The following is a 72,089-nucleotide window of genomic DNA, read 5'->3' as shown; positions in this document are numbered from 1 at the left end:
AGAAATTACGAATGCATTGTTATAGTGAACAGACGACACAGTGTTGTATTTGTACATTCTTGCTTGTTAGTTGCACGATTACGTAACGACTATCGGGCTTAAATACTTAGGACACATAATGGTACTGCTAATGAGATTTTAATGTAACATTTTGGTTTACTTGAAAAGACATTCTTTATTTCAAGTACTTTTTGTGGGATTAAATATGAGTTAGCACTTGGTTTCTTTGACAGCTACACAATTATATCACGACGCTACTAATGTGTGACACAATTTACATTGTTGCTTGTGTGCTGTATCTGCTTTATATCTGCACAGTTTTTTTGAATTCTTCTGCAAAGTAAAATATGTTTTAGTAGTAACTTTTGTCGTATAGCTACAATGAAACTGCCTTTTCCGTAGCACAACAATACGTTACAGCACAGTACTTTCTTCATCATGGCAATAAGCGCAATAACTACGATATCTATACATAAAGCATTTCACTTTTGTTTATCATGAGGTAAGTACATTGACTTCTGCAGAACTTAGCTTTCGGAGGACGATAACTACGACACTTCCACAGAGATTATGTTGCAACAAGACGCACATTTAGCGCTACAGGACACGCATTTGAGTGATTAATTTTGTACTTTAAAAATTTATTTTTTAAGATATTTGAAGTACAATGATACGAAGTTTTTCCGTGATACATTTCATTTCATTGCTGTAATCTGTAACATCTGAGGGTATAATTACATTAATCCTCAGGGGGGTACACGCTTACTTTGTGTACCATGTGTGTGGCAACCACAAGGAACCCTAGCTAATATGGTATTTGCTTATACAACTTTACACATCGGTACCTTATTTCTCTAACACACAAATTACACAGCTATCTGATTATTTAACTGAGAGAGACAAACATTTATTTTACTACATCAGTGACACATGTTTATGCAATCATACAGTTGGATAACTTCACACTTATGAAACTGTATTTTGTCTGTACTTTGTGAACTGTTCATATTTTTTCAGAACCATTGTGATACTATGAGAGCTTTGAATGATGTATTTGGTAAAGGGATTATGATTTTTGAAGTACGTTTGAGGCAGATGACACTTTTGACATGAGCAGAGAATTTTTTTTAGGCTTAGAAATTATTGGAGGAAGTTACGACGATTTTGAGATTTGACTGAGGTGTTATGATGTTATTATTACGACGACGATGTGTATTATGCTACTGAGGTATGTTTATGATTAATAGGCTGAGGCTATATGAGTTATTTGATTAAGCTTCATATTTATAATGACGAAATATTGACGAGTGTCGATGGATACGTATATGTGTAATAAGGTAAGGAGTAATGAATAGTGGGTAGGGACTCTTGACTTGTGAAAAAGGATGTTGGAAACCAAGAATCGTACTTTAAGAGTTATGACATGTGTGAATCATGTGTGAATGTATCACAATGCCACTGAAAATTTTTTTTGGACACTGTTATATTTATAGGATTTTGTTTCTACAGATTTGCAACGCTAATTCTTGACCTGTGAAATATTTCTATGTGAGACTGTCACTGTAGCGGAAACTGCTGTCGTAAACATTTCCGTAAGAAAGTTAAGTGGCCACCTGGACGTAATGCGTCGCGGGCACCCACCTGGGCGACAGCCGCCCGAAAAAAAGCCATTAGCCTTACAGCGGCACAGGTAAAAAAAAAAAAAAAAAAAAAACACACAAAAGGAGGGGGGCCATTATACTCGCTATTGACATTACCTTGTCGAAAGCATACTGTGGAGCTCGTAATTTATGATATTTACTGAAATGCTTATAAACTGATGGGAAATATTCTTACATCTGCAAACCTGATTATGACAAGTGTCTTTCTACGAGAGTTGAGAGCTACTGACTTACGAAATGCCACATCACTATTGAATGATATTTTTATGCTTTGGTTTGCGTAATTGCTTATTTCATTTGACATCTGTTTTCCAGCTGTGTTGCAGCATTGGTTTCATAAAATAAAATTAAATGCATTTGCTAATGTGAACACTTTCTGTCAACAGATCTATTAAATAATTATTTTATGATCCACATTCTTTAAAAAAGGAGCACTTGGAAAGGAAAGAACAATAAGAAGAAACTAGTAACAGTAACACATAATTTTCTTTTCAAGTACATGGTAATATTTTTTTTACAATAAGTTGTTGTGGTGCACCACTTTAATTACATAGATATTAAGATGTGAATATACATTTCCCTTATCTGCATTGTTGTTTTTACTGTAATATTTTTTCTGCTTGAGCTATGTCATGTTTAGATATAAGCTGCTGTTTGCCAGGCATAGTGCTACTGAACTTTAATTTGTGTTACTCTGCTAAGCCAGATATATTTTTTCGTTTGCTGCACAGTGCCTTACATTAGTTGTAATATTGCAATTGCTTTGCCTATTAAAATTTTTTGTCATTGATGTTTGTGTTAATTGTTTTGTGCTGCTGCATTGCCTCGTCCCTTAGTTTAGCATCTGAGCTCAGTAGATTTAAGTTAGCTTAAGAGGGGGTAGACTATATAAGAAACTAACTATTATAAATTTATAAGAAATAGGACCCCCCATGAACCATGGACCTTGCCGTTGGTGGGGAGGCTTGCGTGCCTCAGCGATACAGATAGCCGTACCGTAGGTGCAACCACAACGGAGGGGTATCTGTTGAGAGGCCAGACAAACGTGTGGTTCCTGAAGAGGGGCAGCAGCCTTTTCAGTAGTTGCAGGGGCAACAGTCTGGATGATTGACTGATCTGGCCCTGTAACAATAACCAAAACGGCCTTGCTGTGCTGGTACTGCGAACGGCTGAAAGCAAGGGGAAACTACAGCCGTAATTTTTCCCGAGGGCATGCAGCTTTACTGTATGATTACATGATGATGGCGTCCTCTTGGGTAAAATATTCCGGAGGTAAAATAGTCCCCCATTCGGATCTCCGGGCGGGGACTACTCAAGAGGATGTCGTTATCAGGAAAAAGAAAACTGGCGTTCTACGGATCGGAGCGTGGAATGTCAGATCCCTTAATCGGGCAGGTAGGTTAGAAAATTTAAAAAGGGAAATGGATAGGTTGAAGTTAGATATAGTGGGAATTAGTGAAGTTCGGTGGCAGGAGGAACGAGACTTCTGGTCAGGTGACTACAGGGTTATAAACACAAAATCAAATGGGGGTAATGCAGGAGTAGGTTTAATAATGAATAGGAAAATAGGAATGCGGGTAAGCTACTACAAACAGCATAGTGAACGCATTATTGTGGCCAAGGTAGACACGAAGCCCACGCCTACTACAGTAGTACAAGTTTATATGCCAACTAGCTCTGCAGATGACGAAGAAATTGAAGAAATGTATGATGAGATAAAAGAAATTATTCAGATTGTGAAGGGAGACGAAAATTTAATAGTCATGGGTGACTGGAATTCGAGTGTAGGAAATGGGAGAGAAGGAAACATAGTAGGTGAATATGGATTGGGGGACAGAAATGAAAGAGGAAGCCGCCTGGTCGAATTTTGCACAGAACACAACATAATCATAACTAACACTTGGTTTAAGAATCATGAAAGAAGGTTGTATACATGGAAGAACCCTGGAGATACTAAAAGGTATCAGATAGATTATATAATGGTAAGACAGAGATTTAGGAACCAGGTTTTAAATTGTAAGACATTTCCAGGGGCAGATGTGGACTCTGACCACAATCTATTGGTTATGACCTGTAGATTAAAACTGAAGAAACTGCAAAAAGGTGGGGATTTAAGGAGATGGGACCTGGATAAACTAAAAGAACCAGAGGTTGTACAGAGATTCAGGGAGAGCAGAAGGGAGCAATTGACAGGGATGGGGGAAATAAATACAGTAGAAGAAGAATGGGTAGCTTTGAGGGATGAAGTAGTGAAGGCAGCAGAGGATCAAGTAGGTAAAAAGACGAGGGCTAGTAGAAATCCTTGGGTAACAGAAGAAATATTGAATTTACTTGATGAAAGGAGAAAATATAAAAATGCAGTAAGTGAAACAGGCAAAAAGGAATACAAACGTCTCAAAAATGAGATCGACAGGAAGTGCAAAATGGCTAAGCAGGGATGGCTAGAGGACAAATGTAAGGATGTAGAGGCCTATCTCACTAGGGGTAAGATAGATACTGCCTATAGGAAAATTAAAGAGACCTTTGGAGATAAGAGAACGACTTGTATGAATATCAAGAGCTCAGATGGAAACCCAGTTCTAAGCAAAGAAGGGAAAGCAGAAAGGTGGAAAGAGTATATAGAGGGTCTATACAAGGGCGATGTACTTGAGGACAATATTATGGAAATGGAAGAGGATGTAGATGAAGATGAAATGGGAGATATGATACTGCGTGAAGAGTTTGACAGAGCACTGAAAGACCTGAGTCGAAACAAGGCCCCCGGAGTAGACAATATTCCATTGGAACTACTGACGGCCGTGGGAGAGCCAGTCCTGACAAAACTCTACCATCTGGTGAGCAAGATGTATGAAACAGGCGAAATACCCTCAGACTTCAAGAAGAATATAATAATTCCAATCCCAAAGAAAGCAGGTGTTGACAGATGTGAAAATTACCGAACTATCAGCTTAATAAGTCACAGCTGCAAAATACTAACACGAATTCTTTACAGACGAATGGAAAAACTAGTAGAAGCCAACCTCGGGGAAGATCAGTTTGGATTCCGTAGAAACACTGGAACACGTGAGGCAATACTGACCTTACGACTTATCTTAGAAGAAAGATTAAGGAAAGGCAAACCTACGTTTCTAGCATTTGTAGACTTAGAGAAAGCTTTTGACAATGTTGACTGGAATACTCTCTTTAAAATTCTAAAGGTGGCAGGGGTAAAATACAGGGAGCGAAAGGCTATTTACAATTTGTACAGAAACCAGATGGCAGTTATAAGAGTCGAGGGACATGAAAGGGAAGCAGTGGTTGGGAAGGGAGTAAGACAGGGTTGTAGCCTCTCCCCAATGTTGTTCAATCTGTATGTTGAGCAAGCAGTAAAGGAAACAAAAGAAAAATTCGGAGTAGGTATTAAAATTCATGGAGAAGAAATAAAAACTTTGAGGTTCGCCGATGACATTGTAATTCTGTCAGAGACAGCAAAGGACTTGGAAGAGCAGTTGAATGGAATGGACAGTGTCTTGAAAGGAGGATATAAGATGAACATCAACAAAAGCAAAACAAGGATAATGGAATGTAGTCTAATTAAGTCGGGTGATGCTGAGGGAATTAGATTAGGAAATGAGGCACTTAACGTAGTAAAGGAGTTTTGCTATTTGGGGAGCAAAATAACTGATGATGGTCGAAGTAGAGAGGATATAAAATGTAGACTGGCAATGGCAAGGAAAGCGTTTCTGAAGAAGAGAAATTTGTTAACATCCAGTATTGATTTAAGTGTCAGGAAGTCATTTCTGAAAGTATTCGTATGGAGTGTAGCCATGTATGGAAGTGAAACATGGACGATAAATAGTTTGGACAAGAAGAGAATAGAAGCTTTCGAAATGTGGTGCTACAGAAGAATGCTGAAGATTAGATGGGTAGATCACATAACTAATGAGGAAGTATTGAATAGGATTGGGGAGAAGAGAAGTTTGTGGCACAACTTGACCAGAAGAAGGGATCGGTTGGTAGGACATGTTCTGAGGCATCAAGGGATCACCAATTTAGTATTGGAGGGCAGCGTGGAGGGTAAAAATCGTAGAGGGAGACCAAGAGATGAATACACTAAGCAGATTCAGAAGGATGTAGGTTGCAGTAGGTACTGGGAGATGAAAAAGCTTGCACAGGATAGAGTAGCATGGAGAGCTGCATCAAACCAGTCTCAGGACTGAAGACCACAACAACAACAACAACAAGAAATAGGATACTGTACAGTGGAGAAAAACTATTATTGACAGAGGATGTGAACAAAATACAGAAGGCAGGCTTAGATAGGACTTTTTGGGAATAATGATGAACAAAGGGAGATCTCCATGCAAAATACTGCAGTAAAACAAACCCTGTCCTTTCCCTTTTGTGTTATCCCACTATATGTTTGTGTACCCTTGTGTATTTGTTTTGTTCCTGTCTCTGTGTAGTTTCATAGAATTTTTTCTTCTTTTAATATTAAGCTACTTTCACTATGATGAGGAATACTGTTATCCTCAAATACAATTGGCATTAATAATGTGTTATTTACTTTGTAAAGATGTTTAGACATTATTTATTCTGTTTTGTGTTAATGCTCATGTGTGAAGTTGATGTTTAAAAAGTTATTGTAATCTTTTATGTATGTACTCATGTCATAATTCCACTGATGTATATGTTAGTTCGATTCTTTTGTAAAGCCTGTACTACAAATGTTATCTGTATAGTTATGTTTTTAATAATGCATTTTGTACCTTTGTTATTGTATTCTAATGTTATAAAATTGTAATTGTCACCAGTTTATGATATTATTAACATGTAAGTTACATTTCACTGCACACGTTTCTGTTGGTCATAGTATATGGACAATATGTGAGAAGTAGGGACTGTTAGCGTTTGCACGTGTGTTAATAATTCTGCAAGGGACTGGATAACAGCATTGCTGGTTCTATGGACAATTCCAAAAACTTTGTGAGTGCACAAGTGGTGGTTATGGACTTGCTATATTGTCTGCAAGACTCTTCGATGGTGATTGTGCACCTGCACATTTGCAACAGATGGCTACTGGCCGTCTCTACAAGGACTACAGTGAGTCTACATCTTTGATGATCCATCAATACCATTATTTCTACAAGGACTGCAGTGGGTCTGCACCTCTGATGATCTACCAATATCATTATCTCTACAAGGACTACAGTGGGTCTACATCTATGATGACCCACCAACGCCATTATTTCTACAAGGACTGCAGTGGGTCTGCACCTCTGGTGGCCCACCAATACCACAATCTCTACCAGGACTCCAGTGGGTCTGCTCTGTGATGACCTACCTACCAATATTCTTCCAAACTTCGAATGACTCTGCTGTGGGTTTGCTCTGTTGTGGCCCATTACCTGTCTGCATGTCAAGAGTCAGCACTGTCTTTCCGTTGGAAGGACAACACTACTTCTTCAAGACTGCATGGAAATCCACTACTCCCGTGTGCATTTTCTTCTACTGCTCAGACTTTGAGAAAAACACTACTATTTTACCGTAATGAACAATCAGGACTGTCTTTATGGACTGTGAGAAAATTTTAGCTTTTGACCAACATTGTATCAATAAGTGTGTGCCTTTGATTTCTTTGTTATTGTAATTGTGAAAAAATTTTAACAAATATGTATTGGCCAGTGCCCAAAAAAAATTTGCAAAATTTTTTGTGGGGAGCATGGGGGCTATGTAAGTAGGCTGTTTATGTTTTCTCTATGTAAGTAGGCTGTTTATGTTTTCTTATTGGCAACGTTACGTAGCGCTCAATATGAAAATCACTGGCTGTGCTGTGTGCAGTCTGTGGCTGCTTTGCATTGTTGTAATACTCGCCATTGTAGTGTTAGGCAGCTGGCTGTGAACAGCGCGTAGCGTTGCGCAGTTGGAGGTGAGCCGCCAGCAGTGGTGGATGTGGGGAGAGAGATGGCGGAGATTTGTAATTTGTCATGAACTGCTATATTTATATATGATGATATCAAGGTAAATACATTGTTTGTTCTCTATTAATATCTTTCATTTGCTAACTATCCCTATCAGTAGTTAGTGCCTTCAGTAGTTTGAATCTTTTATTTAGCTGGCAGTAGTGGCGCTCGCTGTATTGCAGTAGCTTGAGCAGCGAAGATTTTTGTGAGGTAAGTGATTTGTGAAAGGTATGAAACGTCCCCTTTCAACAATTTATACACGAGACTGTGCTTAACCTGACACACAATATTTTGTTAGCGCAACGCAATCTGACTTTCAAAATTCCCTACAAAAGAATGGCCCTGACTAACATTAAACTATACCTTTCACAAATCACTTACCTCACAAAAATCTTCGCTGCACAAGCTACTGCAATACAGCGAGTGCCACTACTGCCAGCTAAATAAAAGATTCTAACTACGGAAGGCACTAACTACTCATAGGGATAGTTAGCAAATGAAAGATATTAATAGAGAACAAACAATGTATTTACCTTAATATCATCACAAGTCATAATATATATATCAGTTCATGACAAATTTCAAAACTTCGCCATCTCTCTCCCCACATCCACCACTGCTGGCGGCTCACCTCCAACTGCGCAACGCTACGCGCTGTTCACAGCCAGCTGCCTAACACTACAATGGCGAGTATTACAACAATGCAAAGCAGCCACAGACTGCCCACAGCACAGCCTAGAGGTGGCGTTACTAATAAAAAACCTAAACAGCCTACTTACATAGAGAAAACATAAACAGCCTACTTACATAGCCCCCATGCTCCCCACAAAAAATTTTTACAAATGGTGTTGGGCACTGGCCAATACAGATTTGACAAAAATTTTTCACAATTACAGTAACAAAGATATAAAATGCACACACTTATTGATACAATGTTGGTCAAAAGCTAAAATTGTCTCACAGTCCATAAAGACAGTCCTAATCGTACATAACAGGAGAATAGCAGTGTTTTTCTCAAAGTCTGAGCAGTAAAAGAAAATGCACACGGAAGTAGTGGATTTCCATGCAGTCTTGAAGAAGTAGTGTTGTCCTTCCAACGGAAAGACAGTGCTGACTCTCGACATGCTGACAGGTAATGGGCCACAACAGAGCAAACCCACTGCATAGTCAGTCGAAGTTTTGATGAAAATTGGTAGGTAGGTCACAGAGCAGACCCACTGTAGTCCTGGTAGAGAGTATGGTATTGGTGGGCCACCAGAGGTGCAGACCCACTGCAGTCCTTGTAGAAATAATGGTATTGGTGGGCCATCAAAGATGTAGACCCACTGTAGTCCTTGCAGAGATAATGGTATTGGTGGGTCATCAAAGATGCAGACCCACTGTAGTCCTTGTAGAGACGGCCAGCAGCCATCTGTTGCGACTGTGCAGGTGCACAATCACCATCGAAGAGTCTTGCAGAGAATATAGCAAGTCCATAAACCACCACTTGTCCACTCACAAAAAAAATTGTTTGAAATGTCCTTAGAACCAGCAATGCTGTTATCCAGTCCCTTGCTGAATTATTAACACACGTGCAAACACTATCAGTCCCTACTTCTCACATATTGTCCATATACTATGACCAACAGAAACGTGTGCAGTGAAATGTAACTAACAAGTTAATAATGTCATGAACTGGTGACAATTACAATTTTATAACATAAGAATACAATTACAAAGGTACAAAATACATCATTAAAAACATAATAATACAGATAACATTTGTAGTACAGGCTTTACAAAAGAATAGAAATAAACATATACATCAGTGTTACAGGAATTATGACATAAGTACATAGATAAAAGATCAGAATAACTTTCGAAACATCAACTTCACACATGAGCATTAACACAAAACAGAGTAAATAATGTCTAAACATCTTTACAAAGTAAATAACACATTATTAATGCCAATTATATTCGAGGATAACAGTATTCCTCATCATAGTGAATGTAGCTTAATATTAAAAGAAGAAAAAATTCTATGAAACTACACAGAGACAGGAAGAAAACAAATACACAAGGGTACACACACACATAGTGGGATAACACCAATAGGAAAGGACAGGGTTCGTTTTCAGTGTAACCTTTGGTACTGCAGTCCAACCCAAAACTTCATATATCTTTCCTCTTATTTCATCCTTTGTTTCCACCAAAAAAAATTCTAACTAAGCATGCTTTCTGTGTTTATATGTTCACACATCTCTTACCTCATTTTTATTTTCCATTATCTTACCTCATCATTTATTTCCAAGAAAATCCTACCTAAAATACTTTTTTCCTTTTTTTTTTTTTTTTTTTTTTTTTGGCCAAACCATTTTCTTATAGCGTCTAAATGCATTTCTTCCAATTCATCATAGTTAGTTTCTTATATAGTCTACCCCCTCTTAAGCTAACTTAAATCTACTGAGCTCAGATGCTAAACTAAGGGACGAGGCAATGCAGCAGCACATAAAACAATTAACACAAACAGCAATGAGAAAAAAAATGGAAATGTGCAAAGCAAGCTACAGTAAATCTAAATTAACAAGCAATGCAACATTACAACTAATGTGAGCCAATGCGCAGTAAACAAAATAATTGAATCTGGCTTAGCAGAGTAACACAAATTAAAATTCAGTAACACTATGCCTGGCAAACAGCAGTAACTTATACCTAAACATGACATAGCTCAAGCAGAAAAAATAGTACACTAAAGATAACAATGCAGATAAGGCAAATGTATAATCACATCTTAATGTCTAAGTAATTAAAGTGGTGCACCACAAGAAGTTATTCTACCAAAAAGTTACCAATTACTTGAAAAGAAAATTATGAATGCAGTTACTAGTTCCTTCTTATTGTTCTTTCCTTTCCAAGTGCTCCTTTTTTAAAGAATGTGGATCATAAAATAATTATTTAATAGATCTGTTGACAGAAAGTGTTCACATTAGCAAATGCATTTTATTTTATAAAAGCAATGCTGCAACACAGCTGGAAACCAGATATCAAGTGAAATAAGCAATTATGAAAAGCAAAGCATAAAAATATCATTCAGTAGTCATGTGACATTTCATAAGTTAGTAGAAATTCTCTCAACTCTCGTAGAAAGACGCTTGTCGTAATCAGGTCTGCAGATGTACGAATATTTCCCATCAATTCATAAGCATTTCAGTAATTAGCACAAAGTGCGAGTAATCATATGTTTTCAAGTAACGAGGGTGTCACATTAGCGATGAAAGGCACACCCTAATGGCTTGTTCTCCAGGTGTTTGACACGTCCCACGTCCCCTTTTTTTTTTCTACCTGTGCCGCTGAAAAGGGCTCGCAATAATGGCTTTTTCTCCAGGCGACTGACACAGCTGGGTGTCCGCGACGCATTACGTGCAGGTGGTCACTTAACTTTCGTACGGAAATATTTACGACAGCAGTTTCCGCTACCGTGGCAGTCATATAAAAATATTTCACAGGTCAAGAATTAGCGTTGCAAATCTGTAGAAACAAAATGCTATTGATATAACAGTGTCCAAAAAATGTTCAGTGGCATTGTGATACATTCACACATGATTCACACATGTCATAACTCTTAAAGTACGATTCTTGGTTTCCAACATCCTTTTTCACAAGTCAAGAGTCCCTACCCACTATTCATTACTCCTTACCTTATTACACATATACGTATCCATCGACACTCGTCAATATTTCGTCATTATAAATATGAAGCATAATCAAATAACTCATATAGTAGCCTCAGCCTATTAATCGTAAACATACCTCAGCAGCATAATACACATCGTCGTCGTAAAAATAACATCATAACACCTCAGTCAAATCTCAAAATCGTCGTAGCTTCCTCCAATAATTAAAAAAATTCTCTGCTCATGTCAAAAGTGTCATCTGCCTCAAACGTACTTTAAAAATCATGAATCCATACCAAATACATCATTCAAAGCTCTCATAGTATCACAGTGGTTCCGAAAAAATATGAACAGTTTACAAAGTACAGACAAAATACAGTTTCATAAGTGTGAAGTTACCCAACTGTGTATTGCGTAAACATATGTCACTGATGTAATAAAAAAAGTTTATCTCTCAGTTACATGATCAGATAGCTGTGTAATTTGTGTGTTAGAGAAATATGGTACCGATGTGTAAAGTTGTATAAGCAAATACCATATTAGCTAGGGTTCCTTGTGGTTGCCACACACATGGTACACAAAGTAAGCGTGTACCCCCCTGAGGATAAATGTAATTATACCCTCAGGTGTTACAGATTACAGCAATGAAATGAAATGTATCACTGAAAACTTTCTTTGTAATTCAAAAATCTTTAAAAATAAATGTTTTAAGTATAAAATTGATCACTGAAATGCGTGTCCTGTAGCGCTAAATGTGCATCTTGTTGTAAGATAATCTCTGTGAAAGTGTCGTAGTTATTTTCCTCCGAAAGCTAAGTTCTGCAGAAGCCAATGTACTTACCTCATGATAAACAAAAGTGAAATGCTTTGCGTATAGATGTCGTAGTTATTATGCTTATTGGCGTGATGAAGAAAGTACTGTACAGTAACGTATTGTTGTGCCACGAAAAAGCTGTCTCATTGTTGCTATACCACAAAAGTTACTACTAAAACATGTTTTTCTTTCCAGAAGAATTCAGAAAACTGTGCAGATATAAAACAGATACACCGCAAAAGCAACATTGTAAATTGTCACTCATTAGTAGCGTCGTGATAAAATCGTGTAGCTGTCACATAAACTAACCACTGTGCCATCTGGTATCTCACAGAAAGTACTTTAAATCCAGAATGTATTTTCAAGTAAACCAAAATGTTGCATTAAAATCTCATTAGCAGTACCAGATATAATGTTATTTTTCTCGGAGCTAGCCGGCGCACGTGTATGCCTGCGGTGCGAGTCATTGTCTGTCTCTTTGTCGCCGCGCGTCGTTACTGGGATTTGGAGGCCTAACTTCCACAAATTCGCCTTGCCGAGAGGGCCCAGCTCTGTTTGAATCCCGCCAGTTCTGATGCAATTGACGTCTGTCGTTATGATCATATCGTCTGTCGTCATTTCGGTAGAATCCGTAGTTTCTTCCTTGTCGGTCACGTGGTGGAGAATTTCTCCCTGAATCGTAACTCCGCGTTGGTCCGTTGCGTCTAAAGTTATTCTGTCTCCCTTGATAGTATTTATTTTGGTTCCCATATTGTCTGTTTCTCTTATTGTCTCTGTGATAATCATTACCACGGAGAGGTGATCTTTCCCTGTAGTTATTACTACTCTGCCAACGGTTGTCATACGGGTGGTGTCTGTTTTGGTCACGATTTGTGTTGTGAGAATAGCCTTGTCGTGTCAAGTTATTACTTCTTTCATCGCGGAATTGCGACGGATGTGACCTGTAATTGTTGTGTTCCTGGTTTCGCGTTCCGCGATTGTCAGTGTCAATTTCTAATTCTTGTAACAGTCCCTGAAATGCTTCAATGTCGTCTTTGCAACGTCCTGCCAAAATAATACGTCGTAAATGTTCAGGTAATTTGATTAAGCAAATGCGGATGAGTTCTGAGGGGCTGTATGGGTTTGACAGGTACTGATTCTTGTGCAACATGTCTTCAAAATATTTCACAAGACTGGAAAATTCAGATTGTTCGAAATGTTTCATCATTATGATGCCATGTTTTACGCGGTCTTGTGTGGCTTGAGACCAATATGCTGAGAGGAAGGCATGGTAAAATTCTCCTTCACTGTGGCAATCGTGAATTACCGATCGCATTCTTACAGCTGGTTCATTCTCTAAGTAGCCACACATAAATTCTAATCTGTGCTCCAATGACCAGTTGGGAGGAAAACAATGAGAGAATTGATGAAGCCATGCTTGTGGATGAATGTCGTTGCCAGAATTCTTAAATGTTTTGAATTTACGTGTAGTAATGAACAGCTTATAGTCAAAATCATCGTGTCGGCGAGTAGCATCTCGGTCATAGTTACGTCGTGTCGGCGGTTCCATCTCAAAATTCGGTGTACCTTGCCAATTTCTTTCATAATTACCGAAATGCCCTGTGTTATTATTTTGTGGCTTTTGCGTATTTCTAAGTTCCTCTTCCCGTGTTGGAGCGCGAGTGTCTTCTGAAATACGTAATTCTTGTATTACCTGTGTCAGCTGATCTTGTACTTCCCGGATTTCTCTTTGGTGTTGCGTATCAATTTGATTCAGATTTTGTTTCAGTTTCCTAATTTGTTCGCTCTGTTCTGTGTCATTAAAGACTACCGGTTTTGCGTCATTCAGATTATGCTTAACCTGACACACAATATTTTGTTAGCGCAACGCAATCTGACTTTCAAAATTCCCTACAAAAGAATGGCCCTGACTAACATTAAACTATACCTTTCACAAATCACTTACCTCACAAAAATCTTCGCTGCACAAGCTACTGCAATACAGCGAGTGCCACTACTGCCAGCTAAATAAAAGATTCTAACTACGGAAGGCACTAACTACTCATAGGGATAGTTAGCAAATGAAAGATATTAATAGAGAACAAACAATGTATTTACCTTAATATCATCACAAGTCATAATATATATATCAGTTCATGACAAATTTCAAAACTTCGCCATCTCTCTCCCCACATCCACCACTGCTGGCGGCTCACCTCCAACTGCGCAACGCTACGCGCTGTTCACAGCCAGCTGCCTAACACTACAATGGCGAGTATTACAACAATGCAAAGCAGCCACAGACTGCCCACAGCACAGCCTAGAGGTGGCGTTACTAATAAAAAACCTAAACAGCCTACTTACATAGAGAAAACATAAACAGCCTACTTACAGGTATAGTTTAATGTTAGTCAGGGCCATTCTTTTGTAGGGAATTTTGAAAGTCAGATTGCGTTGCGCTAACAAAATATTGTGTGTCAGGTTAAGCACAGTCGTGTATAAATTGTTAAAAGGGGACGTTTCAATTCTTCATGGAGTGCTGCACTGAGGAGAGGTATCGATGTCGGTCGATGAGGCCTGGCAATTCGTCGGTGTTCCAAAACATCCCAAATGTGTTCTACAAGATTCAGGTCAGGACTCTGTGCAGGCCAATCCTTTGCAGGGATGTTATAGTCGTGTAACCACTCCACCACAGGCCGTGCACTACGAACAGGTCATCGGTCGTGTTGAAAGATGCAATAGCCATCCCCGAATTTTTCTTCAGCAGTGGGAAGCATGAAGCTGCTTAAAACATCAATGTAGGCCTGTGCTGTGAAAGTGCCACACAAAACAACAAGGGATGCGAGCCCCCTCCACCGCCTCCGAATTTTAAAGTTGGCACTACACACGCTCGTAGGTGACGTTCAAAGGGCATTCGCCATACCCACACCCTGTCGTCGGATCACCACATTGTGTATCGTGATTCGTCACTCCACACAACGTTTTCCCACTGCTCATTCGTCCAATGTTTACGTTCGTTACACCAAGCGAGGTGTCGTTTGACAATGACCGGCGTGATGTGTGGCTTATAAGCAGCCGCTCGACCATGAAATACAGGTTTTCTCACCTCCCGCCTAACTGTCATAGAACTTGCACTGGATTCTGATGCAGTTTGGAATTCCCGTGTGATGGTCTGGATAAATGTCTGCCTATTACACGTTACACTGTCGGCGGTCCCTGTCAGTGAACAGACGAGGTCGGTCTGTTCGCTTTTGTGCTGTACGTATCCCTTCACTTTTCCACTTCACTACCATACCGGAAACAGTGGACCTATGGATGTTTAAGAGTGTGGAAATCTCGTGTACAAACGTATGACACAAGTGACACCCAATCACCTGACCACGTTCGAAGTCCGTCAGTTTTACGGAGCACCCCATTCCCTGTCTCACGATGTCTAATGACTACTGATGTTGCTGATATGGAGTACCTGGCAGTAGGTGGCAGCACAATGCACCTAATATGAAAAACGTTGGTTGTTGGGGATGTCCTAATATTTTGGTCACATAATGTATTATTTTGCTGGTACATTCAGTGGTGTATGAGAACGTTGTCCGTCAGTAGTAAACAAGCAATAAATTACAACTTCATCCCTGATGCGACGATTCTACTGCATGAGCAGTGAAAATGTAACACACAATAAACTTTGTTCTTTTCATCATTTGGTCGTGGTTATCAAGGAGAAATAGTTCGGTAATGGTTTGTAATTATGAGTAAAGTTTCCTCTCGTTCTCAAACACTGGATGAATATACTCTGGCTATTTGCACGTCACGAGCTACGCAACTTTTCCTCCTCACCATCCCTTTGTCTACAGCTCGTTGTCTAGAGGCAAGCGATGATGCCTCTGTATCACGAGCTCCCGGGTTCGATTCCCGGTGGGGTTGGGAATTTTCTCTGTCCGGGGACTGACTGTTTGTGTTCCTTCATTATTTCATCACCATTATTTCTGAGAGGGATTCGATTGGATTGTGAAAAATGAAAATGGACTGTGTAGAAATTGGGACTTTGTACGGACGCTGATGACCGCGTGGTTGAGCGCCCCACAAACCGAACATCATCATCATGATCATCCCCATCACTTTGACGAATAAGAGATTCTTACCCCAACAGCGATTGTTTATGGGCAGTAAATGACATGTGTCTCAAGTTTGCTTAAAATCAGCCCAGTGGTTTAGTAGGAGATGTGGAACGTACTGACATAGTTACTATACCTACACACTTATGAGTATCTGCCGATATAATATGTATGAACAACATTCCACAAGTTTTTCTAATGTTAACAGAGTGCACTCTTACAATTTCTACAAATTTAGAACAGTTATCTACAAACGTTTGTATGCAATCATGCTGGGGATTCTGTGTAGTAGAATTAGGGAGCTGCGGCGTACGACCATTCCTTTCCTTTAACCAACCACGTGATTGATGGTGGTTCAGAAAGTACTCGTCAACTTTATCGGCATGCTCTGTCACCCTCGTAGGCGTTACTTCTTCTTCGGGTAGATTAAAGCCTTATGTTAACAAGTCAGGCAGGTCTTCTTTTAAAAGATGTCACATTATTAAAATACGTTTTCATTATCAGTTTAAACAGCAAATACTTATTTCTGAAAATTATCTCCACTGATTTTAGTTAATGCTTCTAAATACTCTAATCATGATTTAGCTGTCTATTGGTTGGTTTCACAATCAATTGCATTTAACAGTAATCCTTGTTGGCTTGTATGGGTACTGGCTGCAATAACTGGGTCATTCTTTATATGAGACCACTCATCTTGCGGTACTAGAATGCATTACGGTCTTTTAACTGAAATTTTATATTTGCATCAACCTCATGTGCAACTTTATCAAGAAATAGCCAACTTCATTTGGAACGATCAAGACCAATGGAACCAGTCGGAGTGTTGGAATCATGTCTTTGTATTGTTGACTTGAAGCTGCATAAAATTTGGCTTAGTAATACACAAAAAAGAATTTTTATTTTCTTTTTCATGCATTTTACCTGCCGCGAAAAAAAATATAAAACAAAGAAAAGCACATAATTATACAAGACTTACCCATATAATATCGATCCATTGGTGGAACACATTATGAATTTTTCACGATGACATCATGTGCTTAAACAAAAGTATTGTGATAACTGTACAAGGCTCTAGCTGCCAACATAGGAAAATTTAATGTACTATTTTTGTCTGTTTAATTTATCTGTTCGTCCACTAATAAAGTAGTTGTAGGAATTTGAATTGAGCTACTTGTTAGTATGAAACAGGTCCAAAACGTCAATAAAAGCCAAAAATCGACTATAACACATTGTGTTTTTAAATACCCTGGTTTTTCTCAACTCTGGATATAATGGGTACTTTAATAAAACATACGACTGAAAAGTTCCCTGAATGGTGTCATACACATTAAGAGAGTGCTCCCTATTGAATGAATCACCGAATTGAAACAGTGGTGCACGCTACCAGCAAGCTCACGGAGTCACTGTGACAACTCCTGTAATTGCAAAATACAGCAATGCTTTAACATGACGTTTTGTTTCAAAATAGAGAAAATGTCGACTGAGACTCATGGACTGTTGGTGCAAGTGTACGGCTTTAAATCTGCGCGTAAAAAGTGTGTGTTTTACTGCTTTAAACGCTTTAGGAATGTGTCGAGGATGAGCTGCCAACAAGCACAATCCCGGACAAAATCGATCGCGTGTGACGCATGCTTGCGGATGATCGGCGGTGTCTTTGAGAATGTCAGCAAAGACAAGCACTACTGTTCGCGAGCATGTGAATTGCCTGAAGATTTGTGCCAGATTTTTACCGCGCACGCTGACAGACAAGCAGAAGAAAACTCGGTTTGAAAAGTCTGGTGATTTCATCGCGTCTCACCTCAATCCGCAGTTTCTGGAAAGCGTCGTTACAGGATATGAGACCTGGTGCTACATGTACGATCCGGAAACCAAGCGATAGTTAATGGCGTGGTGTTCACCGTCTTCCCCGCCTCCAAAAAAAGGTCGGGTGACAAAATGCAGCGTTAAGACGATGTTCATTCCCTTTTTAGGCGGCAAGGGACTGATCCATCGCGAATTTCTACCCGAGGGTCAAACTGTCTATGTAAAAGTTCACGAAGGAGTTTTGATACAGCTGCTTCAACGCTCCCGGCGTGTTCGATCAGAATTGTACCGGAGTGGACCGTGGAATTTCCTGCAAAACACCCATCTGCAAACGGCGAACCCCGTGCTCAACTTTCTCACTCGGCGCAGGGAGACCGTCTTACAACACCCTCCTTATTTATCAGATTGGCACCGGCAGACTTCTTTTGGTTCCCCCACCTTAAATAACTTGTGAGATTCTTAGGCTTCGCAGATTTTGCGGTTATCCAACTACGCGTGAGCACGGTGCTTCGGTCGATTCCACAAGAAGCGATTGGTGAGATTTTCCAACAGCTTTACAGCCGATGCCAGAAGCGTGTCGCGGCTAATGGCGATTACTTTAAATGCCAGTAAGCCAAAACTTATTTGTAATTCTGATTTCCTTTACTTTCTGAGACTATTCACCGAACTTTTCTGACGAACTTGATACTTTACATATTAGGGTTATGTAAAACCTTAAGTTTACATTATATATAATATAAGTACAGAAAAATAAAACACCCGAAAGCTAGAAAAATAGAGATAGCATACATCGTGCTGTGGAGGGGCAACGTCAAATGTTTCCGATTACAAAAGTCGGCTGAACTTAAAAGTGAGGCACCCACAAATATAATAGGCAGAAATGGGCGTATATGATTACACAAACTACTCATTTTAATACATTAAAAGTATTGATTGGTTTTAGCGTTTAAATGAGTTATATTTCGACAAGTTAGAAATTTGGACCTTCATGTTTTACCAGTTGACAGCTGAAGGTACTTGTGTAGATATAACGAAATTATGAAAGAGTGGCAGTGGACGATGCGTCCAGGTTAGGCGTAGAGTTATGTCCCTAGGGGGTGCTGGCAAAGGTTAGAAACAGGGAGCTGCGGAGGGGTTTGGCGTGCCGTCGACGCAACGTGTACTGTTTACAAGGACATGTTTACTACCGACTGAATGCGGCTACGAAATTGCAGTCTCCTCAAAGGAAGCTGCAAATAACGGGGTGGCATATGTCCAGAAATCTGTTGTTTCCTAGTATGCGCTGCTTGCTGGTCGTTTTCTACCGCGACTTTTTCGAGTGAACATAAAATTCTGTTTCATACAGTGTCGAAGATAATCACACAATTTTTTATGCAATGAAGAAGGAATACTTTATGGACATCTATGAAGAAATAGAAAATGGTGCCCACCTCAGAAAATCAGTAGGCTACACAGCGTTCTCCCGAACATTCAGGAACCAATCTGTGACGTGTGCTCCGCTGGAATTCCATTTTTCACATTACTCTCATTTCATCTACATTTCATTACATGAGGTGTCTTCACTGCCGACAGTGCCAAGTTAATTGTGACCATACTGTCTGTATACGACAACCGTTTGTGTTTGTGGAATAATTATTTATTTCATTTTCTGCTACCTGTCACTTCTGTTTGATTTATGTTTAATTGAACGTAATGTAACGCCTTTCGAGCATATTCTGCCCATCTTTAGGCGTTTATGTATAGAGAAAAATAAATTGCCTTTAATTAGATTAAACTAGAACTTTTTGTTTACTGTTCGCTGCAGGAGGAGCTACTGGGGCATTTGTAGGAAGGATGCAGGACAGTGGTTGGCCATAAACTGATGTCCAGTGACGCCTTCTGCTGGTGTGGAACTACGTCTTGTTCTTTATTATGATTGACACCAAAGCCTGAGAGGGATGTAGGTAGTTACACATCATTTATTATGTTGGAAATTTCGTGATACACTTTTCTATATGGCAGTTATTCACTCACGATTTTGATGCTGTCTATCGGCTTGGTACACTGGCGGAGCTGTTGTGTAACATTACACTGTCACTGTCTTTTAATGTAATTCACTGCACAGATTTCTTTTATATACATGTAAACACTATACACACAATTCAATATGGCGGCTTTATACCGCGGATGAGTGTCAATTATCGCATTTTATAGCCATATTCATTATACTAGTAGTCGATCGGATAGTCTTAAATCTATTGCAATAGAAATAGCTGAAGACCACTGAAGTATTTTGTTTTTTTGAAATCGGTTATATCATAAAGAATATTATATCCAAATTTTCTATTATTAACGAAAATTTCCATTTCTTCCATCATACCTACTCTCTTACTTCTTTTCCGACCTTGTGTAAAATTTGAAGTTTGTCTTCGATTTTCAAAGGGTGGCCTATGTCTTTAATGTGCAATGCTACTACTGATTATCTACATTTATGCAGTCTGTAGCAGTCTATATGTTTTTTAAATCGCTTTCTGATATTTCTGCCTGTTTGGTCTATATAATATTTGTTGCTTTGACAATCATAAAATAAATAGTGCAAACCGTAATGTTCACAAGAACTCCTCCAGTGTACGAAGGATGAACAGCGAAGCTTTGTCGCAGTGAACACCGTCATATGGAAAAATGTATCACACGATTTTCGCCACATAATAAGTAATGCAAAACTATCTGCACCACCACATATCGTGGTGTCAATCATAAAAACAACGAGACTCAGCTCCACGCCAGCTGACGACATCACTGTGCAAAAATGTCTGGCCACCCACTCTTCCTCCCTCCCCCCTCCCCCCCAACTCTCCCATCAAATATCCCAACAGCCCCTCCAACAGCGCACAGTGAACTAAGAGTGCTATATTAATCTAGTGTAACACAGTTTATTTTTAAGTAACAGTTTTCAGAATGCGTGAACACCTGAAGATTGGCTGAACGTGCACGAAAAGCATTGAATTATGTAAAATGAAACAGAAGACAAACAAAAGTGAATGGTAGCAGCAAATAAGGTAACTAATCAGTTTCAAGGTGAGCGTTTCTTTTCCCGAACTTTGCATTTCATTAAAAGTGTCTACATCGCCACCCTGCACCTCCATCCATCGTGAAGCATGATGAACTCGATGTGGTGAGGTTGCCTGTGTGCAGCAGTAAATGGACTCCTGTCGCAATGGTATTTTTGAAAAGTCCAAACAAATTTTTGGAAATTTGTAGTAAGGGCTTATGGGACCAAACTGCTTAGGTAATTGGTCCCTAATCATACCCAGTACTTACTCTAACTTAAACTAACTTACGGTAAGGACAACACACACACACATGCCCGAGGGAGGACTCGACCTTCCGACTGGGTGAGCCGCGCTGACGGTGACAAAGCACCCCAGATCGCGCGGCTGCAAACTAACCTATGTTTCCTGACGAAGAGCAACAGTCCTTCATTAGTTATGGAGGCAACGATCTGAACCATCAAGTGATGTGGTTTTGACGACCGGTGTGTGTGTGGGGGGGGGGGGGGGGATTTGAGGGGAGCGGGTGGAAACTAGAAGCGCTATATTTCTGGTGAGCATGCAGCTCTACATTGTAGACTAACATGGCGAGCTGCAGCAATCTTTAATCTTATTAATGAACTACTAATGAGCTATTTCGCAGAAAGAACAATAATTTACTTGCCAGCGTTACTGTTTTACCACAAAATGAGGCATTAAAAGTGATACTGCATTTAAAGTTAGAGAATTAATTCCACTTAATAAAAGCACATTAGCTCAATGGCTGTGGAAAGAGTGACCAGAAGCCACGGGGAGTGGACAGAAATATGGAAATACCAAAAACACAGCACATGACCACGCCTAATACGGTGTAGGAAACCGCTGGCATTCTAAAGAGCTTCCAATAGGCTCAGAATTGTTAAATACAGAAGCTGTATGTTTTTCGAGGGAGTCTTGCAGCGTTCTTCCTTAAAAATAGTGGCAACGTCAGGTAGCTATGAATGAAGTGGATACTCCTCACGAACCTGTCACACCATAGGAGGCCACAAAGCCTCAATAACACTGAGATCTTGTAACTGTGATGGCCCGGGGAGATGCGAAAATTTATCCACATGCTCACAAAAAGAGTCCTTGACGATGCGAGTAGTGTGCACGGGTCCTTTGTCCTCTTGTAATACAGCCGCACCAGTCTGGAACAAATATTATATGATACGATAGATGTGATAAGCCAAAATCGGTACATTATCCTTGGCAACTGCGTCTTTGGAGAGTACCCATCAGTCCCATGGAATACCACAGTATATAAAGGCACATTTGCATGCCGAGCGTGAGTTTCCGCGGAAACGCGAAATACTAATTAAATAAATGATCAGTGACAAATAAATAAAGCCTATGGCACACAACTGCAGCGCTGTGTCGCTGATAAAACAAAAGCACAACTACGTTACTCTTATGTTTGATTAAGAAAGGGGAGCTCTGGTTGAAGTGGTGCGAGAAGCACGTATTTTATTTTATTGTCTGGCACACCGCCATATTTCATGTTATAGAAGAATACTGCGAGTTGCAACCACACTAGGCACTCGATTCTGTAAAGAATTTATATTTATAAAAGTAAGTAGCATTATGAACTGTAGGCTTATTCATTGAATATATCTGATTTAACTAACTGTGTAACTTTTTTATGTTTAGTAGACAATCACCTCTGTACGACGTATTGGCATGGCTGGCAAATTATTGTAATATTGAGATTTAGATTATGAGTCCGCACCTACCGCAGCAGTCTTTGGAAACGATTTAATTACGAAGTCCGATTATTTCAGTTTTATTTCACGGTCAACTACGAGTAACATTGCCTTTACGAAAAAGCCATTGTCAAGCGTCTGATAACGAATAATTAAACGTCCACGTTCCAGATAAGCAAATACAATTGCAATCACAATCACCATCATACAGATAGAATAATTAACATATTCAAAAAAATAACATTTTTTTTATATTTTATTTATTCTATATTGGCGACCGTGACAGGACTTGTTATTTTGTCATTTGTTACATTGTTCTCTTTGTTTCACGTAAAAAATCAACTTTCTGGACCTGGATGTCAATGTATGAGAGATAACAAAATCTGAAGATATTTTCCAATTCTGAAATTTTGCGGGAAGACGCAATGAAACTTCCAGCAAAATAAGGTAAGACGCAGCATCTTTGCATTGGTAGGCTTGACCAGACGTATAATTCAGTGTATTAGCTTTTCAGTAAATTCTGTAGTGTTTCTTTTCTGCATAACAGTTTCAGTGATAAATTTCATTCTCAGTACTTTTCCCTAAACAATAACGTATGCAACAATACCAATACACGAGTGTACAATATGGCCGACTTCTGTACGATATCATGTAACATGGCTAGCAGCCATTACCAATAATCTCAAATTCAGTTTATATTTTTAAATTAACAGACAGCCATTGTTGCTACGAGCGATTCATGCTCAACTACATTTTATTTTAAAATCAGCGTCAAAAATTTTCTTGAAACATATATCACGTGTGGCATGGTAATAACTAGAAATCAATACGCAAAAATGGAACAGCGAAGACGTACTATTCAGACGCAATCCGACTCGGACGAGAGACAAGTGTTAGAAAATGACTTTACGACAGCAACCGGTAGTGACGATTCATCAAACATTGACGCAAGTGTTGACGAAAATTTTGACAATAGGCCGTCCACTACAAAAATTTCAAAATCTCAATCAGAGCCCATGTTAATGCATGACGTCACGTCTAATGACGCGGCGGGGGCAGAGACCTTGAAAACGGTAAACATTGCCGACATGTTACAAATGCTAATGAAACAAAACGCAGAAAATATGGCAACCATAAGGAAAGAGAACGCCGAAAACATGGCAACCTTAAAGGCACAATTAGAGACACAAAATGAACAGTTAAAAACACAAAATGACGAAATCAAATCTGATCTCATAGCAATCAAGATAGGTAGTGACACATTGTGTAAGCGTGTGGAACTTATAGACGCCACACTGACCAAACAGATGACCGAACTCAGTACTAAATTTTCCCAGCTCAATACGAGACAAGAAAAGACTACAACTGACGTAGCACTTTTACAGACACAAGTAAAAAACCTTAATGTCACGTGTGAAGTTCTTACTGAACAAATTCAAACATATCCTTCAGTACATGACAACCTTGAAAAACGAATTACTGACGTACAGAATAAATTTGACAATGTTGAACAACACCTGACTGACATCTTACAATCTGATGCCACAGCTCATTTTCAAAATATTAATAAAGAATTTCATGATTGGGTTGAGAACAAAGACAAACATTTTGATAGATGCTTACGTGAAAATTTACCAACAATTGTGCACGACTCCGTAGCGCAATACATTACTAATAACAAACAGCAGATCAGTGACGCAGTACAATCCGTCACTGCACCCATGAGACAATTCACCGATCAACTACAGTCTGAATGTAACGAAAATATCAGTCAAAATGTACAGTTCAGAAACCAATATACATTCGAGTATGATACACACATTCCGCACACGACAAATACACAAGAACAAAACACACCACGACTACAACACATACCACGATGTGGAAACACAAACACAAGCTATTATCATGGTAAACCACAGCAACATTATCGTAATTACTCGCCAGCTGAACATACCAGTAATTACAGTGGAATAAATCCATATCACAATGCGAAGGAAGATGAAAGCTTAATGAAACACAGGCAATTTCAGATTTTTATCCCAGAAAAACGAACCATTCATCCGGTGATTTTTCTTAAATCTTTTAGTAACGCATTTCCACGCACTTGGAGTGACCGGAAAAAGATTTCATATATTGTCGGTTACATCCAAGGCGATGCAGCTGTCTGGGCATACAGTCAAGCTGACGTATGTACCACGTACAGTGAGTTTGAGCGTGCTTTTCTGAACAAATTCTGGTCGCAATCCGTCCAGGAGCGACTCAGAAGACAAATTTTAGAACCTGAAACTTTTAACAGTAAAAATGGTAACTTACGCAGATATTTTGAAAAATACTTGAACATGGGACACTTTTTAGACGAACCAGTCGCAACGCGTGATATGCTCCGTGCGTTGAAGGCCAAATTGCCTTTCAACGTTAAAGAAAAACTCCTACATATCCCGGATGACGATTCAGATTATTTTTTAACAGCCTTAGATTCGGTTGACATGTTACTTGAAGATCAGCGCTTCGCGCGGCAAAACAGCAGCCACAATGTTTACACTAGTGGTATGCAAAACATGCAGGCTTGCCAACACAATTCTGGCGCGCCCACAGTTGGATACGCGGTACAACAAAAACAGCAAACTCACATGCCGTCTCAGTACGGAAATCAAAATCAACACGCGTATTCCAATACAAACAATAGTTACAACAGTAATAACATTTCATGCGGCAATCCATACAAAAGGCACCGCGGTAATAACTACAACGGTAACAACGGATACAAAGGTAATAACAAAAACACAAACAGAAATAGAAATAATAATAACTACGAGCCAAGACAGCATCAAGGTTGGACTCGTAACGATCAGTACTTTCATTCAAACTCTGCTTTACCACAGCAGCCACCAGGTCAAAATTGGAGCATACCTTACGACCGACAGGTAAGTTATAATGCGCAACAGCAACTACAACCGCAAAAGTTTGGAGATCATAATAGGCAATATCCGAATGTGAATATAATAGAAATGACACCTGATGCACAACCTCAATCTGTGTCAGTACCTAGTACAAATGCTAATCCAACAAACTAGAAGCAGTCACTACTTTGCCCCAGGTCGTGGCTGAAGAATTCTTGGGGGGGCGACTTCAATGTTAATCAGTTATTTGACACCACACTTGAACAACAGAATAATGATATGCCGAGTAATTCTAAACAAAAACTACCTGTTTTATTTATAAGATACAACCACAATAACAATATATCAGATGAACTTTTACAAGACAGTACACAATGTCGTTTAAACACAAATGAAATTGTTTTAGCATCTACTACTGGTGTAGTAGGTGGGATTCCAACTACTATTATCCTAGATACAGGTGCAGCTGTGAGCGTTTTGTCTTTTAATTTCTATAAAAAGATGTGTGAATTGGAACCTGTGCCTGAGTTTCCTGCCCAAAACTGTAAAATAACTACTGCACTAGGTAATAAGTCATGTAGGGTTACGAAGCAAGTTTTTGTAAACGTTAAAATAGGTAATGGAACCGTACAATGGCCATTCCTGGTTGTACAAAACCTTGTGACAAATTGCATATTAGGAATAGATATTATGAGCGAGAAGGACTGCATTATAGACTTCTCCAAAGGTAAATGTATTTTAAATGATAAAGGCAGTGTAATTATTATTGATTTGGACAGGAGAACTCTAAAGCATGACAAACACTGTGCAGGGTACAAAGTTCAGTTAGTACTTGACAAAGACATTCAAGACATGCAAACACACTCATCTGACACAGAGCTAATGGACTTGAAAACATTGCTTGATCATAAGATAAGTGAAGCTACAGCTCTCAGTGTACATGAACGTATAAAACTACAGGAAGTGTTATCCAAATATTTACAAGTTTTTACCAAACGATTAGGTGTTATCAACACGTATGTGTACAAGATTGAAGTTAAGCCTCACAAGATCTTCTACCATAAGACATATAACGTACCGTTATCTCAACGACCTGCTGTGTGGCAAGAATTAAAACAAATGTTAGACTGGAAGGTCATTGAACCATCCACCTCACCTTATTGTAGTCCTCTACTTGTTGTCAAAAAATCAAATGGAAGCATTAGGTTAGTGTTAGACGCACGAGCTATTAATGAAATAATTTTACCGGTTCACACAAAACCTGAAAATTTAGAAGAGCAATTACAGAAATTTCTAGATGCAAAATATTTTTCCACAATAGATCTCGCTAATTCGTTTTGGCAGGTGGGTATCACTCCTGATTCTCGGAAATATACTGCATTTATGTTCGGGGGGCGAACCTATCAGTTTTGTGTTCTACCCTTCGGACTGAATGTCAGCTCTGGGGTATTCATTACAGCCCTGGATACCGTGCTTGGCGACGATTTAGTTGAGACAGTCACACACTATGTAGATGATATACTGATAGCTACACAATCTTGGAATGAACACGTTGACACAATTCAAAGAATTTTAGAAAAATTGGCACAAGCTGGAGTCACAGCCAACCTAAGAAAATCAAAATTTGGTTGCAGTGAGATAAAGTATTTAGGACATATCATTAATTGACAGGGCATACGGCCGGATCCCAGTAAATTAGATGCTATCAGAAACTTTCCTAGCCCTCGAACTAAAAAGCAGTTAAAATCATTCCTTGGGCTATGTTCATTTTTCAGACGTTTTTTGCCACAACCACTTTTGAACAGTAAACATCTGCTAAATCTACTCAGAAAGAATCAAGTTTGGATCTGGTCGGAACAGTGCCAGAATGACTTTAATAAATTAAACATGCTTTAGTGAATGCTAACATATTGAGCCATTCAGATTTCAATTTAGATTTTTGTATGACTTGTGACGCTTCACGTACTGGCTTGGGCTGTTGCTTATTTCAAGTTGTAAAGAATAAAGAGCAGGAACAGATAAGAATTATTGGGTTTGCGAGTCGCACTCTAACTGAATGTGAGCGTACATACTCCACTACTGAGTTAGAAACACTTTCCATAGTATGGGCATTCAAGAAATTCAATTATTATTTATTTGGAAAACATACAGTAATTTACACCGATCACCAGGCCCTGACATTTTTGTTAACTTGTAAACTTGTACATCCTAGACTATCACGATGGGCAGTTACACTTCAGAACTACTCTTTTGAAATTAAGTACATAAGAGGTAAGGACAACACCATTGCAGACACTTTGTCTAGACTTCCACAAGGTATGAATGATACCAACAGTGACTTAGAAAATATAAATGACTACAGGATTCTCTTAATGCAAGACAAGCAGTATCACCAATATTATATTGATATGTGCAGATACATGGCTGAATTACAAAAATCTGATCCTCACTGGTATAAGATAATAACATTACTGGTAGAAAAACACAATCATCCTTTGACTAAGTATTACAAGTTACACAATGATGTGTTATTTTACCGCCGACATCCAAATGCTACTAACTGGTGTGTATGCATTCCCAAAGAGTCTGAACGTAATCTAATTTGGCACACACACTTAGTTTGGGGTCATTATGGGACGAAAAAGTGTTTGGCAAACCTCAGTACATACTGTTATTTTAGCAATATGAGAAGAAAAATTTACAGGGAACTGAAAACATGTGTCATATGTCAAAAATCAAAACCTCAGAATTTATCCACAAAAACAGATTTACATTCTATTTTACCTAGTAAAACCCTGGAAATTCTGTGTACTGACATCAGTGGACCGCATCCAGCAAGCTCTGGAGGCGTCAAATATGTCTTAGCTTTTTACGATATATTTTCTAAACATGTAAAACTTTATGCTTTAAAATCCGCCACTGCAAATGCTATAATACGAAGATTCTCAAGTGATTACCTGACGCACGTGGGAAAACCTAAAGCAATTCTATCAGATAATGCAGCATACTACTCTGGGTACAAATGGAGAAATTTCTTGAAGGACAATAACATTAAAAGTATATTTATTTCGAGGTTTAGTCCACAATGTAACGCGACTGAGAGACTTTTCCGAGAATTAAACCGTTTCATGAGGACCTATATTTCATCAAAACATACTAATTGGGTGTCCTACCTAAGTCTTTTCGAAGACGTACACAATAACTTAAATATTTACGATACGAATTACACACCTAACGAAATCATGTTCAATTGCAAACAGAACGATCAGTGGATAGAACCATTACCTAAGTTGTCAGACAAGGAAATCACACCTGAACAGAAAATAAAAGAAGTATTGACTACATTGACACATCACGCACAGATACGAAACAAACATCACAGAAACATAATAAAAAGAAAACAAAAATTCGAGGTAGGAATGCTTGTACTACTTCGTACTCATCATAAATCTGTAGCACTCAAACGACGCAACGCTAAGTGGCGTCTGCTATATGAAGGACCTTATATAATTGTTAACATACCGCATCCTGGTGCGTATCTGTTACAACATCCTAGAACTAACAAAATTATTGGGCTATACGCACACCGAGATCTTAGAGCATTTCATGCTGAATAATGTCAAAGTCATACCCATCAAAATATTGCTAAGCAACTCGAAAAACTCTGTTGTTACAACACAGATAATAAGTAGTATAGAAATTTTCATTTCAGCGGTTCCAGTGACGCAGTTGAAGACAGAAGAACTCTTCTTTCAGCGCGCGTCTCCACCTGAAAGACGGAATATTAAAGTAAAATTTATGATTACGTAGCAGTGGATGACATATTAATTTTTCACGGAACATTTGTTACTGAAGGTACCACTGACTTGGTGTGACACCTGACGAACTGACAGACGTCACCTGTGAAGCGATCTTTTACTTTGAGAAATAGATTAGACGCACATCTCTCAACACGAAAAGCATCTATCAGTAGTCAAGGCCACACAGACACTCTACACACACGCACAAAACGCGAGGAATCGAACATTTTCTCTCTCTTACTATTTTGAATATTTATTGAGTAGTGAAAACGTCTGGTCTTGCCTACTGATGTAGTGAATGGTGTGTCTAACCTATCTTAATTTCAGATGACATCACAAAAAAAACAACATCGATAATATCCCAGCAAAACCGCTAAAGAGGATGTAAATATCTGCAATTCATGTAATCAAATGTGACACAATGTAATAACCTATAGCGATGTAATAATGATGTAAACATGTTTATGTGCAACTATATTATGTTTATGCTAAGAAAATATGTGACGTGTGTATGTATAATTACTTTTTTTTTTAACTGATGTATAGTGCAACTGTTACTATGTAAAAATTTGAACAAAACGAGTGCCAAAAAGACATTGCATAGTGAACCACTGTTCACGGACATTAACGAACATTACTAACTCTGCAACTACGCGGAAACCTATGTGAAAGAAACTGTTAATGCCATTCATTATGCAGCGTATCTATGTAAACGCGATGAACGATTTCCTTGATTAATAACAACGAACATTTAGGTGAGCTATATTCAGCAAAAAACTGAAAATGTGAAGTGCATAATTCGTGCATCGTCTAGTGACATTACTACAGTACCCAACTTCAAGATGTTAACTGGATTAAATGGACACAAAGTGCCTGTCCAGAAAACAACACGACGGGTGGAAGAATTTTGGTTGGAACTTCAGGGAATGAAATGTTCTCGAAATGTGATGGACACTCTTACCTGGACTGTCCAAGGATCGACACCAGCTATGTGCCGTCCGAGGTTCTGCAGCCAAGCTTCCACGGAATGTAAAAAACGAACTGCACGTGGACCAATTACTCGACGGGTCACGTCTGATCTGTAATAAGCAATGCTTTTAGTCACAACAAACTGCATCACTACGACTATAATGGAAATGAGAAATGGACACGCTTATGTATTAATCACGTTGTTATATAACGATGTTACTGTGATCAAAAAACTTTACCACGACGATACTAACCTGTAAAAAATTATTGTGCAGCGGATGAATATGAACTGTAATAACGACACGATGTGTATAGGTCAACGCACCTGAAAAATACGGACATTTTTCTTTGAAGTATTTCAAAACAATACTATGTAACTAAGAACATTCAACAATCTAGTTGTATTGTGTTATAACAAATATTGTAAATTTAAAACTAAGTTACCTGTCATAGAATGTAGTCTTCATATGTAATCTTGGTTGAATATTTTCTTTGTGCAACGACTGAGAAACGCGCGCACACGAACAATATGAACTGCAATACTGTGCCGCGTGATCTAACTGTACGAAATAACGGCAGTGCCGCAGTTACACAGACGCTTCTGCGCATGCGCGCACTCTATCTGCCAACATAAGAACTTTTACGGCGCACCCGCGTCATTCAAATTTTGTATATAATGTGTATAATGTGTAATGTAAGTCATGTAAATAGTTGTAGATAACTTAGATTTTCTTGTGCCTTTAGGTGAATTGCTCGCCTGCAGGTGTGTCCTTTCGCCTCGCAATTCAGGGGGCAATATAAAGGCACATTTGCATGCCGAGCGTGAGTTTCCGCGGAAACGCGAAATACTAATTAAATAAATGATCAGTGACAAATAAATAAAGCCTATGGCACACAACTGCAGCGCTGTGTCGCTGATAAAACAAAAGCACAATTACGTTACTCTTATGTTTGATTAAGAAAGGGGAGCTCTGGTTGAAGTGGTGCGAGAAGCACGTATTTTATTTTATTGTCTGGCACACCGCCATATTTCATGTTATAGAAGAATACTGCGAGTTGCAACCACACTAGGCACTCGATTCTGTAAAGAATTTATATTTATAAAAGTAAGTAGGATTATGAACTGTAGGCTTATTCATTGAATATATCTGATTTAACTAACTGTGTAACTTTTTTATGTTCAGTAGACAATCACCTCTGTACGACGTATTGGCATGGCTGGCAAATTATTGTATATTGAGATTTAGATTATGAGTCCGCACCTACCGCAGCAGTCTTTGGAAACGATTTAATTACGAAGTCCGATTATTTCAGTTTTATTTCACGGTCAACTACGGGTAACATTGCCTTTACGAAAAAGCCATTGTCAAGCGTCTGATAACGAATAATTAAACGTCCACGTTCCAGATAAGCAAATACAATTGCAATCACAATCACCATCATACAGATAGAATAATTAACATATTCAAAAAAATAACATTTTTTTTATATTTTATTTATTTTATAAGTACTGCTGCCGAAATCATCACCGAAAGCCAGCACTGTTTCACTCTTGGAACGTAAACGCAGCCAGAAGTTCGAAGCAGTGTGCAACAAGATTCATCCGACCGAATGACTTGCTTCTATCGCTCCCTCCGCCAACCACCGTATGGTGGTTTTCACGTTGTCTATGTAGCCATAGATGAATGTAGAAGTGGAAATAGGTATAGGACGACGTACTACAGCATTTATAGTTGATAAAATAAAACTGCCAAACTTAAACTGGGTGCTGGAATAAACTTAAAACGAATTATGAACGCAGCTCGTCGTAGAGTAAAGAAGAAAAACTGTGCAGTCGGCGTTGACGGTGACTAAAATTGCTTTTAAGCTAAAAGGGGGAAGAAAAATAAATCGAGTTAAAGTGCTTATGCTTCTACCGATGCCTAAGGCGACTGGTGCAATCATTCCGTTTCTATTTCCAGCCCCTGTAGAGTTACGATCAGTCCGTTCTTTGGCTGAAGGAGCTGCCGCCTTATCTCGAACAGTGAAGAATGCACAAAACTTAGACGAGCGACTACAGGAAGCTAAAAGATATAACAGGGCCATAGGGAGCCATCGCTGTTGGAAAAGGTCTATATTTAAAGCCATGAAGGAAAAGACTTTGTCTGTTTACAGGAAGACAGTAATGCTGCAGAATAAAACATTTTCGAAATTTGGGGAAAGATGGCGTGATATCACGGGGCGAGTCAAATGCAGAGTGACATGGAACTTTTACCGAGGCATAACACCGAGCCATTTTCCGTTACGTAGGGAAGAGGTCCAGGTAAGGCACTCAGCCATGTACTACGCCCTGATATGTAATCGTACGCTTTTGATACAGTTAATGTGGGGTTTTGTAGGCTGCCAAGGAGGGGAAGAAATTTAATGTGCACTTCTTTTGCATACCGGTAGAAGTCATTCTTGACGTGTAACGAATGCTTCCCGAAGCCATGAAGAGCAGAGGATGAAGCCAAATGCAGGTGTTGTCTGATGCCGGTTTAAAAATGTATGTGGCTGAGGATCAGAAGAGATTCTCTATGGTTTAAGGCGACTAGCTGAAGTGGTAAGGACTGCCAGTCTTGGTTGCAAGAAGAACGACTAGACCGAATGCGGACTTCTGGCATAGAGCCGATCTCAGTGTCTGAATCAGAGCTCAGACGATTTTACTGCCGTGCAGGTTGCATATCTGTCGTCTTCAACCACAGGGTAGCGACATTTCAGATTCCGCTTAATGGGTCATGTGTCCACTACATGCAGGAGACGGCTACATGCTACATGGGCTAAAGGCGCTGCAGTCTGGAACCGCGAGACCGCTACGGTCGCAGGTTCGAATCCTGCCTCGGGCATGGATGTTTGTGATGTCCTTAGGTTAGTTAGGTTTAACTAGTTCTAAGTTCTAGGGGACTAATGACCTCAGCAGTTGAGTCCCATAGTGCTCAGAGCCATTTGAACCATTTTTTTGCTACATGGGCATTGAGGGCTGTGTGGAATAGACTGTGCTGGTTTTTTAGGCTACAGGGTTTCGGGAAAACGCAGAAAGAGCTTCAGTTTCAAAGGGCGCACACAGGACGAACACAGAAAGAGGACAGACACAGAAAAAATCAATATTGTAGTTATAAATTGTCGTAGGTGTGTTGGGAAAATGCCAGAGCTGCAAGTGCTAATAGAAAATAGTGAAGCTCAAATCGTTATCGGTGCCGAAAGCTGACTAAAGCTGGACATCAGTTCAGCCGAAATTCTTACAAAGAACCTAATAATGTTCAAAAAGGATATATTAAATACAGTTGGTGGCAGCATTTTTGTTTTTGTTAGAAGTAGTTTCTCTTGTAGCAAAATTAAAGAAGACAGTTGTTGTGAGCTCTTATGGGTAGATGTTATACTTGATAATTGGTTAAAATTAGTGATTAGTTCCTTTAACTGATCCCCCAACTCAGATGATTAACTTACTGAACAGTCCAAAGAAAATGTGAGTCTCATCACCAATAGGTATCCCACTCATACAGTTATAGTTGGCGGGGGTTTAAATCTGCTCTCGGTTTTTTGGCAAATTATGTATTCCATGCCAATGATAGGCATAAAACATCGTCAGAAAAAAATCTTAAATCGCAGACTGATTTAAGTCACAGAAACTTGTTAGCCAATTTTAGTTACTTAAATGAATGGTGTTTCTCCAGTCTTACACCCTTTTAAATTTTTTTTTTTTTTTTACCTACGTAAATATTTATTAATTATAATGGCATCACACTAACGGCCTTTCCGCAGTACTAACACCGGTCCCGGTCAGACCGCCGAAGATAAGCGATGTCAGGCTTGGCTAGCCCTTGGATGGATCACCGTTAGTCTGCCGACTGCTATTGGCAAGTGAGGTGCGTTCAGCCCTTGTGAGGCCAGTTCAGGAGCTAGTTGACTGAGAAGCAGTGACACCAGTCACGAAAACTGACAATGGCCAGGTGAGCTGTCTACGTGCCCCTCTGTATCCACATCCGGTGACGCGTAGGTGCTGAGGAAGACACGGCGGCTGGTCAGTATCGCTGGGGCTTCAAGGCCTCTCCGGACAGTGCTTTTGTTTTCGACGATATGGCGCTGGGCATTAATGTCCTATTGGGACCTAAACCACTATCTGAAAACGTTTAGAAATTAATTGTGGCAGTAATTTGAACATAAGAGACTCAGAAACAGAATGTATTGTTTCTGATTATTATATTTTATTTTAAAAAGTGAACAGCCAGCTCCAGGATTCCATCTGAGGTATCTAGTTACATCTTGTTTGTGACAATGTACATGCGCAGCTTTCTGCATAGGCTGTACTACAGCTTATGGTTAGTTTACAGGCAACAGCAATGCTTTATCCCATGCCCGTCTACTTTGGACGCAAAGTATGACTTCATTCTAATAGTTAATTCTCCACCAACGTTTCGAAGGCGGAACTTTTGCTGAGTATATTTATAAATCATTAATTTAATACCAATTGCGGTTCTATTTTTGACATGTTGTTGGGTTCTGTTTTATTTTCGCGATAGCCTTAGCCCCATTTTCTGTTTAAGGGCGCTCGCAAATTTTAAACACGTTTATAATTATCTTGAGACATGTGTTTTTATCACTTTTGAAGAGATCGCCTCTATGAACTGACTGCAAGTAGAGAGAAACCTAAACGGTTTTATTTTCTATTGCATGCCATTGTCAAAATTCCAAGACATTTAATAGATTTGAATACAGGTAAACACCTCATAATGCAAACATACTCTGCGATACCTGTCACGTCTTTGAATAATGATACTTAATAGTTGCAGCTATGCATATTATTCACCTCGGAATATTTCGATTGTGGATTCCCTACATAAAAAGCGTTGTGTTCGAATGTGAATCACACATCAGGGATAATCCTGCGAGTGATTTCTCGCTAAGCCTAAAAAAGATGCACTGATAGCTGCTGCTCTGTATCGCAAAAACATTTTAGTGATCACATTGCAAGAGAATGATACCTTATTCGAGCAGGCAGTTCAGTTTCATATTTTGGGCTGTCACTGGATAGAAAAGCGGAAACTGCAAGTAGAGACCACTATCATCTAAGGGTGAATTTCCATGATAGATGCAACTTGATGTACAAACTGCTAAGGTACACACCCATCTTCTTCCTTAATTTGAGAGGGTATTATGATCATTTTCTTGTTCAGATCTTGGGTGAATCCAGGATGGAGAATGATGAGATCAGTGTCATGCGTGACAACGTAGAAAAATACATTTCGCCTCCAAATCAATCATGTCAAGGATATCACTCCACCTTCCGGGGTAGCAGATCGGTTCTAGGCGCAACAGTCGCAGGTTCGAATCCTGCCTCGGGCATGGATATGTGTAGTGTCCTTAGGATAGTAAGGCTTAAATACTTCTAAGTTCTAGGGGACTAATGACCTCAGAAGTTAAGTCCCATAGTGCTCAGACCCATTTCAACCATTTGATATCGCTCCTCTTCTTGAATTTGTCACAATTCATGCACCGATCTCTTCAGGAGGTTACTGAGAGAATGCATTGTGAGGATATGCACATCACTGTTGCCATATTTCACAATAATGCAAATTTTAAGCATTGTGACGAAGAAGGTGGTCTTTCCAAACGAAAACTTGGACTGTATTAAGAAATTCGACAAACAGGTTCACCACGAAAGTCACGGGTAATGCCATAACCGATGAAGAGTATAGGTGAATGGGAACGTGTGGGACTACTTCAACATCTCTTATTTAGAAGCATATTTTAAATTGTACAAGGAAGCAGTCAAGAACTTGCTCGCTGACGTTTTTGAAAAATTCACCGGAGTTTATGAGTGGGCACATACAGTACATTCCGAGTCCTGCCTTTTATTAGAGCGTGCCAGGGCTCTCATGGGACGCGATATTATAAAAGACACGTATCAACATCGAACTGTTGAGGGATGTAGATGAGCTGGTGCTCCACTGGTGCCAGTCTTCATCAATTCTAATCACGATCATCTGACTCGATTTTCGATACCTGCTTGACTTAGTATCTTTGACGGATGGCTATTTAGCTGCGGCGCGCGCTCTCTGGGTCTCCAGTTCGGGTATCAGCTGTGTTAGTGGCAGTCACGTCTGGTGTTGTGCCTGTATGTAGCGTGGCGAGTGGCCGAGTCGGTTCGACGAAGTAGCGTGGGCCGCTGCTGCGGCGTGTTTTGCCGTTGCAAGGCAGATCCACTGCCGATGGTGATTTGGGTTTCTTGGATATGTGAAGGACAGTACTCCTTCGTGTCTCTTCGATGTGATTCAAAGTCAATGAACTGGAGTCGTGGAAGTGTTCATCGGTGGATTCTGTTCATGATAGCTGAATACCGCTGTCCACTAAAAACTATCTTGGCTGTTTCAGTTTCCTTTGATCTTCTTGCCTGATATGTTGACGGCATTTACGGGAGTGCTAGTGGATCACAACCAACAGACATGAAGCTGTGTTTAATGCATACTAAGTAGTGCGTAAGTTTGTGCCTGGCGTTCAGAAGCGGGCCGAAATATTTTCCCTGAATCCCTTTCTATTTTATTATTTTATTTGTTGTTCTAGAAGTTGTTTAATGAAATCTTAAGACTCACTGTCATGTATGTTAAGTCTCCTTAAGGTTCATTTGCGCCACGTAGAATTAAAGGTTTATTGATAACTGGTTGGGTTAATATCCTTGTGTATCTGTTGCATCAGAATGTTGTCTGCCGCTGATGTGTTTATGTTTCAGATAATTGGCGGTGGTCGATGCGAGCAAGCTCCGATCAGGGTATCACGGTGGAAGAGTGTAAATTAAGGACTTGTATCGGTATCTATGGTTACGTTGTTAATGTGCGGCGATTCCATATTGCCGATGGAGCACTGTGGTTTTCCGCAACTCACCTCCAGATCAAAGTTGAGTATATTTTTAATTCACCTTCTGGTCCATGCGTCTCCTGTATCTGTTAGAATCTTTCGGTTTGCTCGCGTCCATCACCAATTGATCGTAAAGTTGAGGCGATCTCATGTTAAGACGATTTAGTATGTTATTATATTGAATGTATTACAATCCTGCTAATTTGTCAGAAATTTTAAGACCAATTGTGGAAAGATCTGAGCTTATTGGACTTAAGTGGGTTAATGTTCTTAGCCGGGTCCTGAGCTACATGAAAACTAATTTCTGTGTTAGTTGAGGCATGTTTGAGATTTGATTAGTTGTGATTTTATGAATATTGTTTTAATTAATGAAATTTGGGTAAGAAAATTTAGAAAGATTTGTATTTGTTGGACTTAATGCACCCACTTAGCTGTGGATGTAGTTTATAGCTTTGATGTGAATTATATGAAAAACAGTTTCATGTAAGTTATAAAGTTCGTGAGGTTTAGTTATGGCAGTTATATTTTATTAATAATGGTTTTATGAATATTGTTTTATATAACGAAAGTTGGTTAAGCTAATTGTGAAATATCTGAGTTTGTTGGACTTAATGCATTCTTTAGCTGTTGGAAGTAGTCAGAGTTTTGATGTGAGTCACGTGGAAAACAGTTCCATCTAAGTCATGAAGTTAGTGTCATTTTGCTCACTCAGTCATATTTGATTAATGATGCTTTCATGACTATTTTTTTAATTAATGAAATTTGATTAAAACTATTTTGAAAAATATGTGGTTGTATAAGGCGAGCTCCTTTCTATAATCGTTGCTACTGTTAATTTGATATGCGCAATATGGTTGTAATAAGGAAATGTGTGGCACCTACAAACGGGTTGTGTTTAATTTCGATGTGTCGAAAGATTTCCACACATCAGTTGATATGTTGCCCTTTTTCGAAGGCAGGATTGTCGGGGGACTTCGCCATTGTGCCGACAGGTATGCCAGGGCGAATAATCCACGAATGAGTGAGGAGTACAGGCCATATGACGATTTGAGTCACATGACTTACTTAGATGCATACAACCTCTACGGGAATGCCATGCAAGAAACTGTGTCGCTTCGAGGGTCCCGATGGCTGCCCAGTGAGGAAATCATGACAGTGAATGATGAGGTCCAAGATGTATCTGCTGAAGTTGGTGAGGGACATATCCTGGAGGCACACCTGGAATACCCTGCCATTTTGCAAGACGCACATAATGACTTGCCACTGTGTTCGGAGCGTCACGTCCTGCGAAATAGTTCCGTGCTCAAGCTGATGACAATGCTGCGAAATAAGCTGAGGTACATTATACATTACAGAAGCCTCCAGCATTGTCTCAAGTTGGGGGATGAAAATTGTTACAATCACCTGCGGCATCTCCTTCAAGCAGTGTCCCTGGCTAAATGAGTGCAATTATGTTAATTCGGAAAAAGAGATCTTTTACGACTTGAGATTTTGAAAAAGATTATTATAAAATTAGCGAGTAATTGAGTATTGAACGAAACTATGAAATCCGTTAAGAAGCGTCAGAAAATTTACGTGATTTACCGTTGGGAGGGGCGTTATGGTGCAATTGATTACATCAGAAGTAGTAGTGACTGCTCTCCGAGCGCCGGCTGCTGGCGTTAGTGATCCATGGAAAGCCGGCGCTGACGTCATCAGTTCCGGGAATGCTGATCTCAAAGTTCCCGTACCAGCAGTTACTCATGACGTAAATATGTGTTCACTATTATGCTCCTAAAATCACTGTATAACTTATCTGGCCTTGAGGCAGGGACGGTTATTCTTGTGGAAGATACTAATGTTGCAGGGAAAAACCATCACGCATGTGGTGACACAGGTGGTACTCGATAACTTTCACATGCTCCACAGCTCTTATGGTGCCTTAGATTACTATTATAGGACCCATGGAAGCCCAGGTGAACGTTGCCCACCGCCCTGCGTCTGTGGCGCGGTGTACGCTTCAACTAGGCGTTTCCGTGGATGATGCTTTATACGACAGGGCAACACCTGGCCATTTATCCACAGTCCAACATCGATTATCTCGCTCCCACCGCGTTTTATTTACTGACGCCGTTATGTCAACGTGGGAACACATACATGTTATTTCCATCAGAGTCGCACGCTCTACACTGTGCGCTGAATGGTGTGTTCCCCAACACTTGAGGTTGCATCCGCGATATACTTTGTCAGCATATCTGTCACAGACCGCCACCTATCGTGCTGTGCAAAGCGGGAAATCTCCGGGCCTCTATGTTCTTGATGTACCTACTCGTAGATTCACCGTCCTTCACTTCCTATAGATGTTCATGATAGTAGCAATCGAACAGCCGATTAACTTCGTAGTTTCAGAGGCAATCATTCCCTAGCGCCGAGCCATATGAATATGCTCGTTATGTAAGTGGCTTTTGCCAATGGAATTCTGCATTTGCGTCCTACATCGTCATTGTGCTATTTTGCACAGACAAAGTCATGAGAGAAGGTTGTATACGTGGAAGAGGCCTGGAGACACTGGAAGGTTTCAGATAGATTACATAATGATAAGACAGAGATTTAGGAAACGAGGTTTTAAATTGTGAGACATTTCCAGTTGCAGATGTGGATTCCGACCAGAGTTTTGGTTATGAAGTGTAGATTAAAACAGAAGAACTGCAAAACGATAGGAATTTACGGAGATGGTACCTGGATAAACTGAGAGAACCAGGAGTTGTAGTTAGTTTAAGAGATAGCATTAGGGAACAATTGACAAGAACAGGGGAAAGAAATGCATTAGAAGAAAAAGGCAGCAGAAGATCAAGTGGGTAAAAAGACGAGGGCTAGTAGAATTCCTTGGGTAACACAAGATATATTGAATTTGATTGGTGAAAGGAGAAAACATTAAAAATGCAGTAAATGAGGCAACCGAAAATAAGTACAAAGGTCTCAAAAATTAGATCGACATGAACTGCAAAATGGCTAAGTAAGGATGGCTAGAGGTAAAATGTAAGGATGTAGAACATGTATCACAAGGTGTAAGATAGATACTGCCTACAGAAAAATTAGAGAGATATTTGGAGAAAAGAGAACCACCCACACTAATATCAATAGCTCAGATGGAAAACTAGCCCTAAGCAAAGAAGGGAAAGCAGAAAGGTGGAAGGAGTATACACAGGGTCTATATAAGGGCGATTCAAATACACCATGTTATTCTAAACTCTTTTGGTTACTAAACACTATTTTTCAACGCAATCCCAGTTCAGTGCGACGGCCTACGCAGCCTTACTGGGAGGGCCTCTATTCACGTTCCAACACTGCAGGATTCACAGCTGTGTGCGACCAGGCAGCACGCAGGATATCGAACAAGTTTGCGCAACCTTGTTGTAATGATATACACCACGCCCAATGATTCACCGAGCGCTCCTTTACAGCCAGGTCTCTTTAGACATTTTGCAAGCGTCTGTGAGTATCTGCGATGTTATGGTTTTCAGCCAAATGAAACTCAATGACAGCTCTCTGCTTGTAATGCTTCTCCGTGACAATTGCCATTATGAATGCCACATATAACGTCGCCCCTTATCGGAACCTTATGAACTATAGAGACTGAAGTAGGAATATTCCACGTTGTCTAGTAACAAATTCCACGTTCCTTCAACCGAAATTCGCCGAGAAAAATTAATGTGTTGCATTACGTAGAGTTCTGCTCATAGAATTAGTATATAGATAGTGAAGCTATAAAAAAAAATAATCCATAGAAACACATAAGGTAAGACGACGAAGACGGTGACGCTCATCTGCTTTTGAGCCGTGCTGGGGCTCCCGTTGGTGCTGTTTGTAGGTTTCTGTTCTCTGTTGGAGGCCAGACCGTATAGTTTAGTTGACGTGTTTGTGGTTGTTTGTCTTCTTCTCGTGCTGACTGGCGCTACTTGGTTTCGCAAGCATTGCCTGTCTACTAGTGGCAGCAGCAGCGGTTATCGATATGTAGTAACTGTTGCCCTATCTTTGGGGCTACGTTGTGGTTCTTCCGGGTCGTGTCAGTGTGCAGTTCGGTTGGGGACTCAGGAGGAGCCAGGTCCGCAGAGCGCTGTAACAAGCTGGGACCTCTGGCAGCGCGCATTGACTGCCAGATCCAAGTCCTGTGGTCACGTGGGTGCACGACTTCGTCGTAAACCGGATCTTGTAAGCTTTTAGTGCATTCGGATTCAAGTAGAGAAACCTCCACATTTTGAGATCTTGTGATTCTCCAGTGACTTGGGTTCGTGTTGCTGCTCGTAGTGTCACCGAGGTGAAGAGTAGCGAGTGGAGTGCTTGGGGAGGGAGGATCTGATTAGCTATCCTTCTAATTACTATTTATTGCGTTCAGTTTGTTACTATTTCTTAAGTTCAACCAGCGGTAATTTTCCTGCCTCATGGCCACTAACGCCACAGTTACCTGCCCAGGGGTTAGTGTATGTAACGGCAGTGTACGTTTCCTCGCCTTGCCACTGCTGTCCGGCGAGGCGTGTAGTTTTGACAGCTTTCTTGAATGTAGGTTGGTTGATGATTCTTCTACTCTGGTGGTAGTGATTCCTTTCTCGTACGGGCACACTAAGCACAGTAATCTGCGGGCGGAGTGCAGACCGCTGGTTCTGGCTTTGGCGTATTTTTAGATCTTCGCATTTGGTTTATTGGATGTCAGGTAGCCTCACTCGTTAGACTGCCACTAGTCTTAGTTACCATCTTGTGAAGTGAATGCAACTCTTGGCTGCCTTTCTCATTGCTCGCGAAAGTGTTTTTTTGCAAGACTTACTGAGAGGTCGATTCCTGATGCACCGTCTGTGACTGGCCCTTGAGTTTTATTATTATATTTGCTGTTTTACTGTATGTTTCTAATTTTTTTATATAATTGCGGTATTTGGCGTTACAGCAGGTTTAAATGATTGTGCTACCCAGTTTACCATAATTTTGTCTCACCTATTTAGTGATCAGTTGCTTGTCCTTTTAAATTAACCTTGCTATTGCATTGCTGTTTTACGGTATGTTTGTTAAATATTTTATAATTGCCGTTCTTGGCGTTAAAGACCTTCAGCCGTGACTGTGGTTACTTGCCTTAAAATTCAAATTGGTATCACATTGGCTTGTTTTTAAAACATTATTTACTCTGTTTGTGTTTTGTGCTCCTTTGGTAAATTGTAGCGCACTGAAAGCAGTATTAACTACATAGTTGTTTATTCAGCCACTAATAAAGTGTGATATTCTTCTTTATTGCTGAGTCTGGTTGGTTCAAATGGCCCTGAGCACTATGGGACTTAACTGCTGAGGTCATCAGTCCCCTAGAAGATAGAACTACTTAAACCTAAATAACCTGAGGACATCACACACTTCCATGCCGAGGCAGGATTCGAACCTGCGACCGTAGCAGTCGCGCGGTTCCAGACTGTAGCGCCTAGAACCGCTCGGCCACTCCGGCCGGCGCTGAGTCTGGAATTACCGTTTTAAAATAATGTGTGCCATTGCAAAAGGGATCCAACAGTAACAGATTACGGCCCTGTCCACAATCGTAACCGAATCCTGCCTTCCTTGACTACCAAGTCACAGCTTTACTCCGCCACTTTATGATACATTTCCTCAAGGCCACTTTGCGTAACCTTCTGCATCGTTTCTTTCTTTTCAAGGTCCCACCATGAAGGAGGACGACGTAAGTAAACAGAACCGACAGCCTGCGGTGTGACACGGCTGCTGAGTGGGAGGGTAGGACAGAGTGTGTGGGTAGCTGCTGTGGTATACCGGGACAGCGCATATCGCTCCACCAGTGAGGGCGCAGAGACGGAAGCGTGGCAGGGTCCGCAGCTGCTCCGCCTGACACCCCCATCAGTATTCTCCGTCGCTCGCTCTGTTTCCTTAGCCGCGAACTTGTTTTCCTGTCATCTTCCAGATTTTTCGCGTGATTGATGGGAAATGTATTCACCCCGGCCACATCACCGAGCTATTGTGTACATATTGACTAGGCCTCTTGCGTGATTCCTTCCGCAATATGGCTAATCGATGATTCTGGCGTGGGTTCCCTTCCTCCCTCGTATTCATTCGCTGAAGGGAACAGCACTTCTCTGGAACTGCATGTCTATCCCAGACTCCTACCTCACGACTGTGAAACGGAACTGAAATAACCCGTGTTAAGGGCGTTCACATTCAGTGAGCCTAGCTGTAACGAAATTTCACGAAAGTAACGTGAATCGAGCGTTCACACATCACTGACATTTATGGGAATGAAAATTTCGTCACGGCTTTAAAAGTTTATTTCAGCGATGACCTTATCTGTAGTAACCCATAAAGTTAATATGGTTCTGAAAAGTTGAAGGTGAGATAGTTGTTATGAGTATTTGTAGTTCTCAAACAAGCGTATATTTTTCCATCGTCAGTGGGGACTACAAATCAGGACAAGAAATAAAATGCAGGCATATGGCACACGTTCTACATTTACAGCTTAAATGATGAAATCTTGAATATCGTCTAAACTGGAGATCTCATGTACTCATAGTACGGACGCCAGAGACACACTTGCAAAATTCAAGATACGGTAATAAGCATGGGTGGTTCATTAGGGTGGACAGACTAATAAGAAGACAGAAGGATTTCGTGTCAATTTCGCAACAAGTCAAAGAGCCTAAAATAAGAACACGAAAAAGATTAGAACAATGATGTATTTTTATGGATCACAACAGGCTATTATTGTATACTTGAAAGCATTTGAGAAAGTTATTGATTCAGTATTTGCTTTTCCGTGCAGGAACTGTTTCTTTTCTAATTTTGCGCAGATACTTAGATTACCAGACTCATCTGAAAACTGGATTCCAACATACAATCAAGTTTTCCCATTGTGTCTATGTCTGTGAGCATGTAGCCGTTATTTTGGACTACTGTCGGCAGGGCTGCTTCCTTGTGTTCTCTATGAGTGTATGAGACATTACGCGATTCTGTAATATCCTGTTAGCAACTATGTGTTACATTATCAAATATGAGTACCGAAACACATGCTGATGTACAGAGGTTGTCGCAGGAGGAAAGGTCAACATTCAGACACATGAATGAACGCTCAATTGAAGCAAAAACTTGATATCGATATTTTCTGTATTCCGAATGGTTTTCGACACAGAACTCATATAATGTACATTTGCTTTTGGACTAAAGGCACGAACGTGTATGTGTTACCTATCTCTTTGACGAATTGTTCTATCCCAACCTACCTCGCTGCGTAGTTTAGCAACATGTACAGTCACAGCAACACATTGCAGAAATGGTGCAGCGTAGTCCCGCACCAGCGAAAAAACATGAGCCCATTTCACAAACAGCGTATCCTCAGTCTTCAAATTTGCGACAATGCCGCCCAGCTTAAATTTTGTTACTAGTTAGATGGCAATCGTTATTCGCTTCCTTTTATATTATTCACTGATGAAGCCACGTTTACACTGGATGGAATCAACAGTACACGCATTAATCATCAATGGTCTTAGGAAAATCCACACCCTAAAGTGGAAACCACTTCCAATTTCATTTTTCGATCAATCTTTGGGTAAGCATGATCGGTAACGTACTGATAGGTCCATGAACTTCAAAAGAGCGAAAGATAGGACAAAATTAATTGCATTTTCTGAAAATTTACTTGTTGAGCACCTTAACGACGTTCCTTTGGTCATGCGGACTGCAGTGTACTTCCAGCTTGACGAAACCCCTCCACATTTTACCGGGCTCGTGAGGGAACATCTCAACATCACTTACCCCTGACAGGTGGATTACTGGTGGTAGTAAGACGAACTGGCAATCAAAACCACCAGACCTTACGTCATTAGATCTTTGTTTATGAGGCTGGATGAAGCCCGGGGTGTATTAATACACTCCTGGAAATTGAAATAAGAACACCGTGAATTCATTGTCCCAGGAAGGGGAAGCTTTATTGACACATTCCTGGGGTCAGATACATCACATGATCACACTGACAGAACCACAGGCACATAGACACAGGCAACAGAGCATGCACAATGTCGGCACTAGTACAGTGTATATCCACCTTTCGCAGCAATGCAGGCTGCTATTCTCCCATGGAGACGATCGTAGAGATGCTGGATGTAGTCCTGTGGAACGGCTTGCCATGCCATTTCCACCTGGCGCCTCAGTTGGACCAGCGTTCGTGCTGGACGTGCAGACCGCGTGAGACGACGCTTCATCCAGTCCCAAACATGCTAAATGGGGGACAGATCCGGAGATCTTGCTGGCCAGGGTAGTTGACTTACACCTTCTAGAGCACGTTGGGTGGCACGGGATACATGCGGACGTGCATTGTCCTGTTGGAACAGCAAGTTCCCTTGCCGGTCTAGGAATGGTAGAACGATGGGTTCGATGACGGTTTGGATGTACCGTGCACTATTCAGTGTCCCCTCGACGATCACCAGTGGTGTACGGCCAGTGTAGGAGATCGCTCCCCACACCATGATGCCGGGTGTTGGCCCTGTGTGCCTCGGTCGTATGCAGTCCTGATTGTGGCGCTCACCTGCACGGCGCCAAACACGCATACGACCATCATTGGCACCAAGGCAGAAGCGACTCTCATCGCTGAAGACGACACGTCTCCATTCGTCCCACCATTCACGCCTGTCGCGACACCACTGGAGGCGGGCTGCACGATGTTGGGGCGTGAGCGGAAGACGGCCTAACGGTGTGCGGGACCGTAGCCCAGCTTCACGGAGACGGTTGCGAACGGTCCTCGCCGATACCCCAGGAGCAACAGTGTCCCTAATTTGCAGGGAAGTGGCGGTGCGGTCCCCTACGGCACTGCGTAGGATCCTACGGTCTTGGCGTGCATCCGTGCGTCGCTGCGGTCCGGTCCCAGGTCGACGGGCACGTGCACCTTCCGCCGACCACTGGCGACAACATCGATGTACTGTGGAGACCTCACGCCCCACGTGTTGAGCAATTCGGCGGTACGTCCACCCGGCCTCCCGCATGCCCACTATACGCCCTCGCTCAAAGTCCGTCAACTGCACATACGGTTCACGTCCACGCTGTCGCGGCATGCTACCAGTGTTAAAGACTGCGATGGAGCTCCGTATGCCACGGCAAACTGGCTGACACTGACGGCGGCGGTGCACAAATGCTGCGCAGCTAGCGCCATTCGACGGCCAACACCGCGGTTCCTGGTGTGTCCGCTGTGCCGTGCGTGTGATCATTGCTTGTACAGCCCTCTCGCAGTGTCCGGAGCAAGTATGGTGGGTCTGACACACCGGTGTCAATGTGTTCTTTTTTCCATTTCCAGGAGTGTATTACGAAAGGTGAAGGTGCGAAATGAATTGCTTGCTCGCATCAGGGACGAGACAAGCAATATACGGTTCTCCAAGAATGGGCAAACACACTGAAGCTGACGGTGGAATACTAGAACATTTAATATGAACTCTTCAACAGCTGTATGAAGTGTATGATAATGCTTAGAGGTGAATGGGGCAAAAATATCTATTTTTCAATTGATACTTAGTAAAACTCATGTTCTGATGTTTACTAAATGTTGTACATGTATCTGTGCTTAAACACGACAGTGTACTTAATAACAGGAAACGAATAACAGTGTATATTAAATGTGTTCTATATCGGAAATCATTCGAAATAAGACATAGATCCAAAAAAATATTTTTGTTCAAGCGGCCTCTTTTGTCACTTCCCTCAATATTGATAATTTCTCCTGAGACACCGTGTATATCTGTTTTCATCACGTTGTGGTAGTTGGCAACATAATTATTTATATAATATCCAAATGTGATTTACTCATCGAATTGTGCCTACAGGCGCCAAACTTTTGCATTTTTTTATGCTGTGCACTATGTTACTGGAATGTAGTTTCTGCAACGACCCTGCAAATATCATAAGTTGCTATGAAACTGTCGCAAAAAATCAATGAATATTCTATCACAGCTGGCTGCTCTCATATCTATCAAGACATTACTGTGATAAAACTCGGGGCAAGTACAGCTATTACTTTTTTTTCGAAGGCATCGAGCTCCATATGACTTAATTGTGATGGAATCCTCTCCGGCAAAATATTCCTGAGCAAAAATATTTACCCATCCGGATCTCTGGTTGGTGTTGCTCAGGGTGATGTCTTCAGGAGGAAATGGATGACAGTCATTCTATGGACTGGAGCGTGGAATGTTACATCACTTAACTGTGTAGGTAGGCAGGAGAAATGGATAGGCTGGAGTTAGGCATATTGCTAATTAGTAAACTAAAGTGGCAGGAAGAACAAGGATTCTGGACAGGTGAGTACAGGCTTGTAAACAAAAAATCGAAAAGAGATAGAGGAGGAATAGGCCTATTAATGAATAAGAACATAGTAATACGACTAAACAACTATGAAGAGCCTAGTGAACACATTATCATAGCCAAAATAGACACGAAGCCAACACCCACCACAGTAATACAAGATTATATGCCGACACGCTACAGAGGTTCAAGAATTTACAATAATGTGTAATTAGATAAAGGAAATCGTTAAGAATGTTAAGGGAGATGATAGTTTAATTGTGATATTTGAATGGAATTCAGTAGTTGGGAAAGAAAGGAACGGAAAAATACAAGGAATGGAATAGGAAGCCGCGTGGTAGAATCTGTAACAGAGGAAAATTTAAACATGGCAAATACTTGATTTAAAAATCATGAAAAGTTCCATGCATGAGAGAGACCTGATATTACTGCTTGATTATGTAATGGGAAGATGGAGATTTCGAAACCAGATTTTAAGCTGTAAGACATTTCCTGGGACAGTTGGAGACTCTGGTTATCATTTATCATAAATTAAAACCGAAGAAATTTGAAAATGATAGGAAATTGAAGGGCCCGTACCTCGACAAATTGTTAGACCCATTGTTGCTGACAGTTTCACAGGGAGAATTAGGAAAGGATGTACTGAAACAGGCGAATCAAATACAATAGAAGACGAATGGATAACTTTGAATGGGGAAGGCAGCAAGGGATCAAACAAGTAAAAAGTAAATGCGTATTAGAAATCACTGCATAACATGGGAGAGATTTAACTGACAGAAAGGAAAATAACAGTGTAGCAAATGAGGCAAGCGGGATGGGATACGTACATCTAAAACAATTAGACTGACACAAAATACAAAATGACTAAGCATCAATGGATTGAGGATAATGCAAGTCTGTAGAAATATGGGTAACTAGGGGAAAGATAGATGCAACGTAGAAGAAAATGAAAAATGCCATTTTAGAAAAGCCAAGGAGCTATTTATATGTCAAGAACGGTTGCATGGCTGAAAACGCTATTTATACAACTCTCCATCAAATATTACAAGTCTTAGACACTGAAATATCGCCAGCTGGAGTTTTATGTGATCATTCCAAGGTTTTATATTGTGTAGATAATGTTTCACCCTTAGAAAAACTGGACTTAGTAAATCTATGCCTTTACACACAACTAGTATGAATCATATTTAACAAAAAGAACGCAAAAAATATTTTCTGGATCATTCACATAATTTCGGATGTGTAGGGAATTTTAGTGACTCTATATATGTCACAAAGGTAGGGCCCAGACCGTTCAATTTTGGGTCCGCTCCTATTCCATACATTCGTATTTGTCACTGACCTTCAACTTAACTTTCAACAAGCAGAACTGCTATTCTTTCCAGACGATAACTTACTACTGTCGTAATAAATCACATTTCAGAGCGAAAGCCACATAAGTGTTTGTTAAAGCTGTATTTCAAATAATTTATTGTTTCTCTGAAAATGGACTCTCCATAAATTTTGCGAAAACACATTGCATTCAGTTCTGTACAGCAAACAGAGCCATGCGCTGTTTGAGCCTTCCCAACGTAATAACTGTTTCATTGGTTCATGGGCGTCGTGTTGGGTAATGTTGTGAGAGCTGCACAGTATTTCATCGAGTCAAGATGACGAGAGACCCGCTGAAATAGTGTGCAGCTTCCACAACATCATCCGACCATCGCGACGACCGCGAACCAATGACGAAAACAGCCATATCAACAATTGAGGTAGTAGACAAACAGGAGTCAGTGAATAGGATATAACGTCCCAAATTTTTAGATGTAAATATGGAGGAAAACTTGAATTAGAAGAAGCAAATTACTGAGCTTCTCAAACTATAAAGTTTAGCTCCTTTCGCTCTTCGTATAACTGCTAGTCTAGGAACCAAACGAATCAGCCTGGTGACACATTTTGCATGTTTCCACTGAATCGTGTCTTAAGAAATAATTTTCTGTGGTGTCTCATTACTTAGAAAGGAAGCATTGACTGCACAAAAGCAGTCACTAAGAACAATATGTGGTGTTCACTCCTGATTGTCAAGTAGGTATGTATGCAAATAATTAAAGATTTTAAGGGCACCGTCACAGCATATCAATTTGCTATTAAAACTCGTCGTAAATAATCCATCAGAGTTTGAGAAGATGAGCGATGACCATACCTACAACATTAGAAGAAATAATTGCCTTTGTTGCCTGTTCTCAGCTGTCATTGGGTCAGAAAGCAGTGGAACGTGCAGCAACAAAAATGTTTGTCATTTGCCCAATAACACAAAATGTGAGACAGGTAACAAAACAAGTTTTAAATCTAACATAAAATCATTTCTTTGGACAATTCCTTTTATTCCATGGACGAATTTCTATTTAAAAACTGGTAACTTGAAAAAATCCTGGTTTTTAGGTGTAGTTGCATGAGTAGAACCAAAAAATAGCGTGTTTATTAATGTTAAAGCTCTCATTTATCCATATACTGTAAACTGACACGTTCCACATCATTCTAACGAAAGAATAGTTCTGATTATTGATGGGTCATGTAGCAAACAAACTGAATTACTAAACAACTCAAGGAAGTATTAGACTGCAATGTTCTCTGATAGTCGACAAAGAGATGAGTTGGTTGTTCTGTGTTGACACTGAGCTACTGCAACAACACGTGAAGCCGGACACTGAGCTACTGCAACAACATGCGAAGCACACTATTTCAGCATTTGCGTCGAATGCTGCAATGTAGTTCATCTCCACGGTAGATCTGGAAACATATTTTTGACTGCGAGATGAATGGATAACAGGAACATTGCTAATCGTACTCACATAATCCATCAATGATCTACTCAGCATTATTCCTTCGTCTAAAAATTACTGAAAATTCTTCTTGGCCGTCAATTTGAACATGAAACACATAATGAAGTTGTCTGAAACGATGAATCTATATTCAATGAACAAATTTTTGATTCCATCATTGAGGAGACCACTTCGGTCCATAAAGGCTTATGGTTAATTTGCCGACTTAGGTTACATTACCACTAATTAAACTTTCAGACAGATTCACGAAAATCTTCTTTCAAACCACCATTTAGAAAATCAGTTTTCACGTGAAACATTGTTTCATGTACGTATGGTATACTCCAGCCAAAGCTAAAAGAATATGTATAGATTCATACTTAATGACAGTTGAAAAATTTCTCCATAGTGAACTCTGGGATTCTGGGAATATCCCTTTGTTCAAAAATGGTTCAAATGGCTCTGAGCACTATGGGACTTAACTGCAGAGGTCATCAGTCCCCTAGAACTTAGAACTACTTAAACCTAACTAATCTAAGGACATCACACACATCCATGCCCGAGGCAGGATTCGAACCTGCGACCGTAGCGGTCACACGGTTCCAGACTGTAGCCCCTAGAACCGCTCGGCCACCCTGGCCGGCTATCCCTTTGTGCCTCATTACAATACCGTCTGTTTTTCGTTTACTTATTTACAACGAATAGGTTGACGAGCTGGAGGTAGATCCACCAAGTCCCAATTATTATTTATTGATAACGCGGGCATATTGTCTGTCATTTACCTGTTCCACTTTTCAGAGTCTCTGCATACTACCGTCTCCTTGAAGATTTGTTGTTCATAAATGACTGCTGCGCAAGCCAAAGTTTCGGAAACGAATTATAAGGTGAAGTTCATCGTGATTTCTAAGTTTCATTACAAATTGAGCAATCTTCTCAGCGACACAGAATCTTTGATCTTGTGTGATTACATCTCCAGTTCCAGAGGTGGTTGAATGGTACGATCCTCTGCTTGTGCTGGGAAATTGTATTCGCACGTAAAGTTGTCGGTCTGATTTGTTTAGAACACATTGTGATACTTTCATTTTAAACCACGTCTCATGAAACGGATATTTCCTTTATTACAAGATAATACACCCCAAACTGTTATTGTGACCATTGTAACCAACCACCATCACGTTCCTTGAGTTGCTTTGACATTTGGATGGAAAATGTTTGAGTTTATGCGTGGAGCATTCGGCACCAAACATCCTCAATTGCTTCCCAAACAGCCGGCCGCGGTGGCCGTGCGGTTCTGGGGCTGCAGTCCGGAACCGCGGGACTGCTACGGTCGCAGGTTCGAATCCTGCCTCGGGCATGGCTGTGTGTGATGTCCTTAGGTTAGTTAGGTTTAAGTAGTTCTAAGTTCTAGGGGACTTATGACCTAAGATGTTGAGTCCCATAGTGCTCAGAGCCATTTGAACCATTTGCTTCCCAAACAATTTCTCATAATGATACTATTCACTAATAGACTTACACGGACAACAGTTTAAGAGCCGGCCGGTGTGGCCGTGCGGTTATAGGCACTTCAGTCTGGAACCGCGTGGCCGCTACGGTCGCAGGTTCGAATCCTGCCTCGGGCATGGATGTGTGTGATGTCCTTAGGTTAGTTAGGTTTAAGTAGTTCTAAGTTCTAGGGGACTTATGACCTAAGATGTTGAGTCCCATAGTGCTCAGAGCCATTTGAACCATTTGCTTCCCAAACAATTTCTCATAATGATACTATTCACTAATAGACTTACACGGACAACAGTTTAAGAGCCGGCCGGTGTGGCCGTGCGGTTATAGGCACTTCAGTCTGGAACCGCGTGGCCGCTACGGTCGCAGGTTCGAATCCTGCCTCGGGCATGGATGTGTGTGATGTCCTTAGGTTAGTTAGGTTTAAGTAGTTCTAAGTTTTAGGGGACTGATAACCACAGATGTTAAGTCCCATAGTGCTCAGAGCCATTTGAACCATTTTGAACAGTTTAAGATGGAGTCCGCCGTGTTGACAATGCAATATCCTCCCGGACACTAAACCTCCATAAATGTTTCACAATCTAGTCGACCCTGCAGGAAGTAGTATAGACAAAGTGCAGCAAAACTGGTCGTTAACGACTATTCAGTATTGCAAAACTGAAGTTAATCTGTGCGTAGATTACCTTTCTGAATCGGCACTTGGAACTTACTCCCAACTGTCTGACGCAATCCCTTATAGCAGACCTCACAGTGTATTAGAATCCTCAGGAGCTGCAAGACTTCTATCCGTGTTGGTATGTTTGGATGAGCGGACAGTTAAAAAAATTTTGCGTTGTGCTGTTACCGTGCATTTATTAGTAAACACCGTAAAATGATTCACTTATAGTCAGTTTGATACAATTAATCTCAAAGGTGTTCGCCCCTGGTAGTTGAGTGGTCAGCGCGACAGAATGTCTATCGTAAGAGCCCGGTTCGATTCCCGGCTCGTTCGCAGATTTTCTCCGGTTTGGGACTGGCTGTTGTCATTTCATCCCCATCGACGAGCAAGTCGCCGAAGTGGCGTCAAATGAAAAGACTTGCACCCGGCGGACGGTCTACCCGACGGGAGACCCTAGGCACACGACATTCACATTTTATCTAAAAGGTTCCTGAAAATCGATGGCATGTGCGATACAGAGATCAGATATCGAGTGCATCCTAGCTCCGCATGTAGCATAAATATCTAAATCACTTCTCATGACATGAGAATTATTCGTACGTTGTTAGTAGAATACGAAGCGTTATTTGTTTCTTAAAGTAAACAATTTACTGCGTAGTGGAGTTATGTAAAAAACGTTAATCAGGCTACGCCTGGCATTTATTATGTGAATAGTGCACTCTAATAATATTCTTTTCACGACTAAATGTTGGTAGTTTCCCACTACTTAAGATCACCAAGTTAGATCCGCTCCGATGACTCGCTCAGGATCCTCATCTTAAATGGTATATTTTCAGCGCCATACCGTAGAACCAATCTCGCTGCCTGCGTTCCAACGACGAGAACCGTCACATTATTCGTCACTGTAGCAATCTACATGGTGTTTATTATTAAGGTATAAAAAGCCTCGAAGTGACATGGATGACGCTAAGACAAGAAATTCAATACAAAACACATTGGGTTGCGAATGTAATGCTCTCGACATTCGATGCACTCGATAAGCTATACATGTCACCTGTATTGTTTCAAATTGTGGGCTCATGTAGGAGCTCAGTCTTCATTAACTTGACGCAGTGTTGGTAAACCACAGTTCCTGAGCCAGGAAATGTTAAGTGCTACTAGTCATCTGTAACCTTAAGCTCTGGGCATTCTTGTGCGACCTACATGCGTTGCACTCAAGATTAGCTACATGCCGATAGGGTGGATTGCTGTTAAGATGATACAGTTATTAGCGGTCGACCAGTGGGGAACTTGTCGGGCCCCATTTGTATAAGGCTTATCCAGGCAAAGTGAAGCTGTGTATTAGTGGTCTCAAGTTTCTCCTGCTGCTCTTAGAGGCAGTTCAGGGGAAAGTTTAAAAAAAGGAAAAATACTCTCAATGTGCTGGAAGTGATAACACCCACGCAATCAAATGAGCTGTGGATTCGTTGTGGAGATCTTCAGCTCAAGAAGGAGTGCTATGTATAAGAGGTCCACAAAAATCTATGAAGCACTTGAAGATTGGCACACGTGGAAACTGTGTATCACGTGAAGCGGTACATTTACACAAAATTTAAGCTTGTGACAATTACAGGTATTACTGTCTATTCCAGGCATAATACAAAGTCTTCGCCTAGTTATTGTGCGCTTTTAAAATAAAATAAACTAACCGAATTTTCCTCTGATGTATTAAGCAGGCAGACAAATTATTACTAGGCCGAATGCAGATGCAATCAACGATAATTCATGTGACACAAACTACGATGGATTATAGTTTAAGTAATAAATGTTTATTGCCTGTAAAATTCACTCGTTAATTCGTAGGATGAGGAAAGAAGCTACACAATTAAGTGATTTAAAGAAAGACTGAGCGCACACTATGAAAAACAATAAATAAAACAGCTGGGAAACACAGACAGTGTTCACAGCTAAAATCTAACAGAAACTGACCTCCACATTAGCTGACATATGATTAAAATCTAACCAACACGCAATGCATTTAAGCTAAGTTTCGTTCGTAGAAGAAACTAATCAGCGAATTGGCTCAAGTCCAAACCCAGAAATTCAAGCTGTGCTGAACTACTGGCAGAAATCAGTTTGAGTTCTGACTACTACAGAAAAATTCCAAGCCCTAACAAACAGTTGTGAAATACACTTATGTTAAGAAAACACTGAACACGTCGGATGGCTAGAGGTACGACGCTCATATTCACAGGACATGTACATATTTATGTTCTGCATAAATTATTAGCATTTGAATCATGACGGCCCGCAGGTTCAAGGTCGACATAGATATCGCGGCGCAACACCACTTACCGGTAAAATGTACCTGCAGCCCTCGTTGTTGCTATAAACCGAAGGTAATGGATCAGTATGACTTGAGCAAACGTGCAAGATGCCTCGCGCGACCCGTACTGTAAGATCAGTGAGTCTGGAAGAGGGCGCATTATTGGCATGACAGAATGTGATGCAACCACTCGGGAAATTGCTATTCATGTGGGACGACGTGTATGGGCAGTGTAACAAATGTCTGATGAACGGTTCACGGAAGGCCGTAGACCCCCGAGAAGATCGACACCTCATCCGAATGGGTCTGCACGACAGATCTGCGTCCTACTAGGCTCTGGCACAACAGTGGAACAGTGGAACACATCGTACACTACCAGGGCTGACAGTCAGTCGCCGTATATTACGGCATGTGTTACGTACACGTCGTCCACTTCTCCACCTACCTTTGATGAATGTGCAGAAACATGCAGACGACAATGGTGCATGGAACGACGTCACTGGAAACGGGAACAGCATCAGATAGAATTTTCGTACGAATCCAGGTTCTGTTTGTTTGAAAATGATGATCGCATTTTGGTTCGCCGCAAACAGGGGGAGCGGCATCACAGTGACTGCTTTCGCACAAGACATACATCAATGGTGTGGGGTGCTATTGGGTACAACTGCAAATCACACCTGGTGCATGTCCAGGGCACTGTGGCTAGTGCGACCTTTAGCCATACCTTTTATGCACAACAACCAAGACACCATTTTTCTGCAATAAAATGTAAGACCACATTCTGCTGTACAAACATGTGTCTTCTTGGTATCACAGGATGTCAGTCTTTTTCTCTGGCCCGCCAGATTATCAAACTTATCGCCAATCGAAAATGTGTGGGGTGTGGGGAAACGATGGGTGCAGTGGTGTGGACCGGCCGCGGTGGCCGAGCGGTTCTAGGCGCTTCAGTCTGGAACCGCGCTACTGCTACGGTCGCAGGTTCGAATTCTGCCTCGGGCATGGATGTGTGTGATGTCCGTAGTTTAGTTAGGTTTAAGTATTTGTAAGTTCTAGGGGACTGATGGCCTCCGTTGTTAAGTCCCATAGTGCTCAGAGCTATTGGAACCATTTTTTGCAGTGGTGTGACCCAGTGCCAAAAACCACAGATGGACTTCGGAACCAGGAGAATGCTGCATGGATGAGTATACCAGAGGACGCCATTTACGCCTTATACGCACTGATGCAGTCAGGCATGGAACAAGTTACCAGGGCTCATGGTGGGCACTGTGTCTACTTAGCAACAGGACACATGCCGTCCGAGGTCACTGGAATGCTAATCATTTCTGCAGAACATACTAATGTACATGTCCTGTGAGTATGAACGTCCTATCTCTAGTCTTTCAAGGATATGCGCTGCTGGATCACCACTCTGACGAGCCTAGATCCTGCCTCGTTAACTGCGAACCATACTTTGAGAAACTGCACGATGGTCACTGCCCTTTGAAAGCTTCCGACATCCGCTTCAATCAAACAACCCGCATCTAATGTCACTCAAAGACTTTGTAACTCCAGCAACCTGATTCACGACTTTTCATACATAAATTACAACAAAAATCTGACTGCGCTATTAGGTACGCACTAAAATTCGAATCAAAACTGATACTTTACACTTAATTTTATGTGCAGAAATTTACCAGAAATTTTAAGTTAAGCAAATGCAAAGTTTGAGTGCAGTACTAAAAATCAGTTCATAATCTCTGCGCCATCAGTTATTACAGTAAATATACATGTGGCGCCACTTCCTTATTGAATTTTTCCTCCTCTTTCCATTGAATAAATCAGTATAATGATAGGTACAATAGGTTTTAAGTTAAGAGTAAAGCTATAGAAATTTATAGAAAGCTAATTTTAATACGCAGATGAAATGTATCTCTTACGAACCACATTTTATAAATGGTGTGTAATTACGTCCGCATATCCTTATTGTCTTGCTAATTGTATATGTGTCCTGTATGAAATTTTATATTGATTTTCAATTAAAGTTCAGTTCAAAGACGTCTCACAGCACAATTAATTATGCAGCAAAGCATGCGAGTAGTTCAATCGGTGCGCAACACTGGGAGCCAATAGGTAGTGCTTGGCTCCTTTTGTGCCATAAATATTATAGAAGTTATTAAACATTTGCTGAATTAGAGTTACAAAAATGACCTCAGTGGTGTATCTTCACACATATATTAACCAGAATGAAAAATGTTCCTGTCACAGAACGAAAGTGGCGAAAATGTTCTGGAGAGATCTGTGGACGTAAAAGAAAAGAACTAGCTTTCCGACTTAACCGGCAACTTCAGAGACACTTAAAGTAATTACATATTCGCATATTTTTACTTGTTAGTATAGTGCCCATGTCATGCAATGTAATGATCGTGTCAAGTAAGATTAACACGATACATGATGTCATGTCGTATGAGATGACGCATGCCATCATGTCATCCAACACGGCATTTGCAATGTCATAGAGTATGATACTACGTGTCATTAAAGTTTACATTCGCACGCATCGCCTATTTGGGATACTTTCCATTATAGATACACCTCCACTCCCAGATTCTTCCTAAAGGAGATGCATCCCACTCTTTAGAAGCACATAAACTTGTGTCTGTTTTTGCACCCCTCACCATACATGTGACAGCGGATGAGTTTGGTGGATAAACTATACCCTTCGGGAAAAAATCAACACCACACCCAGAAATTTAAAAAAATAAATATTTTAGAGTATCCCCAGCAACAAATCCTCTCCCAGAGATTTTATCCCCCAAGAAAAACTTTTCTTAGCTTTTACGTGTATGCTCTACAGCCATGTGGTTTTCTGTAGCTTTTCCTACGGGTGCCGAATTTTCTGGATTCTGGGCACAGAATCAGGGACTTTACGAGAAAAGTTCAAAGATCGAGGTGTGTCAACATGTTGCAGCTGAGAGAGCTCACTGCGCTGAGGGGATAGGGATAACTGGAAAAAAAGCGAGATTATGTCGAGATGTTTCAGTTTAAATGTCTTTGAAGCTACCAGGTTACACGGAGAGCTACTTCCCTTCTTTTATATCCCTAACTTTGATCAGAATATAATCTCCTTTTTGTGCTGTGAAAGGAGCATTTTTCATTCTCATTTCCAACTTATATTTTACCATAATTTCGACATTGGATCGCGAAAGGTTCACAACCAACGTAGAAATTTGTTGACGCGGATGACGAGTGATACACATAGACTTGTTATTGTCTTTCGAATCGTGTTGCTTATATCGTGGCAACGGATAAAGGTTTCACAAAACAGGACGTACATCAAGTCTGTAAAGTAGAAGTAGAAAAAAAAAAAAAAAAAAAAAAAAAAAAAACTCGCAAAAACACGTTTTCGCATATATAATTCGAATGAAGTTAAATTTTTGGAAATTAATTTTCTATTTTCTCTTAAAAACGTATTTTTTAATGTTTTTGATTCCCTTTAAACCCTTTCCGCACATTCATTTATTCATTTCACGTAAGAACGAATTTTACGAGCTAAATTTAGCTCTAAGTTAAACCATCAGATCTCGACAACGCATAAAGATTATTGGCTTAAAAGATTCGTTTTAACTTTATCCATTTATTCCCTTCATACACAGTTTGAACCGAATGGTTCAGGTTTAAAGTATAGAAGTGGCGTCCTTCAGAAATCTCCCACAGTAAAGTGTTTTTGCATGTAATATCCAAACGAAGCAAGACTTTTCAATCTCTTAAAAAGTACCAGAGTCCAAGATCCAATCCATCGGTGGACCAAATTTGAACCATCAGTCCCGCTTCAGTCCAGAGTTATTTAAGAGTAACTTTTTTTGTATGTAGAATCCGAACGGGGCACATGCAAATGTTGTGACTAGCTGAGCTTAATTTCAACACAGTCAAAATCCTTTGCAAAAGGAGATAATCGATTCGCACAATTTGTCTGCGCACCAGCTCCTGTTAGTCCTTCAAACTTTGCTTAAAATACTGCAACATAGCTGCAGTAAGACATATGTTCAAGTGGCTGTTCAGGTGGCCGCTGGTCTGGGATAAACAATAAGTTATTTACCCCCTGTTCTTGCTCAAACACTAAGACCCCCTAAATATCGATTCTGCGTGATAAATAAATATTGGTTACAGGGCTTCCACGCTGTAACGATACAAATAATATCTGGATACTGGCAGAATTTTGTCGCTTTCCTCTTTTAATTTGATATATTGCCCTTCATTGCATCTATTACGATTTGAGCTCTAGGCTCCCAAACGCGAACGATGTACACTTATAACACAAAACTTCAAGAAAGCTGCCTACCGCAACGTTGGATGCCGCTACAAGCGGAGCAGATATGGACGGGGCATCACCTTGCAAATATATGGGCTGCAAATGCGGAAATCCATTGAGATAAGTGACTTCGACAAAGGGCAGATTATTATTATTCTGAGCCTGTGAACGAGCATCTGGAAACCGGTGAATCCGGTCGAATGTTCATGTGCTACTGTCGTGAGCATCTACGGAAAGAGGTAGAAGGACCGTGGAACTACCAGTAGGCGCTAAATGGTTCGACGTCAACTACTCTTCACAGAATGTGGGGTTCGGAGGCTTCTCTTCTCAGTGAAGTAGGATAAATAGAGATCTGTGGTAGCTCAGCTGAAAGAGCACAATGCTGGACCAAGGACAAGTGTTTCCGACCACACCGTTCATCGTACATTGTTGAACATGGAGTTCCGCAGTACACCAGTCCTACATGTTCACATGTTTACCCAACGACATCGTTAATTACGATTTCAGTGGGCACGGGACCATCGGGATTCGGCCAGCGATCAATGGAGACGTGTCAGCTCTTCGGGTTCATCACTTTTTTACAATACCAGGTCGTTGGTCGTCACCACAAACCCCGTCATCGAGGTGAAAGGCGGCTCGAAACGTCCTGCGCGCTACAGAGACAGGTTGGTGGAAGCAGTATTACGCTGTGGGAGACATTCTCCTGAGTTTACATGGGACTAGGGATAATAATCGAAGACAAGCTGACAGCTGAAAACCACTGGCATACCTTCATACTGGATGTCTTTCCCGATGTTATCTTTCAGCAGTATAATAGTCCGTGTCTCGGAGCCAGAACCGTGCTACAGCGGTTTGAGCAGCATTATAGTTAACTGACGTTGATGTCTGGGCGACCATATTCGCCTAATGTAAATCCTACGGAACCCATCTGGGATTGCATGACCTGCGCATAGATATCTAATGCTACACATCTGCGCACACCTACCAACAAGCTGGTCGCAGGTTGTGTTCCAAAAATGTGCAGCATAGAGACAGAAGTGATGACACTTTCTACAGGACCTGACCATCATTTCGAAGGACAGTGCTGAAACACGTACAGTGCAAGCTGTTACTGATTTGTTTGATTGATGGGGCTGGTAAGTGCTATACCACCTGACGTAAGCTCTCGTGAGTTCAACTCGATTTCTGACCTGAAGGAAACACTTCACGGTATTCGTTTCAGAAGTGCTACAAATTCGTCGGGCAATAGACGGCACCGCTTGAACTGTCAACACAACTGGCACTGCTAAGAGTATCCTGCGACTTCCACATCGCTGCCAACGGGCTATACACAATTCTGGAGGCTACTTTGAAGGTCAGGAAAACTTTGAAACACGTTTATATTTTGTACGAGCTGTAAATAAATAGTTACCATTATTAAAGTTCCAACCCTCGTATATTGCTCTTATTCAACATTATTTTTGTTCCCATCGTTTTTCGTACTCTCGTATTTGATGTAAGTCACGGGAAGTTTCATTGACTATGATGAAATGTGCTCTTTCTAGTATCTGTTAATAAAGCTTGAAGAAATTTGCTTAAGTAATGTCGCTTTTTTAGTATTCGTAAGGAAGACTGTTCTAGTCACCAAGACTACAAAGCATAAAGCTATTCATTTAGATCTAAGTCCACACTCTGCAACCCACTGTGAAATCCATGACATACAGTGGCAAGAAGGAACACCACTCAAAGCAGAATTATATTCTCATTACGTGAATACCAATATTGTCGAAACCTACTAATATGGAGTTCTTCACTAAACGCGAAAAAGAATTGAAAACGGATTAAACCAAAAATAATAGAGAATAAAAGCAATTTACTTAACATGTTTTTAAATCACGCAGCTCACACACAGTTTCGTTGTTGTTGTTGTTGTTGTGGTCTTCAGTCCTGAGACTGGTTTGATGCAGCTCTCTACAGTAAAGCTGCAAGTCCTCGGGAAAAATTACGGCTGTAGTTTCCCCATGCTTTCAGCCGTTCGCAGTACCACAGATTCGTAAGCAGTAATAATTACACCAAACTCCACAGAACGCCATGCAACGCAACCAGTATGTGTCATATATGAAACAAAACCAAATATGGGATCATTTATACCATCCAGTATTACGGATTCGAACACAGCTCAATCAGGATTCGAGCAATTTATCTACAGCGCAGATCAAAGAGTTCAGTACACACGAGAAGTTGTAAACAGAAACACAATATGATGAAGCCAGCTTCTGTACTACGGCTGTTTACTGCGCCACGATAACAAACACAAAATACTAAAAGTCAGCAAATACGAAAGCGAGATGATGGATTCATAATCTTGCAGCGCTCCAACTGGCCTGGCAGCAAACTAAGGTCGTGTTATCGGAAGTCGTTATTTGAATTTCACCCGCGTGTAGCTACTTCTCGGCATGTAATGAATTTGCGAAAAAGATACCAATGCCGCTCGAGCGTTGGATCAAAGGGCATAGCGTATGGCATGCTGGGACCAACTATCGTGCGCATCTGTCAAGATGGAACACGCCACTGAATGCGTGCGATAAACAGTTGTATCATACTAATGAAAATGTGGCTATCAGTTGTATTTCAATATATTCTTGCATTTCCTTACGGCCATCGAATCACAATACTTTTATTCGTTAACGAACTATCTAATAGCGATGCTGATCGTACGAGGCAAATCATTTTTGTGCACTGAGAGGATTAAAGGTCCTTCTACGCTTTCCTGAGGCACAACAACTTCCCTTTCGCTTCTCTAGAACGTTCACCGTCCATTGTAGCTTAGGGGTTCTGTTAGACATCCATCGAAACAATCACATGTCTGCGAAGATTGTCCTTCAGGTTGCTCCATTGTGAGGAATGAGGCTTCTTTGGACATATGACACACTTTGATACGCACTTATTTTCACATCTAATTTAATCTGTATGGAAATTCTGCCAGTCAAGTGAAAAAGCTACGGTGAGCACATAGGGCTATTTTGCAGACGATCTATCGCCTCACTTCAGACTTGGATTGTACTCACGAGAAATTGGTAATAGACAAGGTTATTTCCAAAAGTAAAATTAATTTTACTTAAACAAAACCTAATCTTTCACGGACATACTGAAAACTTCTCATCTAGTTATTTTCTGAGTCTTCAGATGAGTTCTGAAGAGCTGGGGCTTCAGGACGAAATATTACTAGTTCATGAGCGCCTAAAGTATGGCTTCAAATGTCCCATTTTATGGGTAAACTACTCCGTGGTCCTTGAAGTTACTTGACATACCTACGATTATATTACTCAGCGCTTAGCCTGTAACCCGGAACACAGGACCAGTTACAAGTTGTTATTTAATGACTTCCAGAACAACAAAAATTTGATTTTAATTATTTCTCAAAATTATAGACTGAATTTAAAAATTTAAAGTGCTAAGGCAATCTGCTCATTAAGCTGTATACTCATATGTTAAAAGGATAACATGACAGGACACGTATTACAGTTAGATAATGTGTGATGTCTTGAGTTAAAAAAAAGGGTGATAGCGCCAGATTCCCTGATTTATTTCTCCAACATTTGAGAATGAGAGCTCTTACCGACTTTAAACATATTTAAACGATAATTCTAATTTTTTATCGCTGAAATCATTCATAAAATAAAGAAAGGAAAAAGAACGTCATAGCGTTTCCTCATCCATGGAAATTGCATTGTTGTTTGGGATCCTGAAGTACATGAAAGGCTGTGAGTGGTTTACAATTAGCGAAACATAACCATTTCCAGGCAGTGATAGGTTCAGTTGGATTGGAGGAGCCAGTTCATTCCACGTAACCACAGCCCATTGCACTATGGAGCCACCATCACTTCCACAGCGCCTTCTTGATTGACAACTTGACTCCATGGCTTCGTGGGGTCTGTGCCACACTCGAACTCTATCATCAGCTCTTACCAGCTGAAATCTGGACTCATCCATCCAGGCCACAGTTATTCAGCTTTGTAGGCCCCAATCGATACAGTTAAGATACCAGAAGTCGTTGCAGGCGATTTCGTGCTGTTACCAAAGGCACTCGCGTCAGTCATCTGCTGCCATATCTTGTTATGGCCAAATTTCTCCGCATTCTCCTAATAGATACGTTCGTCGTACGACCTGCATTGGTTTCTGCGGTTATCTCACGCAATGTGGCTTGTTTGTTAGCACTGACAACGCTACGCAAACGCCGCTGATTTCGGTCGTTGAGTGAAGGCCGTCGGCCACTGCGTTGTCCGTAGTGAGAGGGAATGGCTGAAATCTGTTATTCTTGGCACGCCCTAGACCCTGTGGATCTCGGAATATTGAATTTCAAAGGGATTTTCGAAGTGGAATGCCCATGTTTCTAGTTCCAACTACCATTCCACGTTCAGAGTCTGTTAATTCCCCTTCGTGCGGCCACAATTACATTGGAAACGTTATTACATGAATCACTTGAGTACAAATGACAGTTCCGCCAAAACACTACCCTTTTATACTTTGTGTATGCGATACTACCGCCATCTGTATATGTGCATGTCGCTATCCCATGACTTTTGCCACCTCATTTTGTATCACTAAATGCACCTGCAAAGTTGTTTCATTGTAAAACACAGTTCAGGAGATATGACGTTACAAACATTAAGGTGCTAGAAGAACTCGCGTCTACTTAAAATCTATGTTCATCCATTGTTTCGTAATGAGAGAACGTAGCTACTTCCCACAAAATTTAAGCGTAATTTCAAACCTTTTCTAATCTTTACTCGCTTACGTTAGCTCGTTTGTAAAGTAGTCAGACGTTTGAACCTGTCATAGACAAGGGAGTTCGATTCCATAACAAATCAGGCGTTTTCTTGTAGGAGTGTGGATGACATTAGTGGGTGAGTAAAGCCATAATCAATAATGATAGTGACATGGGACGCTAGTTAAAAAAGCAACAAGTAGAGGAAGTGTAAAGTGAACATTTACAACAACACTCATTTTCCGTGAGGCCGTACGCAGGAGTTTCCGTGATATCTAGTGTCCACTGTCTAAAATTACGTCTCCTTCCGCGTGTTTTTTGCTGCGAGTAAGGAGTAAAACGCATTCTACAGATCGTGCTGTTTCTGCTGAAACCTGAAACAGCTCGGATAAAAAACACATATTAAAGACTAAACGGTTAAAACTAACACTGCGATGGAAACTGGTGCGCCGTCTGTGGCTCGTTACAGTGAGAAGAAAGTGGTGTCAGGTCACTGCAACGTCGTAGTTATACGATCGTCCTTCAGAAACGTCAACTCATCTTGTGGTTATTTCTTCTTCTGCAGTCCGGCCCACACGTCTGACCTGTTAGAAACTAGCCGCGCAACACGACTCTAAAAGTTGTAAAAAATGTTTTCTTATTATCAGGTTAACTGAGCGGTTAATTGGAGGGTAGTATGTGAGTGAAAACGTCGATATATTGTCAATTTTTTGGTATAAAAACACTGCCAGGACCTTGCTAATATTAAGTTACACTTTCAACATTCACACGCAATCACAGTCACTGGTTCAAATGGCTCTGAGCACTATGGGACGTAACATCTTAGGTCATCAGTCCCCTAGAATTTAGAACTACTTAAACCTAACTAACCTATGGACATCACACACATCCATGCCCGAGGCAGGATTCGAACCTGCGACCGTAGCAGCCCCGCGGTTCCGGACTGCAGCGCTAGAACCGCACACAGTCACTGGTATTACCCAGTTTACGGTGTCGAACAAAACCCGATACCAGAAAGGATTACAAAACAGATTATCTGTGATAGAATGCTCGCTATAATATTAACCAGATCGATCTGTTACAGCGTTTAGTTTTTGACGCCGACTTGCACAACCCACCACGCAGTTTATACTTAATTCAATGGTCACAATTTACGTACAAGAATCGGAATTTCACATGCTCGTCATTCACTCAAGTTCGCCTTTACTTTGCAGCATTCCACGGTTAATTTTGACTCATTAACCTGCGAAACGCATGTATTCAGGGCTCCGAACACGCGTCGTGACATGGTAAGTGCTGAGCTCCAAACTGACTTCGACTTTAGAAACGAATTCTGTTTGTGCACAAAATGTGTGCGAAATTACTGCCCTATGGCTGGTACACATCGTAGCAATCCTATATTACTATTAATCAGGATATGGTTCAAATGGCTCTGAGCACTATGGAACTTAACATCTGTGGTCATCAGTCCCCTAGAACTTAGAACTACTTAAACCTATCTAACCTAAGGACATCACACACATCCATGCCCGAGGCAGGATTTGAACCTGCGACCGTAGCGGTCACGCTGTTCCAAACTGAAGTGCCTCGAACCGCACGGCCACACTGGGCGGCTAATCCGGATAACCATTTGTCCAATAACACCCTAACAGCTTTTATGAACAATTTATTGAATGATCAGATCTGTAAAATTTGCTATTATCAAGCTTCCGCTTTAAATAACAGTATAATCGCCAAATGTTCCTTGTTTCCATAGTCCCATAAACTGACTAGCTCCGCTTTACAAATTTCCCCTGAGACTATCATTCTTTGTACGTAAAGACACAGTCCTCAAGTTAAAGTGTACTCAGTTAACAGACATAACAATATTTATTTATCAGAAGATACGGTTTTGTTTCCAAAATATACCGTTTTGTCTACGTCTGATTTAAGTCTGTAAGATGTTGACATCTTTCGGCTACAGCAGAAACCGCGTGGAACTGCTGCTGGACCAGAGCGTACGTTTGTCATGTTAGAATTACGACTGCTGACATTTTTAGAAATATTCGAAATCCGATATGTAGATATTTAAAAAGATTATCATCATAATCAGCTCTCGATATACCGAAGAAAAGTATCGATATATCGACAGAGAAATTATCGAAATACCTGTCTATAAATTATCGGCTACACATCGTAAATACATTGCCGCTTTTAGAGCTGTTTGTTTAGATATTGATTTATTATTAGATATTGTGTAAATCAACAAGCCAGCAGGGTGCCTATGCCCCTTAGAGCAAGAATTTAAAGGTAACCGATGCACGTTCACACTTGACGATAAACACTTTGCTAACGATGGCAACTGCATGTAAGTGGCACAATAAAAGGTGTTTAATGGGTCCGTCGTTCGGATTCGTCACATATAGGATTTGTTCGGAGCATTTCACGTCGACTTCACTGTTTTTCCATTTCTGCCAATGCCAGTGGCCAAGCAGTTGTAGTGTCAAAATTGTCTGGTGACGTTAAACCTTGCAGTTTATTTTCGTAGCGCGGAGCGACAATTACATCAGCATTTCCCCTCACATGTCTCAGACCACCGTTAAGATCAAATTTGTCATTTAGATTTTTGTTCATTATTTTCAGCGACTCTTTTTGAAGAATGCCGATGTGAAGAGATAGCACACTAGTTACGTTAAAAATTGCTTTTTAACGTAACTAGTGTGCTATTTCCTCACATCAGAAATCTCGCTATTCCATTCACACCGCCACCTCGGACTACTTCTTTTGTGCCACATATACGAAGTGTGGCTAAAAAAAAACCGGACTAGTACTGGTGAAACAATAAAACGAATGCAATAAGGCTGAAAGTCGCGTGGCCTGTCACGTGACTCTCACACCGCCTACTGCTCGAGTTTCATCTGCCTCCTGCACTCAGTCTGCCCGTGGCGTCTGTTTTAAGTAGTTGACGTTTTGTCTGTGCGTCGGAAAATGTTGTGTGTACAGAAAGAACAGCGTGTTAACATCAAATTTTGTTTCAAACTAGGAAAATCTGCAAGTGAAACGTTTGTAATGTTACAAAAAGTGTACGGCGATGATTGTTTATCGCGAACACAAGTGTTTGACTGGTTTAAACGATTTAAAGATGGCCGCGAAGACACCAGCGATGACACTCGCACTGGCAGACCATTGTCAGCAAAAACTGATGCAAACATTGAAAAAATCGGTAAACTTGTTCGACAAGATCGCCGTTTAACAATCAGAGCAGTGTCTGAGTTAACAGGAGTTGACAAGGAAAATGTTAGGCAGATTCTTCATGAAAGTTTCAATATGAACAAAGTGTGTTCAAAAATTGTTCCAAAGTGTCTCACAATTGAACAGAAGGAACTCCGAAGAATGATTTGTTCTGACATCCTGGAAAACATTGAAAGTGATCCCACCTTCTTACAAAATGTTATTACTTGCGATGAATCGTGGTTTTCTACTTACGATCCCGGAACTAAACGCCAATCGATGCATTGGAAAACTCCTGCTTCTCCACGACAAAAAAAAGCACGAATGTCAAAATCGAAATTCAAGGCAATGATGATTGTTTTTTTTTTGACATCAAAGGGATTGTGCACATTGATTGGGTGCCAGAGGGACAAACAGTGAATCAGCATTACGACATTAGCGTCCTGGCTACCCTACGTGAGCGAGTACGGAGAAAACGGAACGATTTGTGGAGAAAAAAGTCATGGATCCTTCACCAAGACAATGCCCCAGCTCACAGTGCGTTGTCAGTGAAGACGTTTTTGGTAAAACACAACATACCCATCTTAGATCATCCACCCTACTCACCTGATTTGGCCCCCTGTGACTTTTTTCTTTTCCCTAAAGTCAAGTCAGTTTTGAAAGGAACTGGATTTGAGACTGTTGAAGCAATAAAAGAAAAAGCGACGGAAGTAATGTATGGACTTACCGAAAATGATCTGCAGCATTGCTATGAACAGTGGAAAATTCGTATGGAGCGGTGTAGAGACCGAGGAGGAGAGTACATTGAAGGAGATAACATGAAATTGTAAATAATTGTAAATAAATGTTTTTTCCAGCATCAGTCCGGTTTTTTTCTAGCCGCACCTCGTACTTATTTCACACAGTCAAAGAGAAAGATTGGACGTAACGAAAGCTCAAAAAGTAGTAAGACGCCTTCACACAGTGAAAGTGAAATTATTTTCTACTAGAATTTCAAAAGAACAACTTCAAATATTTACCGAAAATTGTGAAAATAATAATACTGGATGATCAAAAAGTCAGTATAAATTTGAAAACTGAGTAAATCACGGAATAATATAGATAGAGAGGTACAAATTGACACACATGCTTGGAATGACATGGGGATTTATTAGAACCAAGAAAAAAATACAAACGCTCAAAAAATTTCCGACAGATGGCGCTTCATCTTATCAGAATAGCAATAATTAGCATAACAAAGTAAGACAAAGCAAAGATGCTGTTCTTTACAGGAAATGCTCAATATGTCCACCATCATTCCTCAACAGTAGCTGTAGTCTAGGAATAATGTTGTGAACAGCACTGTAAAGCATGTCAGGAGTTATGGTGAGGCATTGGCGTCGGATGCTGTCTTTCAGCATCCCTAGAGATGTCGGTCGACCACGATACACTTGCGACTTCAGGTAACCCCAAAGCCAATAATCGTGCGGACTGAGGTCTGGGGACCTGGGAGGCCAAGCATGGCGAAAGTGGCGGCTGAGCACACGATCATCACCAAACGATGCGCGCAAGAGATCTTTGACGCATGTAGCAATATGGGGTGTTCTTTTTTTTTGTTCTAATAAAACCCCATGTCATTCCTAGCATGTGTGTCAATTTTTACCTCTCTTTCTATATTATTCTGCGGTTTATTAAGTTTTCAAATTTATACTGACTTTTTGATCACCCAGTACATAAAAGAAAAATATCGGCGCTCGATATTTCCATCTTATATCGAAATCCCTCTGGTAGAAATATGCCTATCTAAATCGATATTGTTTGGGAAATGATTCGGTATATCGATACATCGATGTTTTATCAACATCCGTAATTGGGACCGCGACTCAGATATGAAGCAGTCTGCTTGCTACTGTCCAACTTTGGCGCGCTACAAGGCGCTACGCGTCAGTCGCCACGCAACAGATGAGCGTGGATGAAAGGACACTGCCCAGTGCGTAATCTAGATAACATTATCTCTTCGTGAGGAGCTGGACTAGAGGAATCCGCTCAATCCGTAGAGACTGGTTTTGTCCGTTTATTTTGGTCAGGGAAGGGGGAGAGCAGTGGGGGAAAACATTGGAACTGGCTTTCGTCCGCGAAGTAGTGGTGACACTGTGAGCTAGGGAACGAGAGAGACCGTCATTAGGGACAATTCCTCCGGTCGGAGCTCTGCGCAGCTGGAAGCGGATCTGTTGAGCAGGGCTTGGCCGAGGCGGAGAGTAAGATAACAGATGTCGGCAGCAGGGGCGATGGCAGAGGAGAGGAGCCGCTAATTGACGCCGGGCCCTTCCTCCCCGCCGTCCCCTGCAGTCGCCACGGCTGATGCTGTTAGAGCAAGAATCGGATGTTGTCTGATGACAGAGATGTGTTCTTACAGAGGAGCTGCCGCAAGGGTTGCCGTGCGCGATCGCGTGTAAGGGGAGCAGAAATGTACAGTCGGTGGCTAGAGCTATTGTCGCGGCCATATCACGTATGTCGAAGAAAGCCAGAGGATTCTCTCTGATAGTCTAACTTGTTACATTCTGTTAATGCAAGCGCCTTATCTTCTGACGTGCAACGAATGTAATTAAATGGCCATCTTTTTAGACACTGGGACTTCATTATATGACATTTGCATTGATCTGGGGACAAAAGAACACAGATATGTATAGGACACATTTAAATATTATCACGTTTTCGTCATATACATTCCGTGACTGATGGAGACATAGGAAACATTTATGTACACCAGGTGTGGGCAAATAGCGACCCGCGCGCCGCTAATAGTTTTTGACAGTCAGGATTTTTTGTAAGAATTGATACCTTTACTGAAATGCTAAATTAACTAATACATGCAATCATTTTAAAAGATGCGGTCCTTCGCATAGACTGCCCCACTAGCCAAACTAATGCCCACCCCTAATGTACGCTATTCATCTGTTTTATTTCTTACATTATGGGAGAGGCACATTACATATGAAGAGTGGAAATGGGAAGCCTTACCAGTGTCAAACTCGCAGAATGAGAATACCATACAAAGTATTTCTGATTGTAAATAACTCCCTTATTTCCAAAAAAGGTATTTAGATATTTCAGAATTTTAATGCAAATCGCATCACCGAAAAAGTAATGACACAAATAACAAAATATATGCCTTATTAAACATTATAAGAATCTAGGGGCACGAAGGGGAACCGGTGGTTGACAAGGGAGTGAGACAGGGTTGTAGACACTCCCCGATGCTATTCAATATGGTTCAAATGGCTCTTAGAACTATGGGACTTAACATCTGAGGTAATCAGTCACCTAGACTTAGAATTACTTAAACCTAACTACCCTAAGGACAGCACACACATGCACGACAGAGGTAGGGTCCGAACCTGCGACCGCAGCAGCCGCATGGTTCCAGACTGAAGGGCCTAGAACCGCTCGGCCACCTCTGCCGGCCCCGATGTTATTCAATCTGTATTGTGAGCAAGCAGTAAAGGAAACAAAAGAAAAACTTGGAGTACGAATTTGAGTTCGGAGTGAGTAAATAAAACCTTTAAGGTTTGTCGAAGACATTATAATTCTATCGGAGACAGCAAAGGACTTGTAAGAGCAGTTGAATGTAATGGAGAGTGTCTTGAAAGGAGAATATAAGATGAATATCAACAAAAGCAGAACGAGGACAATGGAATGTAGTCGCATTAAATTAGGTGATGCTGAGGAAATTCTATTAAGAAATGAGACACTTAAAGTAGTAGATAAGTTTCGCTATTTGTGCAGCTAACTAACTGATGATGGTTGAACTACAGACAATATAAAATGTAGACGCAATGCCAGGAAAAGCGTCTCTGAATAAATCATCGAGTATAGATTATATCATGAAGTCTATTCTCAATGTATTTGTGTGGAGTGTAACCATGTATGGATTTGTGTGCAGTGTAACCATGTATGGAAGTGAAACAGGAAGGGTAAAAACTCTGGACAAGAAGAGAATAGAAGCTTTTGAAATGTGATGCTACATCGGAATACTGAAAATTAGACGGGTAGATCACGTAACTAATGAGGAAGTACCGAACAGAATTTGGGAGAAAAGAAATTTGTGGCACAACCGGACTAGAAGAAGGGATCCGTTGGTAGGACTGGTGGTAAAACTCGTAGAAGAAGACCAACAGATGAGCACAGTAAGCAGATTCCTAAAGATGTAGGTTGCAGTAGTTACACGGAGATGAAGAGGCTTGCACAGAATAAAGTAGCGTGGAGAGCGGCATCAAACCAGTCTTTGGCCTGAAGATCACAGCAACAACAATAATTTAGTAATACCCTTCTAACCACCATGAGAGGAAATTGATAGGTTTTAAATAACAATAAAAAGCTTGAATCTTGTAAAAAGAAAACGGCAACCAACCAACTCTTTCCTCAGAGTCTTTCGCTTCATTAACATCTTGTCGGTTTACAACCGCATCATTTCCAATAATATACTCGAGCTTTCGATAGCTGTCTTCGCTATCGTCATCAGGAGCTGTAATCACTGACTGCCGGTGCTGGTACGGTGTTATGCTTATATACATGTACTGGCAGCGTCTCCACCCTTCCAGAGAGGAGAACATGCGAACAAGGCAAGTCGGGCAGCTCCTAGCGGCTCCATCCAGCCACGGGACCGAGGTCAACGATATATACGGGCCCTGCAACATACTTGTGACGTCAGGCTAGTCGGATTGTCCACCACACTTCGTGAACGCATGTCTCCGTGCAGTGCCCACTGGAAATCAATATTTAATGGAGAAGGAATCGACTAAGTTCTTAAGTTTGTCGTTTACTATCGAGAACTTTCATGCTTTTAAACACGCACTCAAGAATTATTAAACTTGTCTGAAATAGTTAGTCGCTCCCCGCCGGTGACGGCTGCTGGCACTGGTTAAGACATGCAGTGTCACGTGCTGAGACGTACGCACCACGGCGTGTCTTTCTCGTTGGTCTCGCTGCACCGAGTGACGTCACTTCTCGCTAGCGGCTGGCGCTACATTGGGGACTGCCACTCCGGCATCC

This window comes from Schistocerca americana, chromosome 4, assembly GCF_021461395.2.
Source record: "Schistocerca americana isolate TAMUIC-IGC-003095 chromosome 4, iqSchAmer2.1, whole genome shotgun sequence".
NCBI classification, from domain to species: Eukaryota; Metazoa; Arthropoda; class Insecta; order Orthoptera; family Acrididae; genus Schistocerca; species Schistocerca americana.
Note: the sequence above shows the minus strand (reverse complement) of the source record.